Source organism: Siphateles boraxobius, unplaced genomic scaffold, assembly GCF_051911475.1.
Source record: "Siphateles boraxobius isolate OS27281-9 unplaced genomic scaffold, OSU_SipBor_1 61, whole genome shotgun sequence".
NCBI lineage: Eukaryota > Metazoa > Chordata > Actinopteri > Cypriniformes > Leuciscidae > Siphateles > Siphateles boraxobius.
Window position 1 is genome coordinate 2,285,089 of NW_027509188.1, and position 72,089 is coordinate 2,357,177.

Below are 72,089 nucleotides of genomic sequence, written 5' to 3' on the forward strand. Positions count from 1 at the left end.
CAGAGATTCAGTGACGATGCATAAACTATTTATTATAAATTATTTAGATGGTAAATTATTTGTCACAATCGGAGCATGGTGGTAAAAGAAAATAACAAAACACATAGAAAGAAAACCCTGCCCACACATATCTTCCGGAGGAATAACACTTGCCTCCCTCCCGTCCAAAACAAAAGACAAGGTTCTCCGTGAGTCTTCCGGGTCCTCTGACTGCTACCCTACCTAATCCTAAATTAAATAACATGAAAACCCATCACCAATTACCACCAGCTCTAAATAAAGTTATAAACTAAAATCAATAAACGTGGATTCCTCGCCGGGAACGTGCTTATGAAACACGACCGTGATGTCAACACGAGAAAACTCCATCCAGAGACATAACCGGCCACCAGAAGCGGCTCGGAAGTGGGAGAGAGAGAGAGCGGCTGTCAACCAAGGCGTCTTTAAAACAGTTGGCCCCACCCACAATTAGGGATGCTAACCGATGACCTTTTGACCGATGGTTGACCGTATCTACGTTAACCGATCAAAGTTGTCGGTAGTCGGTTAAAAAAAAAAAGTGATCTCTAAATTAGGCTATTATAGACAGTGGACTAAACGCTACTACAGTTTGTAGGAATAGCCTAAACCAATAAAAACATTTGGCACGAGGTCACAGCGTTTGGGTTTGCGCGCTCACAAGGTTTGCGAAAAGTAAAGGCTACAGGCTAAAACACTCGAGGTTAGAGCCAGGGCAGACGACAGGATGAAGCGTTCAAAGAAAAGTAGTGTGTGGGACCATTTCACGAAAAAGAATGACACAGATGTAAGTTGCAACTTGTGTAATACAGTGCTTAAATACAGCAGTAGCACATCATCTATGATGTATCACCCGAAAACGCGACACCTCAAGCCTCTTCGGGTGAGAAAGGTAGCCAAAGCCAACCTACCGTGTCATGTATGCTAGCTGGTAGGAAATGTGACAAACAGCGCTCAGAGACTATTACCCAAAAGATATGCGGAATGATTGAAAAAGAAATGCTGCCCCTTGACTTTGTAAGCGGCGGTTCCCGCTCGCACGCTGTTCTGGCGCAGGTCTGTTAACTTAAGCAATACTTTTAATAAAGTAGTCTAATTTTTTTCTCACTAACAAATTACTGTCACAGTAAAGGGTAGATTTAAATAAATAAAAACGAAATTTCAATAAAGAAAAAACGGGAAATAAATGAACGACCTGTAGCCTAATAAATAAAGAACACAATAGCTTCAATAACAGCATCACACATTTCAATTAACGAACAGTTTAAATAAAATGAAATGAATTCCCTTATATAATAAAATTATTAATGCGAAATTAATTTTAGGCTGGCTAGCATAATCAGCTTCAATAAACAGACCTTTACAAAGTCAAACAAATGAAAGTCTCAAAATCTCCTATATTTCGCAGTAGATTAATAATAACAACGGGTAAAAGACTTATACATTTTGTTTTTATTATTCTATTTTCCACAATGTCAAAGCAACACAGCTTTACCCAAAATACAAGCTCTGGCATGCACTTCTGTCAATACAAACTCCGCTGTTCTGCGCTCTACCCAGAGATTTGGCTACTTCAGCTGCAGGAACACTTTAGTAGGCCAAGAAAAAGTATTAAGTAGGCCTATAACAAGATTAGGTTCCTTCAACTGTCCATACTATTAAAAATGTCAAAAAGAGTATTGTATTTCACCAGATTTAATAGTGTAAAACATATTCAAGCGCGAATGAGAACCGTTTCGAGGGGATGTCAGGTGTGCAAAAAACAAAACAAAAAAACGAATATTTGAATGCCAAATTTTCAAATGGAATACCAACCCACTGAACGAATATTCGAATATTCTAGTCCAGCCCTACAGGAGTAATCATTTTTTTATAATTCATTCATCGTACACTACACTACACTACACATAGTCAGGCTACAGGCCTATTGGGGGTTATATAGGCTACAATTCGAAATATCAAGTGTTATGAATTAATTCATTAACTATAGACAGTAATTCAGCTGTATTGTTCGTCAGGTTGACTACAACGAACGCTTGGTTGCAATGCCAGCGGTGATCGCCTCTGCCCTGGACCCTCGAAAACACCTCCCGTTTTTATCAAGAGAAAAAACAAAGGCAGTGCTTGATAAACTCAAGGAACTCTGTGCAGATGTGGAGCATGCAGCTATTGAGGAGGACATGGGTGAGGAAGAAGAGCCTGGTGCTGCAGGAGGAGATGATGATGATGCTGTGACAGCAGGTCCATCCAGTGGAGCCAGCCACAAGGAGAGTGCAATGAGTCTGCTACTGGGAGATGATTACAGCGCAGCCGATACCACGGATCCACAGTTGGAAGTGGATACGTATGTGAAAGATAGTCGCCCCTCACTAGAAAGCAATCCCCTTGATTGGTGGAGGGCAAACCAGACGCGCTTTCCCAGACTGGCAAGATTGGCGCAGCGCTACCTTTGCATCCCCGGGACTTCGGTTCCATCTGAGAGGGTTTTCTCCGCTGCGGGCCTTGTGGTTAATCGACTGCGTACCCGCTTGACCCCAGAGCACGTAGACATGCTTGTGTTCTTGAATAAAAATAAGTGACTGACTCGGGGAGTGGGGTAGGCCAATATTTTCTGTTATGAAAGAGTGGTTGGGGCCTAACCCTTGAAACCTGAGACAAATAAGTTAAGGCGTCTTTTACGCATTCATTAAAGATTTTCACAGTCTATTTTGTAGGCCACAGTATTATCTATTTAACTTGTTTTTCGTTAATTGGCCAAACCGTTGTGTTATGTTTTAATAATTAGGTGGCGGCCTAACCCTTAACACCTGTCTGTGAGCTTTGTTGGCTACAGTATTCTCGTTCATAGATTAAAATCATTTTTCGTTTATTTAATGTTATTATTAAGAATAGCTGTAGGCTATGTTGGCCATTGTCTGTTATGGTTTAGGAGATGTTGCCCTTAACAGAAGTTGACACTTGTCTTTTTGAAAAATAAAAAAATAATATTAATTATACAAAAGAGTTGTTCTGTCCGTTATTAGAAGGCACACAGTGAGTTAGACCTGCCTTGGCCGGTGCGTCTTTTACGCATTCTGAAGGTGCCAGTTTTATCCATTGGTTTTATCGTGTTGCAGTCCATTAGGCAACATAGCACTACCTCAAACTAAAGCGGCATCTCTTCGGAGCTGTCATTTTCTTAAATGAGCTTCGGCAATGTTTCAAATGAGCTTCTAACGCTAGACTAACGCCTTTATTTTCAACGCGATCACCTTGTACCCAAACCATTTCGAAACTAAGGAGCCATTTGTCCTCCGATTACATACAAGCTCCTCGGCGCCGTGTTTGCGGGACTCATGTTTCGCGCTGTAGGGGATTTAAAAAAAGTGACGTGAGTGGAAGGGCGGCGCCAGGACAGTGTGTGTGAGCGGGAGGCAGAGCGGCAGAGAGATGCGACAGAGTTGCGAAATTGCAGGCTCGGCTCGAAATGGCTGTTATTTCAAATAGCTTAGCATATTTTAAACTAATCGGTTAACCGGTTTCAACAGGTTATTGAGTCGGTCGGTCAAGAAAATGTTTAGTTTTCGCCATCCCTACCCACAATCAGCAACCGGCGGGACGTCACGTGACCTATAGAGGCAACAGAAACACAACCGCAAAAAGCAGCACAAACACTGTTCCCATTAGGCTTGACAGCGTAACGAGGGGGCAGCTTATTCCTTAGTTTAGGGCCTATAACACTAAATGCCCTACCACCCACAGTAGAGAGTTTGTACTTGGGTACAACAAGCAAATTGTAATTGCTAGATCTATGAGGCGTTTAGCGCGGCACGGTGGACACGAATGATACGAATTGAGCGTCTGGCGTGAGTGATTTTATTTGGTGCTTTTTGTGCATTCACGCATTTGACGCGAATTCGCATCTGACACCCGAGTTGAAAAATCTGAACTTTGGCATCTGTTAGCACTGCGTTAACCAATCGGGACCCTGCTTGCTGCTGTCACTTTAATGAAGTGACGTGATAAACTCCCGCCCGGAATCAGTCAAAAATGGAAGAAAAGCTCATACTGGCCGTAAGCAGTCATCCTGAATTATATGATACTAGTTCGTATTTCTACAGAGACAGGAATAAAAAGGACCTCGCTTGGAAGAGGGTCAGTGAGGAGATTGGGCAACCTGGTAAGTTGTAAATACACATTTCACTTTTGAGTCACGTTATTGACCTGCTAACCAGCTAGCAAGCTGCCATGCCGCTATTTTACAACTATTTCCCCGCTAATATACAGCTACCTTTCACTAACAAGATAATGTGTTTATTCAGAGGACGTCTGCAGAAAAAAGTGGAAAAGCCTCAGGGATACGTACCTGAAGGAGAAGAGGAAGGAGACAGAGAAGAGCAGTACTTAATATATGTTAAAACAATTTCACACTTGCATTTAAGCACTGTCTATGTCACTCACACAGGCACAGATATTATTTCTTACAATATCTAGACAACTTTGTTGTTTCAATTCAATTTTTAAACCTACACTGTGTACATGACAATCAGGTATCATCTTTCTGCCTTCTCATTGCACCGTGTGTTGTATTTTTTTATTTCAAAGGCCAACAGAAGAGGAGAGCCCGCTGGCGGCCCCGTGAGTGGATGGTCCCAGAATGGTCCGTCGGAGGAGGAGCAGACGCTGTTGGAGCTTTTGGCGCAACCTCCAGTCCCACCGCCACAGTCCGCCGATGAGCACTTCCTCCTCGGCCTTCTGCCTTTTCACAGAAATCACAGGAAATGTTAATTAATTTTGGAGGCTGGCAACATTGATAATGAAAACAAAAATAAATAAATAAATAATTTTACCTTATATACACTAATTTGGAAAACCTGCCATTTTGAAAATGTTAGTGACTTAGAGTCTAAACTTAATAAATGTGCATGTTGTGGTGGACCTGACAGCCTGGAACTGGGGCTGACAACCTGGAAAAAAATTACTAAATATAATAATAATGGAGGAAAATCGATTTTTAGATATTTATGCTCTTTATAGGTTTGTGGGTGGCTCTTAAAAGAGCGGTTGTGGGGAAGTCATGAGAATGACTTCAAACAATACTCTGTCGACTGCTCCACCAATCATGAAATCCCTCTGCTATGGACCTCCAGTCATCAGTGGTGGGCACAGCCATGTAGTCCTCCACAAGGCAGTCAATATAATGCCGCATAGTTTTGCAAAACAAAAATAAAGTATTGAGCAAAGAAACATTTTTTTACTCACAAAAATAAAGAATGGCAAAGGGGGGGGGGGGGGGTACTGATAAAAAAAAATCTTTAAAATAAAGAATTGCTAAATAAAAAAAGTATTGCAAAAAGAAAGATATAATTAATTTCAAAAATCAATGACAGCTGTAATCCTATTTTATATCTGCAACATATTTTCCATACTCACACCTAACTAAGTTATTTGCAACGCTGCTTTTATTCTGCGTTTCAGTCCAGCGTGTGCTCGTAATACCGTTTTTCCTTCGCCCTTCACTTTTCTCTGCGTTTCTCTTCATGGCGCTGTTTTAACGTGGGGGAGGAGTCAAGAACCCCCGCGAAGCCACGTCATCAGCAGGAGACGCAGATGGCAACAGTTAAAGTCACCATGGCAGAGGGATGCTGGTGAATTCCAGGAATGTACAGTTGATTGTTTCCCTGTATTTCACCAACATTAAAATGTGTGTAACTTACGTGTGCGTGAGTGTTGATGCACAGGTCTACCGGAATGATGACTTGCTTGCCATTTGTTCACAATAAGTGATATATATATCAGTATTACTCACAACAAGGCCTCCACGGCAAGTCACCATTCCAGCACTCGAGATGAAAAGACCACCACCAGCAATTCAACTTTGGCAATCGTCGTTAATACTAATCGGATTTAGTTTTAAAACACACATACACACACACACACACACACACACACATTTTAATTTTGGTGAAATAAAGGGAGACAATCAACTGTACATACCTGGAATCATCAGCTTAATTTGCGGGTGGGACATGTCCCCACTACTTTTTGCCAGGGTCGATATTGTCCCCCAACACTTTTGAAACATCTCGCGGCACGGATGTAACTAATACAAATAAATAAAATATCTCCAGTTAACTTTCAGAGCATTCATTTCGTTCGTTTGTTAAATAAGAGGTGATCTATTACGCTGAAATGTGTTGTTTTTGAAATCAAGTGATCAAGGTGCTCGTTGACTCTGCGATCAGTGGTGCAGATAAAGTGTTCTCTCGTGACTCGCGCACAGTCTTTACCCGGACGTGCGCTTTAATCCGTTGTGGAGACTGTAGTCGTTCCGGTGAAATCACAAAGTAAAATGCACACAAATGTGTCCCTGCTTGATATACAACCACTGATAAACATAATCGGTGTTAGTGAGGAAAAAAACTATACGAGTGCGGATTAGAACCCAGAACCTCTGACACGCTTGACAAAAGTTCTACCACTGAACCATTAAATAACATACAAAACACAATCGGATCTATTTATTTCTTCACATGAAAATTCTCGCCACCAACACATATTACTTCTCATTAAAGACATATTAAAGGGCACCTATTATGCAAAATTCACTTTTACATGCTGTTTGAACATAAATGTGTGTTGGCAGTGTGTGAGCAAAACCACCCTAGAATGATAAAAATGCACCCAGTGTTTTTTTTACAATCTCAATAATTCATATGCACTCTCTCAGAATGAGCTGTTCTAAGATTCAGCTTTTTGTGACGTAGAACATGGGAAAGGGGTTTGATTGACAGTGTGGTTGGTGGTTTGTACCTCCCTCGGTGATCTGATCCTCCATTGTTGTTTCAACGACAGCCGGACCGCTGTTCTGAAGATTTGTGCTGCCTTCTAGAAAATGCCTCCTAAGAAAAATAAGTGTTTTGTTGTGGGCTGTAATACTTCGCATACTTGTTTGCACTTGCTTCCGACATCAGAGCCACTGAAAACGCAGTGGGTGGATTTTATTTATGAAGGAAATGCGCCTCTTACACTCCCGAAGTACGTTTATGTTTGCTCAAATCATTTTGAGAGTGACTGTTTTTTGAACGGCGGTCAATTCAAAGCAGGTCTTGCTACACAATTAATCCTCAAGGGTGGATCGTTGCCTAGTGTTCGCGATCCAACGACAATTCCTGAAGAAGTAAGTGTATTTTATGATTTCTGAGGTAACGTTAATAGTCATCAACAACAAATGTTGTTGTCGTCGTCGTCGTATGATTTATGTAATTTAAACCTTTTAAATAACCACACGTTTTCATATGTTTTTTAAGATATTGTTATTGTTATTATCGGTATTTGTGTTTGTGTTTTCAAACATTTGCGTCAACGTTATCACAGTTTGTGTGTGTCTGTGTGTGTGTTGCACAGCGATGACAACGCAATGAGTTCATAAATGTATCATATAACCACTCCGAGACATCTCGATCGTGTTTTGGTCAGCCCGAGTCTCTTCGTCATCTGGGTCGGACTCTGTTTCAAACATACGGCCGAATGCCATACACAATTGCGGGTCTATCACTCTCGGCCATTATGGTTCTACGGACTGTTAATTGCCATAGTTATGCAACTTACGCCCACATCCAGCGGCAGGGTGGGGATTAGCAGCTCATTTGCATTTAAGGTCGTCTGCCTCAAAACAGCTTGTTTCAAAACAGGCCCCAAAAATGACACATTCAAATGGTTATAATAAATTAACTGGGGGGTATTTTGTGCTGAAACTTCACAAATACATTCTGGGGACACCCAAGACCAATATTACATCTTGTAAAAAGGGCCATAATAGGTGCCCTTTAAACACAATGTACTATTTAAATCGATTGCTGGATATCGGTAAGTTATTGTACATAGGTACATCTGATTTATGATTTAGTATTGTATTAGCAACCCCACCCCACCTGTCCCATCCACTTTTTAAAGCAAAGTTATGCCACTGCCTGGAATTCACCAGCATCCCTCTGCCATGGTGACTTTAACTGTTGCCATCTGCGTCTCCTGCTGATGACGTGGCTTCGCGGGGGTTCTTGACTCCTCCCCCACGTTAAAACAGCGCCATGAAGAGAAACGCAGAGAAGAGTGAAGCGCAAAGGAAAAACGGTATTACGAGCACACGCTGGACTGAAACGCAGAATAAAAGCAGCGTTGCAAATAACTTAGTTAGGTGTGAGTATGGAAAATATGTTGCAGATATAAAATAGGATTACAGCTGTCATTGATTTTTGAAATCAATTATATCTTACTTTTTGCAATACTTTTTTTTATTTAGCAATTCTTTATTTTTGTTTGCAAAACTATTTTTTTCTCAGTACTCCCCCCCCCCCCCCCCCCCCATTGCCATTCTTTATTTTTGTGAGTAAAACATTTTTTCTTTGCTCAATACTTTATTTTTGCAAAACTTTATTTTCTTTTGCGATACTTTATTCTTTTGCAAAACTATGCGGCATTATATTGACCCCATAGACACCAACGCTGTAGCTGGACGATATAGTCCTGAATGAGTCCCCAGTGGCAAGAAACCTAGAAAACACTGTTATAAATATTATTATAAGTACACTTTTAGTTACATATTCGACTATAAACAATAACCAGTCTGTTTTACTTAAATGCACCATATCTGTTTGTTTGCAAGCAATTTTACAAAGTTTTGAATCTCCAAAACAAAAGGGTATATGGTGAATTAAAAACCACTAGTGTGCCAATAACCAATAATAAAGCAATACATATTGCTTACAGATATAAAACGTTTCAAGGACATTATGGCTTTCATGATATCCTGGTTGTTATTTTCGCCCGAAGTTATTACTTCAGTTTCACAACTAATGGCCAATGTTATATTTTGTACAAGCTTTGCTCCATAATATGATTTCATAGGCACGATTACTTTCATATATAGTGCAGTGTACTGAATTGTACAGTACCAGTGAAAAGTTTGGACACACTTTCCCATTCTCTTGGGAGGGAAAGTGTGTCCAAACAATTCACAGGTTCTGTATATTTGCTCAGCCATGCCACTTAACCCTTAAACAGGTAACGTGTACCACAGGATACATAGTCTTTAGTCTCTTGTAGGAGCCACAAGAAATACATTTTCATCCAGTACTGTTGTCAATATCATAGTCGAGTCTGTTTGGAGTATGTGGATCATGTGACTTGGATCAAATTCAAAAAATGCAAAACAACTGCTAATACTAATTGAGAACATTGTCTTAAGATGTTGAACAATAAAATTAAGTTATATCTTACTCATGCTGTTTTTTTTTTAAAGTATGTTTCTCCCAGGACATGTTGTCCAATTAGGGTATAAACAAAGGATTGACCACAGTATTGACAATGAGTGGTGTCTCAAGGTACACTGGGCCCTCTGTACTGGTACCGGGGTGACAGTTGTGGGGTTTTACAGTAGAAAGCTCGTTCCAGGACTGGGGCCCTTAATATTCACATGTAAAACTGATATTATTGTGTTTAGTTGACTACATCTTTGCATTTTTAACTAGATATTTTCAGAATCAGAATCAGAATCAGAAAGAGCTTTATTGCCAAGTGTGCTTGCACACACAAGGAATTTGTTTTGGTACTGAGGCTTCCAGTGGACATATACAAATACAAATACAACATGAAACATAATACTACAAATTATAAGAATAAAAAATAAAAATATAAATATATGAGAATAAAACTATCACAGTTGGGTTTAGTCAGAATAGACATTTTCAGATTTACAGATTATGAACATATTTACAGTGTTTTGAATATTATAAATAAATAAATCTACATATAAGTATCACCCTGAGTTGTAGGATATTGCACTAAACAGTGGGAGTATTGCACTTACAAGCATATGCCTTGGGAGGAGTGTTAACTGTTCAGGAGGGAAATGGCCTGTGGGAAGAAACTGTTCCTGTGCCGAGATGTTCTTGTGGCCAGTGATCTGAGTCTCCGTCTTGACGGTAACAGTTCAACAAGGTGGTGATTTTCTTGCAGAGTTTCACACAGCTCATACTATAGTAATAATATTTTAAATAATATAGGAATACTACGACATCTAGATATATAGTATTACTATTGAAATATTATAGGGCTACTACAGTACCAGCCAAAAGTTTGGACACATACTTTTGACAGGTACAGTAACTAATAAAATAGCACTACAATACAAACCTGTGAAAAATATGATAGAACACTATAAACTTACTATAGGACTACAATTCTTATAGTATACTATAGTAATGGTCAGGTTCACTTTCATAGGGGTGGGGTTGGTTGGCACATTTTTCACTCACTGCCGGGGTTTTTTTTTTTGGGCATAATTTATGTTAGAATATTCTAACAAGCAGCAAATGCAAGGCTAAGGTCTCAGCTATAAATAAATATGTTTATGTAGTCATGTTGTGCATTTGTGCTCACAATTACAAAAATGTTTGCAGATAATGTCTGAATATATGCCATAAATAATGAAAACTAACTTATATCCCAACTGTATAGGGCCCCACATTAGCTCTTGAAACGCACCCGCAGATGCTTATGGCCACCCCTGCCAGACAGGACCCTTGGTTCGGGCATCTGATCAGGATGCCTATTAAGCACCATCTACGGGGTAGATCCAGAACGCGCTGAAGGGATCATCTGGTCTGGGAATGCCTGGGTATCCCATTTAAACCAGCTAAAGCAGCTCTGCCGTGCAAAGGCAAAAGACCGTAACTTCGTTTTTGGTTGAAAATCAGTTATTGACATTTTTGGCACATTCAGGACCTCCTTTATTATGTGGATAAGTATCTTGAGTCAATTCTGTTGTTTTTGCGAGAAAATAATGGGTTGTCTTAACAGTAACTTTCAAAAGCCCATGAGAAACCAAGGCAGAACACTGTAACACCAGTTACTGCTCTTTGGCTTTGTTTTGGAACGCTCATATTGAGTTACAGTACTCTGCCTTTGTTTAGCCGCGCGTCAATATGAAGTTACGGTGCCGGCGTTCTATCAAATAATGCTACCTATCAGGTTGTATGGTGTTCTGCCTTTGTTTTACTCTCCATTAAAATTTAAATTACGGTGTAGCCTGTGTACACCTGCCATCAGTCCCTGTAACTTCTGATGTCCTCTGAGCTTTGTCCTGCACAAACGCAGCCAGAACATTTAGTATGGTCTGAACCCGGTCAATTGACAATCATGCGATATCGATCGTGAAGGATATATGCAGAGTTGACAGAAAAATGTCACACATGTCGTAGCAGGTGAATGCAACAAAGAACAAAAGCCAAGCCTCAATCAGTTCGGGTACGGGACCTGATTGAAACAATCATGCATCTAGCTGGCAAAACTGTGCCGGCGCCTTTAGCACCGCCCTCAACACGGTCGAGCCGACGCAGGACTATATCACAGAGAGTGATAATAATGAAGCAACAAGGGTATATTGCTGCATACAAATATAACATAATGAAGCAACAAGTGTGGGCTTCTGGTGCATACAACATCAGACCAGCTGTTACAATCGGGTTATACCTACAATCACAGCGTCCGGAATAAATCCACGGGAAGAGCCAAGTTCACAAGCACAATAATGGGGCTAACAGCTGAAACCACCGCATACTGAAAAGACGCAGAACACAGAATGTTGTGCTATAAATGCTTTTCGTGAACGTAAGGAGCGCGACACCTTCGAACACGAATCTCGGGAAGCACCTGTGATTAAGGGGCTATCTGAATTTGAAATATGCATCTTTCAGATCCACTGCTATAAACCAGTGTTGTGAACCTTTTTCTTCTTAAGTGTAGGAGACTTAGAAGCGAAAGACCAGGAGACGTTGGGATATCTTTCAATGCAGAAGTTACTCTTTATTGAGGACTTTGCTGTTGCGATGCTGTAGTCACCAAGTCTGACTCAATAGCTTAAAAACAGTGTTTTATCCTTCCAAAGGGGGAGGGATTTACATAAAAGGGGGAGGCAATCTGAACAAAGCATGTAAATGTGAAGTACAGCAATCAGCACTTTCCCGTAAATTCCCCAACCCTGATATTCGTCAGCATAACAGTGTGATTCAAATGTAAATATCCTAAATCCAATCAGCCAGACTTTTCAACGACTGGGACAGCGCCCCCAACCATATAACAGTGAAAACACAGAACATTCCTAAGAGCTTACAAATTTTTTAATGGAAATTTGTGTCAAAGATTTGGAAAGAGTTAAATTTCAGTAATAAACCATCTCTTAAGTTAACTAAACAATATGAAACTAGTAATTATGTAATTAGTGTTAGTTTTACAGACAATTTGGCCCCCATGTTCTAAGGTGAAAGTTTATCCACATGTCACATATTCAGAGTCCAATGAAGAGGAAGATGATCAGGGTTCAAAATTAAAGTTAATATATGTTGAACAAAACAAATTCGGTATGAATTTGCAGCAATGAAACAACATGTATAACACAACTATACTGGAAAAAGGAACTGAATACTAACAGGTATGATGTAATAAATGAAAAAAACATGGTAAAAAAAAAACTAGTGGCAGGAAAATTAGGGAAACCAAATGAATCCAAAACTGAGGCAATTTGCCAGAATACGCAAATAATGACGTCTAAACTGCCACTAATACAGTACTGATGAAGACAATTCCAATCCCAGTTCTAAAGTAATTTCCAGTAATCAATGCTGATTTTAGGAATCCTCCAGAGCTGAGATTCAAATAATGGGCTTTTTGTTTCTACGAGCTGTAACCGGTAGACCAATCACAACACTGCTATGTCCAGTATGAGCTCGCAAATGAAGTTTCAGGTCTCTTCGATATGTGAAACTCATGTCACACTGAAGACACATGAAAGGTTTCTCTCCAGTGTGAAGCCTCATGTGGACTTGCAAGACTCCTTTTTCATTGAAACCTTTTCCACACTGTTGGCAGGTGAAAGGCTTCTCTCCAGTGTGAAGTCTCACGTGAACATCGAGGTTTGATTTGCTTGAGCAAGTCCTTCCACAGTAATGGCACATGAAAGGCTTCTCTCCAATGTGACTTATCACATGCCACTCAAGGTGATTGCGGTCTGTGAAACTTCTTTCACATTGATGACATTTGAAGCAGTTTTCTCTTGAGTGAAGCCTCATGTGGCCATTAAGGTTTAATTTACGTCTGAAACTCTTTCCACATCGATCACATGTGAAAGGCGTTTCTCCAGTGTGAATTCTTTTGTGGTCATTCAGCGTTCCTTGTTGTGAAAAACCTTTTCCACACAGTTGGCATGTGAAGGGCTTTTCTCCAGTGTGAACTCTCATGTGGACTTTAAGACTTCCTTTTCCAGTGAAACCTTTCCCACACTGTTGGCAGGGGTAAGGACTCTCTCCATTGTGAATTCTCACGTGAGCTTTAAGGTTTTCATGTTTACTGAAACTCTTTCCACACTGAAAGCAGGTGAAATAACGTCTACCCCCCGTCTTTCGAGCTCTTTTTCGTGAGGGAGTCTTTTCAGTCTGCGAGCAGCTAGGTTGGTTTTCACCAGTTTTGAAATCATGTTCCTCTTCTTTTACAACATTCAGTTCTTGAATCTCATCTTCCAGCAGCATCGGGTCTAAGGTGAAAATTGATAAACAGGTTTAAGCCCAGTTTAATGGCACAGACTGAAAAATAAATGCAAGGTTCTGGCTTCTCAAGCCAACATCAACATTTGTTCACAAACATAAGCCTCTAGTTGCAACTGTGTGGCAAGCATTGCCATCTCGCTTTATTAATGATGTCATCAGCGATTAGTCAATGTCTGCTCAACTTTAATCACATAACTGTACATAAACCCTATATAATATGATGCTAGAAAAATTCTAAGATCCACACTGGGACTATGGAAAAAATTAAAACGCCAGCTTTAGTTGGATAATAGCGGATTTGGTGAATGAAATAGGTCAGAAGTACTATGATTTCTTGCCTACAGTGATATGGTCATGTAGGGGTTCTCAACTCTGGCCCTTAAGATCCACTTTCCTGCAGAGTTCAGCTCCAACCCTGATCAAACACACCTGAACAAGCTAATCAAGGGCTTAAGCATACCAGACAAGACAAGTCAAGTCACCTTCATTTATATAGCGCTTTTAACAATATACATCAGGGGTGTCAAACTCAGTTCCCGGAGGGCCACAACCCTAACACACAACCCAAGTTTAGCTTAAACCCTAATTAAACACACCTGATCCAGCTAATCAAGGTCTTCAGGATTACTAGAAACTTCCAGGCAGGTGTTTTTGGAGCTGGTTGGAGCTAAACTCTGCAGGACAGTGGACCTCCAGGACTGGAGTTTGACAAGTGATACAGATTGTTTCAAAGCAGCTTTACAGTGATAATAGGAAACTAAAGTAATAGACATTGTTTTGGCTTTACAGCAGCTCTAGAATTAAAGTTATTGTCCAGCTGAAGTTAGTTTTGATTGATTCACTTCCGTTGCAAAGATCATTAGTTATTAACCCCCTGGGGTCGGGTGGTCACGCCGGCGTGTTGTGCTTTGTCAAGTAGAGAAAAATAAACATGATGCAAGTTTTGCCTTCTCTCTGTCAGTGAAGTCCATTCTGAAACGTATCCGAAAATGAACTGTAACTCAGCGAATACTTGTCACACAGGCACGTGAGATTTTTCTTTATGAAGCTTGAATTCTCTTCTTTTAAATTAAGCAATTTATATAAAAAAACAAATATTCTCATCTTATATAATAGGTATGAAAAGAGAGCGATGTCAGTCTTTTTCTTTTCATCTCATTATAGCTCATTAAGTGTTAATGTGACCACGCCCACGGAGAGCGCGCGCTATTCAAACGCAAATGATCTGAGGCAAGCCATGCAAACATGCCTACGCCCACATTACCTGGATAAAACACATCAAGTTTAATAAGAATCATGTGCTTTACGTCATCTTGCTACGCTGTGAGGAATAATACTATTGAAATAATCCTGGAAAATGTACCTTAGAGGTGCTGATAGTTTCATTTCGAGGAGCAACGGATCAAGCTGATGTGAATATTAAGTTTATTCTTAAGTGCTTTGTTCTAATAGCGATATGGAATAGTGTCTATAAACCGCAAAAAGATTGTTTAAATATGAATTGTGTGTCTGTGTGTGAATGAATGAATGGCATAGACGCGCGCTGTTTTTACTACAGCTGTATAGCGCGCATCTGTGCCGTTTATGTGTCGCAACTACATTAATAAACATGTTATTTTTACATGAACATCCAAAATATATTGCTATAACCTACTGAGATGAGTAAAACTAGACTGAAATATGTTGAAATAAAATGTCTTTGTATAAGCAACAAACTGAAAATTAACATTTATATGATAATATATCATAAACACGATATGTTACAGACCAAATATGAATGTTTAGACAAGATTTCGTTGATTAGTTTTGGATAGATTATAAAGTTTTTACTGTAAAAAAAAAAAAGACTACTGCCACATTAAATAAGCTTGTGTTCGCCAATTTCTGCTCATATGTTAAATATATAGTGGGTATATAGGGATGTTTTGTCAAAAATAAAGTAGGTATATTGAATTATCAACTAAGATGTTCTTATAGTGTTTGTTCCAATATTCAAACTAATGAATCTTTACCTTTGAAATATGTGTAATAAAACGTATACTTTTTACAATGAAAGATTACACTTGAAATATTGTTAAAATTTTAATTGTTTTTGTAATTGTAACCTTTTTTATTGTGTTTTATTAGTGACAAATTTGGGGAGAGGATACATATTCCAAAACTTTCTGAAAATACAGTATGATAATTAACTGCACAATTACTAGAAATGTTTACGTTGGATATTATACAATTTGCATGCATAAAAAATTTGTGGAAAGACAAATTTTTTCAAGATGTTTCCAACATTCCAACAAGATGTGAACCCCTGGTACCCAGTGACACAGCTGTGTGAAAGGCTCATCAAAGGTGGGGACAAGTCACACATGGTCAAGTCCAAGCAAGTCTCAAGTCTTAACCATCAAGTCTCGAGTCAAGTCTCAAGTCGCAGTTCAGATAAATCAAGCAAGTCAAGTCAAGTCAAGGGTTCACCCTAACCAGGTCAAGTCAATTCCTGATAAGTTTCTAGTAAAGTCAAGTCACACTACTAAAATAAATAGAGGTACATTTTTTCGATACATATTTATTTTTGCACAGAAAAGATGAACTTGTATACATATATTATGTATCTTATTTATTATACATTTGCTACATATTAATCATATGCATATCTGTGCTACATTAATATCTGAAAATAAAATAAAATTGTGTTGTTTACACAAAACGTTCAGAGTCTAAGATGTATCGATTCTAAGATGTATAATCCAATCTGTCTAATTCAATTTTAATTGAAACAGTCTAAAATGTGTTGCATTTACAGAAAATAAGGTTTGCCAAGACAGTGGCACTAAGCTGTGAACGATGGGGCCGCATAATAATCCCCCCATGACTGAACACACGCTCGACAGGTGCGCTTGAAGCAGCCACAGCTAATACCCTCATTGCCATTTGAAACAGTGAAGGCATTTTCTCCTTGTTCATTCCCCAGAACAAAAGGCAGTTCTGGCCATCACAATTGTCCAGGTAATGGTTGAGCTGGGCAGCAGGGCTGAAATGAGTGGATTTCTTCTGCTTTTTGTGGTATAAGAACAGCCCAGTTTCATCACCTTTGGTTTCCTCTTCTTCATCTCCATGACCTGTCTGTTCCATATTGGTATGCTGCTCTGCCTCCTGGAGAATCAGATCTAAAACACAAAAATGTGAAATTATAAATAAACCTACACAATATTCTAGAGCTGCATGATTCTGGATACATTGAGAATCATGATTTAGTTCTAAATAGACAATTATCTAACAATTCTTTACAAAAAAATGTCATGTAATTTACTAAATGTTCTGACAAAATGTTAATTGCTGTAGTCTATTCAAAAATATTTAATTGAAAAGATTTTTTTTAAGCTGTCAGAAACTGAATAAATGATTCAATGTCTCACTCATAAAGGCTTAACTTGTTTCATTACTGGAGGAATCAGTGTTTTAGAAGAATCTCTTGAATGAGTCATTAAGTGACAGTCACTGTAACTGACAGAAACTTTATTTGAAGCATCAAATTACCTTAAGTAACTTGAGCAAGTAACTAAGTAAATCGCTACTTTTATCTCAGTATTTCTGTGATGGTTTGAATGATTGTAATAGTTTTTCAACTGCAGTATCTATATTTCAATTTTAATACTTATACATGATAACTGCTCTCTCTGGGCCAGCAGCAGTGCAACGCAGAATTTAATGTTTGCTGTGATCATACTTTTTAAACATTGTCATTTAGGAATAAGACTACTTGGGTGTTTAAATCAACGTTGCAAACTTTTAATGGTTTATTGTGCAGCACTTCCAGTTATTGTAAAAAAAAAACTAAAAAAAAATGTAATATTTTCAAGTATGGGGTCTCATTCTAAATTTATCCTATCACTTACTTTTTACTTCCATGATCAACTGCTCCTTCAGCTTGTCATCAACCAATACACCGTGCTCTATCCACATAACCCCAAAGGCTGGATCAAGAACAGCTGCTTTGACATAAACGGGATCAGAGAATGGCAGGATTCCTTCATTGGTCTCTGGCTGAGACATTTTTACGTTGACAAAGATGCCTTTGAATCTTCTTTGCAATTATCTTTGAAGACTGTGGATTAGGTTGACCAAGTATTGTGTTCCTTCTTTCTGGTTTTCCAAGTGATTGTTAAGGGAGAGAACACGGGGAATCACAGCACTTATGGTTACAACTTTCTCTCCCTGAGTGAGCTCAGTGGCATCAGCAAAGGGCTTCAGAATGCTGACCAATTCTTTAATCTGAGCCCACTCTCTTAGAGTGAAAATAGTCTCTCTGTGCCCTCTAACATCCAAGACCTTGCACAAAGTTTGGTGGTCACAGCTAAGCAAGGACTTCAGCTGTCGGAAAGTCGAATTCCATCGAGTAACAACAGAAGCAGGAACGCCACGTTGGCCAAATTCTTTCTCAAATTCCTCCTTAAATCTAGTACTTGTGTGGAGCAGAGAACTGATACGCGACGCTTTGGCCAGAGCCGAACTGACAGCCCTGGTCTCTTTAAGACCATCACCAACAACCAATTGTAGTGTGTGCGCAAAGCACTGTAGTCTATGCTGACTTTTGGAGGTCAATGTCTCATTCAGCCTCTCCTCCTCATCCACTGGAAGAGCATTCCAAAGTTCTGCATCATCAAGGCAGTCATCATCATCCTCGTCTGCTTCAGCTGAACTGGGAAAACATGTGGTGAATGCCTTTTTCATATTTGCTGCATTGTCACAAATTATGTGATCAATCTTTTCTTTGAGTTTATACTGATCACATATTTGTTCAAATTCTTCACAAATTCTCTCTCCCGTATGTGACCCCTTGAACCGGTTGCAAGCTAGTAGATGAGATTTCAAAGTTTTAGCATCTGCTGCAGTGTTCATCCAGTGAGCGGTGACGCCAAGAAATCCTCTCATTCTTCTGTCTGACCAGATGTCCACAGTGACAGACAGATTTTCAACTGTGGCAATTTCACTTATTAGTTTTGATTGTCTCTCAGACACCACAGTGTCAAGTCTTGAGGTGATGGTTCTGCGGCTCACTGCAGTGTATTTTGTGTCCATAATGGAGAGAAAATGAATGAAGTGCTTGTTGTCAGTGATAGACAGGGGCATGTTGCAATTATTGATCAGATCAGATATTATTGCTTCTGTAATGGCTTTTTGTCGAGGGTGGTTGACTGGATATGTAGTAGTCTGGGGCACAATGAACTGTGACATGGATGGCTGCTGTAGATCGGTGCAGTGTATCTTGGATTTAAAATATTCATCATATCTGCATGGATAAAAAAATAAAAATAAAAAAACAATCAGGGAAAACTGTAAACATTAACATTACCTGTAAACATTAAAACAAATTTATTTTCGTATGCACAAACATTCTTTACATTTTTAAAAATAATGTAATTTAAGGAAAATCAATTTGCAAAACCACATTTATGTGACCAAGTGTAAATGGAATCGTTTTGATAAATCAGAATCAGCTATCCGATCTGAGATAACTCATGAAGTGGCCAGGTGTAACGTTAAACATAGGGTTGCCAGGGTTCTGTAGCCTTGTGCGAACTTATTCAATAGAATGAGACTTCTAGAATGTTCTTTCAAGCGCAAACATTTTTTTTTTTTAAATTTAGTAGATTTTCTTATCATAGCCAACAAATGTCTTCGGAAACTCCTTTTCCTCGATTTACTGAAGCCTATATGTAAAACGCATTTGCAGCTACACAGCCGTGTATATATCTATGCTGCATATATCTATGCCGTCTTTCTCGCTCATAGGCTGTGCTGCGGCAACTGCACATCCAATGGCGCGAGCGCGGGTCAGAGCCCGCCAAGGGGGCGCCAAGTACCTGAATTTTGCATTAAAGCAGGTCTTCGTTCATTCATAGTCTGTCTGACATATATATTAGAATAGAAGCTAAGTGTCTGTCATGGATTTGCACTGAATTGATACTCAAAAATACGGAACAAAGTGCGTTCCGTGTCAGTTCAATACGGAACAAGACTTTTATGTGTCAAAATACGGAACGATTCCGTATTATACGGAACGGTTGTCAACCCTAAAACAGCCCTTTAGAAATGTTTAGGTGCGTGGCGTGCTAGTGATCACATCGGCGCCTCCATGTTGTTAGCCTGTCATGCAGTAACGTTATGCGCAATGCTTTATAGTTTCCACACGCAGTCCACAAACTTGAAAATGCGCACATTTAATACATACATTATAACCTAGTTGTACTATTGAGCTGCCCGCTCATTTTAAGATGCCAATCAACATTCAAAAATTCATGCTACGCCACTGTTATAGTCAAATTCCCCAATAAGTTACAGTTACATCTATTTACGAGACGTAACAGTATAACGTTAATGATAATGCCATGGTCACATTTCTAATAAGAAAAAAACATAATATGCCATCAAGGCCAAATTAATACAAACAGAAAAGATTAATTCATTACATTAGTAATCGTTATAACGTAGATCTAGTCTAACTGAGCGACTATAAAGAGATTACTTTCTTACCTTTCCTTGTGGTTCTTCTTTATATGTCGAACGAAATTTGACGTTGTGGTTGTCGTGTCGGATATTCATGCCTTGCATATTTTGCAACTGGCAAATCTTTTTTTATAGGCACGGTCCAGTTCAAAGTCTGTATAGCCAAACGAGACAATTTGTGGAACTCGACTACTGTCTGCCATGTTTGGCGCGGTTTGAATTGAGCAGCGTTAAAGGCACAGATGCCGATAGTGATGCTGACGTCAAAATATATACATATTTTAATTAATTGTATTGCTGTTTGTTTATTATAAGTTCAAGTCATTGTCGAGTCTTCCACTTCAAGTCAAGTCAAGTCTCAAGTAACTTGTTCTCAAGTCAAAGTCAAGTCAAGTCATTTTCATACTTTAATCAAGCAAGTCACAAGTCCTGAATATTGTGACTCGAGTCAGACTCGAGTCAAGTCATGTGACTCGAGTCCCCCACCTCTGAGGCTCATTATGCGGCTCATTATGCAGGTCATTGTCTTCTCAGGTGTGAATCACGCCCACACGCATATTGCCTTTCAAAAAGGAATATTGTCTTACCAAATTTAAATCAATGTATTGTTTTGTGTAAATGATTAGGCAGGATGATCAGGTTTTCAGATCAGTTTGAAGCAAAAACTCTAGGCGAAAACATCCATTAGTCAAAAGTCTTGTGGGGACATATTAAGTATGTGTTTTGTGGCCTTATTTCAGAAACTTTAAGTTTTAGTTTTTTCAATAACCATGCATAAACAATATTCTTTCAAAAAATACTACATATACATACATGTTGCTCACATATTATGGTAGCCCTGTTTGTGCTAAATAGAGTGTAATGACAACTTTGCCAGTGGTTAAACTTAACAGAGGGTTAACTTAGGGGCCGCTAACACGACATGCGCTTAATGCACTCCAACCGGCTCATCCGCACAACAACAGTGCCTGGTGGCTCGAGAACGCAAACTTTGAAATGGGTTAAAAAATGCGAATCTGTGAAAACACTGACTGGGTGCACATGCGTATTATGCGTTTAGTCTATAGATATGCGCAGGTGTGTAGTCTTTCTTTACAAATTGACCCTTAAATTACTTGTCTGGACTTAAAAAAAAATCATAATACAGATACCAGGGAATGTAAAGACAGAGATATCAAAATTTGGAGAATGTTTTAAAAAGTCACAAGTGTTTTTGCAAAAAACATTATATCTCTGGAACACTAGGTGGCGTTGTATCCAAACTTCTCAGTTACCTTCAGGACATGCTGTTGATGATCCCCTACCAATTTTGTGCAGATATGTCAAATACTTTAAAGGACAAGTACGGTATTTTACACTTAAAGCCCTGTTTCAAGATCGTTTCTGATGAAATAGAACGGTTAAGATTAAAATTTGGACACATGCTGCTGTCCCGAGAAATTTCGGTTTCTGTGGTCGCACCCCCCCACCTCCACAAGAGTTGTATAGGTGCACAGAAACAATCCTTCAAAAAACGCATTAATCTTTAGTTTACAAAGACGTGAAACTCACCGAGTGGTGTGGGTTGTTCACTGATATGCTCACACAAAAATCGCTGCAAAAGATGCTTTCCAACAGGTTTTATCGTAGTTTTTGTCCAAGACCATTTTCTTCCTGTTTTCGGTCGAAGTCCACAGTAGTCGATTGTCGAGTTCGCGCGCGGGATCATTGGTAACTAGATAACTAAGGATCGCGCACACAAACTCGACAATCGACTACTGTGGACTTCGACCAAATGTCTCACAAACATCTCTCAGCCTTATTGTGTGTCTGGTCATGTGATCTCAACATGTCTGTCCACATAAGACTCAATGTCAAATAATAGCGCTTTATTTTGGACACTCATATGACATTCTTTAAAATTATCATTAATTTCTGTATAGCTGAACGATTAAAGGACTGTGTTCAACTGTGAGAATGAAACCAACCGTTTTGTTCTTCAGTGTCTTCTTGTTTAACTCTGAATGTTTCTTCAATCTTCACGTCTTCACTTTCCTCTTTAATAAACGCCATCATTATAATAGTGAGTCACATGGATCTCAGTCACTTCACCAGGAGTTTTTCTGTGTGTTTGTCCTGTCAAAAATAAGAATAATTAACGTTAAGAAGAGTATCAATAAGCTTTAGTTCAGTTCACTGGTAAGACAGTCAGTCAGAGTGAGTTAATTGACTTAAACATTAGCCAAAAAGTCATAAAAAAACTAAAACCTAGTACTATATGAATAAAAGAGCACAAATAGACAGACACATCATTAGCCTACTATATCTATTACTTATAATTTATTTTTGGTGTGATATGTAGATTAATATAGACTGCACTTTCATGAAAACATTGGCTATTGATTTTTACTACAGGTTTATTCGTTAGACTCGTTGATTCGAGCTGATGGCTTTTTAAAAGCATTTGTGGGCCGTTTTGAGTCTCTGTATGGAAAGTGTCATGTGTCTTATAATGTCCACATACTTGTACATGCAGCAGCATCTGTAAAAAAAATTGGGGTCCTTTATGGAGTCACAGTGCATTCTTATATGAGTACCAGAATGGACACCTCCAGAAACTCTTTCATGGCACACAAGCTGTAGCAGAACATGTTAACATGTTTAACCTTTACCAGCATGTTCCACAACTCATTGCTGCTGTATTCAATGATGAACAACAAACACAGCAAAGCAAAAGCTTTGTTGAAAAAATGTTGGGAGGCACCAAGATTGTGATAGTGTATTGGTAGTTCTAGCGTGATGTTTCTTGGATGTCCACATGTACGATGTCTTATCTCCTTCAAGAGTCAGGTTTTAGTGCAATAAAGCTTTCAGTTTTTACTCTAGGGCTGTGGTTAATGGCAAGCAAATTCATTCAAAAGGAGCAAAATCTATATCTAAAAGAATCAACCATGCAGTTCAAACCAAACATGGTTCTGTAGCATTAATACGATCATTTATAGATGTAGGGAATGCGCAAGGAGAGGGTCATGCCTTCATTGATGTTATGAAAACAACATGAATGACATCAGCAAAGACAGAGAATCAGGGATAACAGCAACAAGCATTTTAAAAGAAAGAGAGATAGACTCAGTTGAACTCATCAAATTCACAGACAACCTGTGTCTATCTCAAGGACCTGCCAGGTCTTGCAAATATATATATATATTTTTTTGCATCTAACCAAATAGATGGGAGTTGGATTAAAAATAAATTGCTGGTTTTGCATCTTAATGTTATAAGGTAAACGTGTACAGTACAGACTCATATCTCTTGAATGTTGAAATGTCTTGGATGTTTGCATAAATGCATAATTTTGAAATGATTTAGAGTAATGGTTATTTTTTTATTTTTGCCTGTATCTATTCTTACTCTTAATTGTATTCATTTATTTGTTAAGATTCATTGTTTCTATTGCTGCCAACAGCCAGAGCGTAATATATCAAACATAGTTCAATGAAATGTACTTGAATCTGATTAAATAAAAATTGTATGAATGAAACTACAGCAACTATCAGAGTTTTATTCTCTAGTCTAGACATTATATAGCCTATCCTGAATCCAAAACCAGTAGGGTTTTTTATATTTATTTTTCGTATATATTATTTATTTTTCATTTACAGGAAAAACTCCTGTAAGGAAACATTTTGTTTCTGCAGGATTTTTCACTTGTGCTGCACCGCAGTATGTGCAGGACATTCCTACTTGTTTTAGAATGAGCCCTTCAGTACAACAGAAACATGCAGAAACATCCAACACTGGTGAAAAATGTATAATTCCTGCAGGACTGCTGTGCAGCACAAGCGAAAAATCCTGCAGGATTTCTGTAGGTTATTATTGTAAGGGTTATGGTTAAGCATAACGACGTTACTTTCAGTGATATAACTCATTTCATAGCTCTCATAAAGCAGTAAAACAGACTCTAAATCGCAATCTAACCGAGCCAAACATGATTTATATCGATCTAAAGACTTAAAACACAAACCTTTATTCAGCCGAATCACAGCAAATGCAGGAGCAAAGAGGCACAGCAAAGGCGCAGCCATATGACGTCACACCACCAAACCAAAATAAAAGTACCGGTCAAAGTTTGGACACATTACTGTTTTTTTTTAAATGTTTTTGAGTCTCTTATGCTCATCAAACCTGCATTATGTGATTAAATTAAATTAATATTGTGAAATATTATTACAATTTAAAATAAAGTTTTCCTATTTTAATATACTTTAAAATATAATCTATTTCTGTGATGCACAGATGCATTTTCCTCAGCCATTACTCCTGTCTTCAGTGTCAAATGATCCATAATTATTTTTTTATAACCAGAGATACTTTTTTAGGAAACTTTTTTTTAAGTTAAAAAGAACAGGGTTTATTAAAAATATTAATCTTTTCTAACAATGGAAGTCTTTACTATCACTTTTTTTTAAATGATTTAACACATTTTTAACAGATTTTTATTACTGACCCCAAACCTTTAAACAGTACTGTATAAATTAATAAAAAAGAGTGAGATTTTGCAAACCAGTTTATTCAAGATATCACAATATTCAAATGCAAATAGTGACAAAAGTGGTTTAAAAGTGTCAAAACAGTGTTTGAGCTCATATCGGTAGCCAGTCATTGTGTTGTTCTTAAGTAGTCTATATACTGTAGTATGTGTCAAAAATGATTAATGATTTTATGACATATTTTATGACAGGATGTGACCATGGGGGGTTTTATGAGCAGCAGGTTTCTTGTGACCTTTTGGCCCCCCATGTGGTTCCAGAGTTTATGGCTGTGATCGTGCAAGCGTGCGTGCGTGCGACATCAATCTGCTTGGTGTAACTGAAAGGAATGTTTTTTCAGGGGATGTCTTTATTATATCAGGATCATGTACACAGAACGATGAAATTATGAACAGAGGATCGTTGGTTTTCAGATGGATCAGCATCGTCCATAATATCTATGGGTGAGAATGAAACCAAATGAGTTTAGAGAAAACCAATGATGACAAATAAAAACATGTAAAATAACAGATATATAAAATAAGATGTTAAATTATGAAGTATTTTAAAGTAAGTTTTAAACTTTAAACGTGTAGAACTTAATGCTGAGATTGTCTCTATCTGTCTCACATATTCAAGTCACATATTCTTAAATCTTTCTGAGCAGAGGAAATGTCACAAATGAGTTTAAAGAAATAAAAAGCATTGATGACAAATAAAGCATATAAAATGTATTAAATAAGATGTTCATTTTATTAAGTATTTTAAAGTAAGTTTTAAACATGAGTCGAACATCTGTGATATAGGAACATCATGTGTATACCACAATATATTGACTTACAGATAAATAAACCATATAAAATAGTGATTAATAGATTTTATTATTTTAAATAAGATGTTAAATTATCAAGTATTTGAAAATTAATTTTAAACATGTGTTGAAGTGAACTTACCATCAGTGAAATTAGGATGTCTTTTTGGCTCTGGTTAAAATCACAGATCTTGAATTCATGAGCAGAAGAGATGTTTGCTCTCCATTTGCTATATTGAAAATGAAGCTTGTCTCCATCATGGCAGGAGCAGCGGCCCTCCCCTTCCTCTCTGTGTAGCTGCTATGAATTAGCATTTGCAGTTTGTTTCAGGAAACATCAAGCAATTAAAAGATAGACCGGTCACCTGGGGTTTTACAACGGTCTCCTATAATTAAATCAAAGCCTTTCATATCTGGCAGGGAAACCCCAAAATCTGACCGGTCTATCTTTAAATTGTTTTTGATCAAGCATTACTTTGATCAGAGCACTGGGGGAATGTCGGTGTTCCTGTTCTCCAAACTTTGCCAAATACACACCTCCACAGACAGGAAGGCTTCAGATCAGGAGATCTTATGATAGGAGACAGATGTGGTCTTTGGTTGTATAACACCAGGTGACCGGTCTATCTTTTAATTGCTTGATGTTTCCTGAAACAAACTGCAAATTTTTTTACTTAAATGATAATTAAACAAGCCCTTTAATTTTTGGCAAACAAGTGCTACTCAACAGAGGTTTACTGTTAAAATTTTAATATGGAAGATTTTTTTTTATAATAATAATTGTATTAATATTATTATTAGTAATAGTAGTATTACATTAAGATGTACATTATACTGTACAAGAGTAATCTATTTATATCAGTTTCTCAAAGTTAAACCAAACTTTTATTTTGACGGGTTGCCGTGTAATAGACCTTCTTCTGTGATGTGATGATAATGTGTCTCAAATGAAATGTTGTCAAAATTAGAATATTAAACCGCAAAATGAGACTCTTAATGAGAATCCTGCATGTTCTGCGTATCTCTGTGTCAATGAATGGCGGTTCCGTTTACTGCGGTGCTTATATGCTACGTTGCTTTATTTGTACACAACAATCCCTTGACACATAAATGAATAAACTCTTCTTACCTAGCAAATTAATGAAACTAAAAGTAAAGACATTTGAATATTATCAAAATTAAGAAAGTATAAAATATCACTTAAAAGCGAAATCACTAATGTAACTAACAATAAATGAATGCGAAAACCACCAGCCTCGTAGAGGAATAAAGTAGAGTCACTGTATTCCGGACCTCACGGTATTCCGGACACTTGACCTTTTCCCGCAAATTCTATAAATAAACACTTCCAAGTAGAGTCCTGCGCGGGACTGTTTTCTTCATCCCGCTCCCGCCCGCGCCCGCCGAATTTCTGACCATTACCGCCCGCTCCCGCAACGTATGTGTTACACTCCCGCCCGCTCCCGCAATATGTATGTCCACTCCCGCCCGCTCCCGCAAAACTCGGAGAATTTATTCCCGCACAATAATAGAGATGCACTGACTTTGTGTCTTCTCCCGTCCCGCAGGAAAAAAACGCGTATTTGTATTGCTATTATTAAAGAGATTCATGGGTTTGTTGGTTTCGTTTCCCTGGCCTGCATGTATTCTGATGCACTGATCAGGAAGATGAATAGTAAATGTCAGACTTGCCTTGCTCAGGTTTTGTGCTGTAAATACCCAGTTTGAGGTTCTTTTCCACATCATTGACATCTCCATCATGTCGTTAGGCAACCTCCCGATCCCGCAGGGTTTTTTTTTTCCCGCCCATTCCCGCCCGCAGCAAAGTTCAAACCGCCCGCTCCCGCGAGATTTGCGTTGGGTCCCGCGGGACCCGGCGGGACTCAATCCCAATGCAGCCCTCTACTTCCAAGTCATGTCATCTATATATCCGTGTCATCTTAGCCTCCTCCTCATTCGATTCCGACCAACCCTATGTTTCAAGAGCCAGGCGTTTCAAAGAAATCAACGTGAGTTTCTTACGTACACCAAACCAATGACTGTTATGAAAATGGCGGGGGGAAGGTTTTCCGGCAGGACAAAAGGAAGAGGGGAGAAGCATACATCCGCAGAAAACGGCTCTTAAAACATGTTCACCCACCAAAAAATGACAAATAAACATTCTTATGGTCTTATAAAATAATTATGAGTTACAATTTGCAAATATTTGTACTTTTTTAAAGGGATATACACATTCAATGAGGCACTTTGTCTGACATGAATTTGAGCGGACCCAATAAAAAATTAATCTAGACTTTTAATAACATGAAAAATATGAACATCAGCAAAAAACGATATACGTTTAAGGTTAACGTTAGGTTTCCTCCTCTCCCTGGTGTGTCCTGGCAGTATTAACATTACAATTTGAACATTAAGTTACAGAAAAGCTAACAAATGCATGTCTTCTTTTAGTAACATTATGTTAGGGAAGAATGTCAGGGAGAAAATACAGCAGGGAAATGCTAGACGCAGCATTAAATGCTGTTAAGTTAGGAGAAAGTGTGAGGAGTGTCTCACAGTCAACCTTGTCAGACCACAAGCTGGGGAAATCTGAATGTGGCCTCATCCAAATAGGGCCCTTACCTTGGAGGAAGAAGAAGGTTTAGTAAATTATATTGTTTGGATGGCAGATCATGGTTTTCCCCTAAAAAGAACCATTGTCAAGTGCCCTGGAAATAATTAAAGAAAGCAGCCAGAAGACTCTGGTCAACCTGGAGACGGGGTTGAGTGACAACTGGTGGGTCCGCTTCAAAGCTCGCCACCCAGAGCTGACCACCCAGACACTGGACTCCCTTGATAAGGCCAGGGTCCTTGCTGCAACACCTGAGGGAATAGATGGTGATCTGCCAGAAGGGAAAGCGCCACATCTACCGGCAGCATACAACCACCAGGGAGCACATCACTGTGCATGTAGCAATCAGTGCAGCTGGTGAAAGTGTCCCTCCCTTCATAATATATCCCCGCTGCCTTCCTAGTGTGGCGTATGCTTTGGGTGGGCCAGAAAATAGCCTTTACGACTATGCGGACAAAGGCTACATGACGGCAGAGCTGTTTTTGAATTGGTTGGACCATTTCATTAAGTATGCCCCTCCTTCACGCCCTCTGGTCCTTATAATGGACCAGCACGAAACCCACTGTGGCCGTCAAATAATAGACGTCTACAGGGAAAACCAAATTGAAATTCTCCTCCTACCCCCCCACACAACCCACACATGCTGCAGCCACTGGACATTAGTGTTTTCACCCCCTGAAGGGAGTGTTCAGCACCCTGGCCAGTCGCATGGGCCTGGTGAGAGGAGACATGGTGGTGGGCAAGAAGCACTTCTCCTCTGTGCTGAAACATGCGTATGAAAAGGCCGTCACTGCAGGCAACATCATGGCAGGATTCCGGAAGGCAGGAATCTATCGCCTGTCAAGAGAAGCAGTGGACATGACACAGGTTAGATTCTTCATTGTATTCCCTAAAAATATTCCTATTAATTGTGTTATGCAATTTAAATCTAACATAATGTGAAGAATACCAGTTTTTAACTTGAGCACTCCCTATCTAGATTGTAAAGCTCGTGCCCACTGCAGCTGCTGTGCCCACCTCCTCCGCTGCTGCCGCCGCTCCCTCCTCTGCAGCCGCCGCTCCCTCCTCTGCTGCCACTGCTCCCTCCTCTGCAGCCGCCGCTCCCTCCTCTGCAGCCGCCGCTCCCTCCTCTGCAGCCGCCGCTCCCTCCGCTGCTGCCACTGCTGCCGCCGCTCCCTCCTCTGCAGCCGCCGCTCCCTCCTCTGCAGCCGCCGCTCCCTCCGCTGCTGCCGCCGCTCCCTCCTCTGCAGCCGCCGCTCCCTCCTCTGCTGCCACTGCTCCCTCCGCTGCTGCCAGCGCTCCCTCCTCTGCACCCGCCGCTCCCTCCTCTGCACCCGCCGCCTCCTCCTCTGCTGCCACTGCTCCCTCCTCTGCAGCCGCCGCTCCCTCCTCTGCAGCCGCCGCTCCCTCCTCTGCTGCCGCCGCTCCCTCCTCTGCAGCCGCCGCTCCCTCCTCTGCTGCCGCCGCTCCCTCCTCTGCAGCCGCCGCTCCCTCCTCTGCAGCCGCCGCTCCCTCCTCTGCAGCCGCCGCTCCCTCCTCTGCTGCCGCCGCTCCCTCCTCTGCAGCCGCTGCTGGTGGAAACTGGGCTCATTCAAAAATATTTAGCGGACATCCTGGTCACACCCACCTTTGGTCAGAGAGCGGAAGGGATACGAGTCGGGTGCCACTGCAAGCCCGGGTCATTACAACTGACAATTATGTGGCACACCTTGAAAAGCTAGAGGCCAAAGAAAAAGAAGAGGAGAAGAAGAAAGGGAAGGAGGAACAAGAGAAGAAAAGGGAAGCGAAAAAAGGACTAAACAGGCCATTTCAGCAAAAAGAGGAGCGCCCGCAATGGACGATGGCAGCTACTGTTCCATTTGTAAAAGCATCTTGCCACCAGGGTCCAATGCAGTGGTGGATGAGTGGATCCAGTGTGACCTCTGCCAGCTGTGGTTCCACATGGCGTGTTTGAACGCAGACACTGGGCCTTTCTCAATCTGTGTTCTTGTCTGTACTTGTGTCCTTGTGTTCTTGTGAAACGTCATCTTTCGTGGCCCAAGTACTGTCCCAATACACAAGTTTGCATTTTGACAAGAACGGTTAAAAATCCCGGAAGTGTTCTTGACACGCCCATTTTACCGAGGATGCATCGGTTGGTAACTTGTGTGAACTTGACGGCAGAAATATCCCAGCATTCATTTCGGCATACGAGGAAGGAGAGGCAAGTCAATACAGTAAGTCGTTTTTCTACAATTTCGTACGCTATTTCATCACTTAATTCACTTCTGAGAACATTTGATGCGAGAAATCAACTGTGTAGATTTCAAATATTGGCATTTTTACGAAAATTTATGGCGAATCGAAAATGTGCTCAAACGTTTTCGGAAGTGGAATCTCCATAAAGCGCGAGCCAACCGGCCAGTCTGCTCACAGACTCGTTTTATCCCACAGTCAAGAGACAATTGAAGCGGAGCAATAATGGCAGAAGAAAGCCAGACCCACATCTGTAAGACAGTTTTACTTTTCGTACCGCTGTTATTATGTAATTGCATTCTGAATAATGTGATAATAATTGAAACCAAGGGACATCTGAGGAAACCGCAGCATTAATTACATGGCGAGCGGCCAACGAGGCTCTATTCACTGGTCGGAGGAATTCCTCCAAAAATGGATGGGAGTGAGTAACATTATGCATAATCTGTATTTTGTTGTACTACAGACTGTTATATAAAAATGTTTGTACGCTAAGGGTAGTTGGTCGATTGGTGTGTTTGGTTGTGTCTGCCAGCCAGTCAGAAGAGTTTTATGCATCAAAATGAAAGAAAACAAATACATACTATAAAACTAAGAAATCAAAATACTAGTGACAAGCAAAATAAATAGTAAGTTACATGTGACATTTATGATTTGGTTATGATATGAATGCAGAAAGTTATTTGGAGGCAGTATTGCACTTAAGTGTATGATAGTACATGCATGCAGGGAGTAGAGGAGTGACAATAATAATTATTGTTAGTAGTAATATTAGTAATTGTGTTTAAGTTGTCCTCTTCTTTTTGCTTTTTTCAGAGTATTTGTGAACCAGTCTGACCTGGCTATCACAGCCAAACAAGCTATGAAGAAATGGAACAACCTTAAGGAAAAATACAAGGTAACCTACCATTTAATGTAGTGGGACTTACCAAGTTTTTTAGATTTACCAAGTTAATATGCAATTATTTTTTACAAGTGGAGTACAAGTATTATAGGGCAAGGATATATGTTATCAAACACTTTTAAGAAATTGTAAACTAAACAACATATCCCAACTTTCTTTTTTTTCTGTGTGGAAAATTTATATTGATATATATATATATATATATATATATATATATATACATAGAAGTTAAAATACTGATGCCAAACATAATATACTTTTATATATATATATATATATATATATATAAGTATATTATGTTTGGCATCAGTATTTTAACTTCTATCATTATTGCAAGATATCTTAAAATAACTATTAACTTAAAATATCTTGACATGAAGGGAATATATACAGGATAGCATTGCAGCAAACATTTGTGAATCCATTCATCTGTGGAAACTTTTTGGGACTACAAATATGTTCAATAACAGTTTTCACCATTATACATGATTTTTTAGGAACTTAGGGATCCTCCAACAGGGAAAGGGGTGGAGGCAGGTGGGGTGACTGCTGCTACCTGGCAGTGGTACAGTCAGATGGATGCTGCACTCCAGGGGCAGCACTCAATAAGTCCGCCCCTGGTAGTGTCAGCAAATCTGACTGCCACTACAGGTGGCGTTGTCACCTCTCCGTCCTCTGCCCCTCCCAAAGAACGGGCCAATCCGCCACCAAGGAAGAGGGCCAGGGTCAGTGAGGCACTCCAGGATTTCATGAAGGAGCAGGCAGAGAGGGAAGAGGAGAGAGAGCAGGAGGCAGTGGCGAGTGAAGAGGCGAGGGAAAGAGCAGCCTCTGACAGGGCAGATAGATACTTAACTCTCTTTGAGAGACTTGTAAATAAATTGTAAATAGCCTGTATTATTTGTACTGTTCTTGATTTACGATTGTTGTATTGCAACAATTGTAACGCTCAATCTACTACTTCTATAAATATTTTTGAAATTGCAGGAAAGACATATTTTGACTTAAGGTGATAAAGCAAGTCTTACAACGGCAGTCATAATCATGCCTTCTTTTTGATATTATTTGTAGACAGCCATCAAATTTGGCATGTTTCTTTTCAACTAAAATAGGTAATAGGTATTTTTTCCTGTTGTCATTGCCATTCTGCTAGGTGTGCTTAAAAAAAACAGTCAATGACCACATACACAGTATTTTTTAATTATTCATCAACTAAACAATTTTACAGTCTAACTAATATAATGATACAAATAAATATATTCATATTTTCAAGGTAACATTTTCATTTACATTTCATTTTCATTTATTCACTATTTATTTGACAGGGACAGTGCACACTTAAAATAATTGCAACTGAGTTAGCTAGCAGCTTATTTGCATCTATTGTCCCTGGGCATTCACTCAGGTTTATCCCCTCAGTCGTAATCATGCTCCCTCAGACATGCAGGCAGCTCTCCAGGGGCAGACACCTGTGCAGCAAGTCTGGCACGGAGAGTATTTCCTGAGAGCTCCCTATCCTCATCATCAGGAACGTTCCCCTGATCTTCATCCTCATCGTGAAGTTCCTCCTCCTCCTCCAGGATATCATCTGTCGAGAGACAGAGGTTGTGTAGGATGCAGCATGCTGCAATAACTTTAGGGGCAAATAGAGGCCGAATCTCCAAAGCCCTCAGGAAGATGGCTCGCCAGCGGGTTTTTAGCATTCCAAAGGTACGCTCAATGATGTTCCTGGCCTTGGCATGGTGCTTGTTGAAGCGTGCTTCAACTTGGCCTGATGATTAAAATACAGGTAATGTAAAAATATATGTAGTGTTTCAAATGCAAAGTAACAAATCCAATAAAAATTGTCTCTGTGTATTCTTACCCGCTACAGGCTGGCGGTATGGCGTCATGAGGGTGAGAGGATGCTGCAGACATGGGTACCCCCCGTCTCCAAGAAGAAAGAAGCCAGCTGGTGGATATAGGGACTCCTTGTACATTGGAGATCTCCGGAGGACAAGGGCATCATGGACTGATCCGGTGTTGCCAATGTAAATATCCAGAAATTTCCCTTTGCTATCACACACACCCTGGAGAACCACAGAAGGGAAGAGCTTGCGATTGAAGTAACACTTCTTTTGTGGTTCAGCAGGTGGAAGTACTCTGACGTGGCACCCATCTATTGCTCCAGCCGCACAGCGGAATGCCTCATGGCCAGCCAAGAGAGCAAAGCCTGCCCCGACCTCTTCCATCTCTTCTGGCTTGGGGAAATGAATCACCTTGTGAACAATGGCCATCATGTCATCCACTATACTGTGGACTATTCTGCCAACTGTGGCTCTCGGTATGGCGAAGATGTCTGCTGTCACTCTGTATGAGGTGCCACATGCAAGCCAGTAGAGACAGACAGCCACCTCGATTTCGTGGCTCCATCCATGTGGCTTTTGCCGAGGCAACATCTGGACCAGCAGGTTGATGGTTTCTCTGGAGAGCCTAAAGGCTGGTTTTAGGTCAGCTTCAGAGAAAAAGTATGTGAGGATTGGCACATAGTTATTTATTTGTACATACCTCTGAGAAGGCATTTGATCCTGTGTTTAAAAAAGAAAAACACACACATATATATTACTTATCATCGATTAACATTCTAAAATTATTTTTTTATTATTATGATTTTGGTAAAGCAAGGAAAGGCCAACACAATGGAAAGTAAAATGGTAAGTTCCATTCCTTCTAGTCTGGTTATATGTATTTCTTAAAATTATGTAGGCTATAGATGTTCTAATAAACTTTACTTGATTTATTGTACAATGCTTTCCTGAGTTGTTTTATCTGAAAATGTGAGTGTGAACCTTTTTTGATACAGGTCTAAGGTAGTGCAGAGCGTACTGTAATTTAAGCTACTCAAACAAGCTATTGCTATTCCATTTACCTAATCCCAATTTATTGGATAAGGAAACTATAAACTAGTAATTTTTCCTATTCATCCAGAGTTCTCCCCTAGGATTTTGTGAGGAGGTGATGGTACTGGGGGGCACAATCAAAATGATCAAATGTAGTTTGACTGATGTAATCAATTGTAATACTGAGTGATAAAAATTTGCTTTATATTAAATAGGGGTACAGTATCCCTGTTGAGAACCTGGTTTTATACCTTAACATTTGGTATAATGTTTGCCACTATTATTTAAGTTAAGTGCTGATTTAAGTCAACTTTATAAGATAATGTACGTACATAATCAGAGACAAGCGCTAAAATAGCATATTGCCGTTCCATCTTCCTCCTCCTCATCCTAGTTCTCCTCATTTGTATACGCCTTCTCAGCTCAGCAGCTTCCTTTTCTGCTTCTTGGTAAAGTATACCCATGGTGACTGCTAACATTACCCGGTCCATCTTTGAACTAACAGTTATTTAACCTTAATTATTTGATCTTCTCCAAACAATAGACTACCTTAACGACAACCAATAGCTTGCCCTTTACCAGCGTTTTTTTTCCGCCTTTGGCTAGTGATGTATACAAACAAACAACAGAAGCAGAATGAAAGTAGACAGGCGTTGCTTTATTGTTATGAATATAACTTAAATTACATTGTAGTGTACAGTTGTAGATTAATCCATTGAGCCGAGGGTATTGGGCGATAAAGCCTGGCTGTTATCGTCAATAATTCTCGTCATGTTTGGGTACTGCAGACGGCGTCTGTGCCGGGGAATTATTGCGCAATACCAGCAAGAACACATCGTCTCAAACTGTCAGCAGCGTTCTGTGTGCTCGTCACCTTGTGAGTTCATTCTTCCAAGAACAACTAGCAAGAGCGTTCTCCCCAAGAACACAAGTCCGTTCTTTGCATTCTTGGTTTTGAGAAACACCCACTGTGCCTGACGGAGAGTGGCTGTGTCACAAGTGTGGTGTCACTATGTAAATAGATATAGATAGATATATAGATAGATATACAAATAGAATAGACAGATATAGACATTATATATACATAGAAGTCATCAATAATATAAATAGTTAGTTTCAGATAAAATGTTAAATAGTTTATATACACATTATTATTATTATTATTATTAATATTATCCATTATCATAATCATCATCATCATACATTCACACAACACTATCATTTCTATATGTACATATCAGTCATTATAAATTGTTATTGTTAAAATTAAGTTATTTGTTAATTGGTTAATTTAATGTTATTTGTGTTCATTCTGTTTTAGTTTTTTTAACGTTAATGATCAATTTTATGTGGGGAAATTAGTTCTTTTTGTAATTGTCACGGTATACAAGTTCATTGCTTCCTTCTCGTCTCGTGTTTATGTTGTTGTATGAAAGCACGTGTGTAGTGGGCGTGAATGAGTGTCATTCCTTGATCCGCTCCAGCTGATCGTCATCACATCACCAGCTGCAGCCGATGTCATCTCACCATATATTCTCACAGTTCTCTCATCTCCTTTGTCAGATCGTTGGATGTTGTCTCTCCGTGTGGTGTTCCTGTTGGATTCGTTGGATGTTTGTCTCTCCGTGTGGTGTTCCTGTTGGATTCGTCGTCGTCTCTTCGTTGGATTGTCGTTTGGGTTTCCACTGCACTTCACGGGTTCGTCTTCGACCATCGAGGTCCCTGCGTCATCAGTCCACACCCGTGTTCCTGTCGTACGTTTCACTGTTCAATAAAGAACTGAGTTTGACCTGCGATTGCTTCCGTCCTGTTTTTGACAACCATGACAGAACGATCTGACCGTGCTATGGAAGCAGCAGGTTCGCCGACCTCGTTGGAGGAATTCCTTCAGCACAGCGCGAGAAGAATGGATTCTCAGGAGAGGGAAAGGCGGAGGTCCCAGGGCCTCTGCCTATACTGTGGAGGTTCGGGACACTTTGCCTACAACTGCCCGGTAAAAGGCCAAGCCCGATAGTAAGTATGAGGCTACTATCGGGTGGGATCTCCGCCGAGAAGACCTCATCCACATCTACCCTCCTTCCGGTAAGACTGAGATGGTCAATTCACCAGCACGACTGTCAAGCACTTCTGGACTCCGGGGCTGAGGGTAATTTTATGGACAGTACTTTTGCACATAGACTTCAGATTCCCCTTAAACCACTCACACAGAGGATTGCAGTACACGCATTAAATGGTCAAGAACTTCCCATCATCTCGCTCATCACCGAAAACATCACACTCATCACCTCAGGCAATCACTCAGAAACTATTTTTTTTATATACTGGATTCCCCCCTGGCACCTGTAGTTCTTGGACACCCCTGGCTCATTCATCACAACCCTCGTGTGGACTGGCAGCAAAGAGCTATTCTGGAGTGGAGCAAGGAATGTCATAAGTCTTGTCTGATGTCTGCTTGTCCGTCTGTGCCTGTTTTTGTGTTACAGGAGGAGGCAGGGCACTTGTCTAACGTGCCCGAGGAGTACCACGATCTGAAGGAAGTGTTCAGTAAGTCTCGGGCTGCTTCTCTTCCTCCGCATCGTCCCTATGACTGTGCCATAGATTTACTGCCAGGTAAGTCTCCGCCTAAGGGCAAGTTATATTCGCTTTCCAATCCGGAGAGGGAGGCTATGGAGAAATATATTTCTGATTCTCTGGCAACCAGTTTCATCCGTCCTTCCTCTTCTCCGGCGGGGGCGGGGTTCTTTTTTGTGGGAAAGAAGGACGGGTCTCTGCGACCTTGTATTGACTACCGGGGGCTGAATAACATCACGGTAAAGAATACTTATCCTTTGCCGTTAATGTCTTCAGCCTTCGAGAGGTTGCAGGGAGCGTCCGTTTTCACGAAATTGGACTTGCGTAACGCTTATCATCTGGTTCGCATTAGGGAGGGGGATGAATGGAAGACTGCCTTTAACACCCCCAGGGGGCACTTTGAATACTTGGTCATGCCTTTCGGGCTGTCCAACTCCCCAGCAGTCTTCCAGGCACTGGTCAATGACGTGTTGCGAGACATGATAGATCAGTTCATATATGTTTACCTGGATGACATATTGATATTTTCCTCGTCTCTCCAGGAACATGTGCAACACGTTCGACGAGTGCTTCAGAGGTTGCTAGAGAATGGGCTTTTTGTCAAGGCGGAGAAATGCGATTTTCATGCACAGTCTGTTCCTTTTCTAGGATACATAATTTCGTCTGAGGGAATGCGTGTGGACCCTGAGAAGGTTAAGGCTGTGGTAGAGTGGCCAAGTCCAGATTCCCGTAAGGCCCTGCAGAGGTTTCTGGGGTTCGCCAACTTCTATCGGCGTTTCATTCGCAACTTCAGCCAACTAGCCGCACCTCTGACTGCCTTGACCTCCCCCAGAACTCCGTTCAGGTGGTCAGATACAGCCGAGGCTGTGTTTGCCAAACTCAAGAGCCGCTTTGTTTCAGCTCCCATCCTCGTTGCCCCTGATTCTTCACGTCAGTTCGTGGTGGAGGTCGACGCGTCAGAGGTGGGGGTAGGAGCAGTCCTGTCCCAGCGTTCGCCCGCAGACGATAAGATGCATCCTTGCGCGTTTTTTTCTCATCGTTTATCCCCAGCCGAACGCAATTACGACATTGGTAACAGGGAGTTGTTGGCAGTCAAGTTAGCGTTGGAGGAATGGCGTCATTGGTTAGAAGGTGCGGGGGTTCCTTTTATCGTCTGGACCGATCACAAGAATCTAGAGTACATCAGAACCGCCAAAAGATTGAACTCCAGGCAGGCTCGGTGGGCACTTTTTTTCGGTCGTTTTGATTTTTCTCTCTCGTACCGCCCGGGTTCTAAGAACATCAAACCCGACTCTTTATCTCGCATTTTTGATCGTTCCGAACGCCCGTCTACTCCCGAGTGCATTTTACCGGAAACCCTATTTGTTTCCACACTCGTATGGGAGATCGAATCGAAGGTCAAGACGGCCTTAGAAGGGGTAATGCCTCCGCCCGGTTGACCACCGAATCGCTTATTTGTGCCGGAGGGATTACGGTCCGACGTTATACAGTGGGGTCATTGCTCCAACGTGGCTTGTCATCCAGGAGTTAATCGTACTAAGTTTTTAGTCAAGCAACGATTTTGGTGGCCACTTATGGCTCGTGACATCCACAGTTTTGTTTTGGCTTGCTCGGTCTGTGCCACTGGTAAGACTTCCTGGACGTGGTCTCTGACAGAGGACCCCAGTTTGTGTCCAAATTTTGGCAAGAATTTTGTAAGTTACTGGGGGCGACGGTTAGTCTGTCCTCAGGGTTCCACCCCCAGAGCAATGGTCAGACTGAGAGAGCCAACCAAGATCTGGAAAGGGTGTTGCGATGTTTGGTTTCTAAGAATCCTTCCTCTTGGAGTCAACAGATTTCCATGGTGGAGTACGCCCACAATACGTTACCAGTGTCGGCTACGGGCCTATCTCCGTTTGAGTGTAGTTTAGGTTACCAGCCACCTATTTTTCCTAGTCTGGAATCCGAGGTCGCGGTCCCCTCCGCTCACGCCTTAATCCAGAGGTGTCACCGCACTTGGACTAGAGCCCGTGAGGCTCTACTCCAAGTGGGGGCGCGCACCAAGGCTAAGGCCGATCGCCACCGGTCAAAGCCTCCCGTATACGTCGTTGGTCAAAAAGTGTGGCTTTCAACTAAGAACATTCCTCTCCGATCCGTCTCTAATAAGCTTGCCCCCAAATTCATTGGCCCGTTCACTGTCACCAAGATCATTAGTCCGGTGACAGTCCGCCTTAGTTTACCTCCAGCGTACAGGAGGGTTCACCCCGTTTTCCATGTTTCAAAAATCAAGCCCGTGTTTCATGCTCGCATTAATCCGCCAGTCCCGGTTCCCCCCCCCCGCCGCGTCTCGTAGATGGGGAGACCACCTATTCGGTAAATCGCATTCTGGATTCTAGACGGAGGGGACGTGGATTTCAGTACTTGGTGGACTGGGAAGGTTACGGTCCGGAGGAGAGAAGTTGGGTTCCGGCTAGAGACATCCTGGATCACTCTCTGATCGATGATTTCAATCGACAGGTAAGGGAGTCTGGGAACGCCAGGAGGCGTTCCTAGGAGAGGGGGTACTGTCACGGTATACAAGTTCATTGCTTCCTTCTCGTCTCGTGTTTATGTTGTTGTATGAAAGCACGTGTGTAGTGGGCGTGAATGAGTGTCATTCCTTGATCCGCTCCAGCTGATCGTCATCACATCACCAGCTGCAGCCGATCTCATCTCACCATATATTCTCACAGTTCTCTCATCTCCTTTGTCAGATCGTTGGATGTTGTCTCTCCGTGTGGTGTTCCTGTTGGATTCGTTGGATGTTTGTCTCTCCGTGTGGTGTTCCTGTTGGATTCGTCGTCGTCTCTTCGTTGGATTGTCGTTTGGGTTTCCACTGCACTTCACGGGTTCGTCTTCGACCATCGAGGTCCCTGCGTCATCAGTCCACACCCGTGTTCCTGTCGTACGTTACACTGTTCAATAAAGAACTGAGTTTGACCTGCGATTGCTTCCATCCTGTTTTTGACAACCATGACAGTAATAGTTAAATGTGTTCAATAATTCACCAAATAGGCAGAATTGTGTTTATTTACGGTAAATTAATCCTCCACATGGCTTAACATGAGCAGTATTTCTAGCTATAACAATATACTAAGGTGATTTAAAATTCTTAAATTCTTAAATATAACGTTAGAAGATAATGTTATCGACATCAGTTTTCAGTTGCGCACCACCATTTTGGACTGCCATGTGCTTCACATGAGCAATCGTCGAATAAAAGAGTGTATAGACACTTATAAATAATAAATATACAACATATGACGATTAATATCATTATTTCACCAGCTTATAGTTGTTAAACTGTATGTGTTCCCTTGTGAAAAAAAAGTGTACTTTAGTGTACTTTTATAAAGTGTACTTATTACAAAAATAATACACTTTAAATGTATACACTTAAGTGTGACTTAAATGCAATGTTTTCGGGGCATTGAATGCACATTAAGTGTAATTTATTTCAAATATATCACATATTAAGTTGAAATAAAGTGTAATAAGTTGCAATTAAGAGTGATTTTTTGGAACAACTTAATTGGTACTTTAATACAACTTTATATATACTTTCATAATTGCTTCTAGTGTATTTAAATTATAGTTAAAGTGCACTACACAATATAATGACACGCAATTAATGTGATTAAAAATATGCTTTAATGTCAGTTAACAATACACTTAAGTGTGAATTAAATGCAATGTTTTCAACTCACTTAATGCACATTAAGTGTAATTAAGTTCAAATGTATCATATATTAAGTTAAAATAAAATGTAATAAGTTGCCATTAAGAATGATTTTTTTAAAACAACTTAATTGGTACTTTAATACAACTTGATATATACTTTCACAATTGCTTCCAGTGTATTTAAAATACAGTTAAAGTGCACTACACAATATAATGACGCAATTGATGTGAACTCAAATATACTTTAATGTCAGTCAACAATACACTTAAGTGTGAATTAAATGCAATGTTTTCGGCACACTGAATGCACATTAATGGTAATTAATGTCAAATATATCACATATTAAGTAGAAATAAAATGCAATAAGTTGCCATTAAGAGTGATTTTTTGGAACAACTTAAGTGGGACTTTAATACAATTTTATACCTACTTTCATAAATGCTTCTAGTGTTTTTAAAATATAGTTAAAGTGCACTGTTCAATCTCCCAACAAGCAATTAATGTGAACTAAAATATACTTTAATGTAAATTAACAGTACACTTAATTCTTAATTAAATGTAATGTTTCAAACACAAATACAAATTTGCAAAATAAATATAATTGTTAAATTTACATTAAATGCAATCAGTTGAACTTAAGAGTGATTTTAATGCATCTTTCTACATAATGTACTTTAACTACTTCTATTGTATGTAAAATAGGCTTATTATGTAATATAACTGAGAAAAAAACTAGTTAATTAAATATGTATTCATTTCAGTTTAATGCATTGCAAAATAACAAAAACCACAATGCTTACACTAACAATAAAAAAGGTTGGTAGTCAAATGATGAATCAAATTTTTGGTTTTCCAAAAGTAAATTTAATGAATGAATAAAGTTTTTAATGTCCAAACAAATAAATAAATAAATTAGAAAACAAAAAAAATTATAAGGATAATCTTAGTTTAATATTGTAAAATTAGAATCATACAAGTATCAATATTGCATAATTAAATCCCTTAGAAAAAAAAAACTCAAAAAAGTTGACTTACATTATTAATTCTTCACATTTTAACAGACAACAAATTAAGAACTGCATGAACTTTAAATTAACAACCCCTTTGGTAGGTTACTTCAGTCTAATGATCATTTAATTCTTATCGCCTCTAAAGACACCACTTTCCTGATTTTTTTTTGCATAACTCTCATTGTTGCACTTCTGTCGAAGTACAGCCCTGACTTGAGAAGGAGTGGTCCCTTCAAAACGAGTAATCACAGCATCTGTGAACACAAAAATAAAAACATTTTATTTAATATGATAATCACTGTTATCCGATTTAGATGCAATTGGTTTATCTAGGCCATACATTTATAAAGTAAAGAGACATGAAAACAATATATGCAACCTAAATATATATATTTTTTCATAAATTATAATGCATAAATTGACCAAATAAACCTGTAATGGTCTAATAGTTCTGTGTAGTACAACAGCAATAGATGGGTTACCATCCACACAAATTGTATGCATATTGTTGATATAGCATTATTAAATGATGGATGAAAAGACCAAGGGACAAAATCAAATCTATAAATCTTCAGAAAAACTTTATACTTGTCCTTCACATAAAATGAGACGGAAAGGCATTTACCTGAAAGCTAAAAATTAAATGTACAGTTAAGCACTATGAATAGTAATTTTTTAATAGTACATAAACACATTCAAATACAAAGGTTTGGACATCATCCATAGTAAAAAAATAAATAAAATAGAAGTGATGCAGAGAGCTAATGAGAGTGTTAAGAGAGTGTGAGTGTCAACGGAGGTTGAAGCAGGATCCAAGTCCAGTAATTCTTTATTCCTCAAAATCGGGAACCAAACAACCACAAATATAGCAACGACAACAGACAAGGAACAGACTGAAACACAGGGCTTAAATATACAGAACAGATCAGGGAAACCGAGACACAGCTGGGACAAATGAACGCATAATGACTAATTAACAACACACACCTAAACAGAACAAACAATTAACCAAACACCATGGAAACAAACAGGCAGGGGGTGGAGAACGACAGAACTGAACTAAATTCCAGAACACAGACAAAGGGTGTTTCTCAAAACCAAGAATGCAAAGAACGGACTTGTGTTCTTGGGCAGAAAGCTCTTGCTAGTAGGGCTGCAACAACTAATCGATAAAATCGATTATAATCGATTATGAAAATCGTTGTCAACGAATGTCATTGTCGATTAGTTGGTCTGCTTACGTCACGGGGAGCGTTTACTGGTACGCACACACACGCAAGGTCTCTCTCCCTCAGGCGATCTGCCGAGCGCGCGCGCTACACGGTTTGGAGCAGTCTCTTCTGTCACACATGCGCGCTCTTGCTTGCGCGCTCTAGATTTCGGGAGTTTGAACTAATTCGCGGGCATCAGGGAGCCGCAATCAATATGCGGGAGACTCCCGGGACTTCCGGGATCTTGGGATGTCTGTATTTTGTCTCGAGCATCAGGTTGCGCAATCAGTTCGCTCACAACGTAAGTGATGGATTAAAATAGCGCTACCGCAGAAATAGGTTAAATTAAAACGGTCTTTACAAAGCGAAGCACTAAATATAAAGGCAGTTAATAACAGCAGCAGTAAAATATTGTTTTTTAGTCACTGTACTCAGTGGTTTTCAGCGAATGCTTGTGCACTAATGCATAATTTCTCCTGTCCTTTACTCAAGCCTGTTAGCTTGCTGGGTAACGTTACCTCCATTCCGTTCTCTTTTTATAGCATTTGTCTACTAAGTTTTAATTGTTTTTCAAACGCGATCTACTGCGGCTCTACGTTCACACAATTGTTTTCAGTCTTTCTATATTTATTTAATCAATTTATCCTTATATTATTCTTTTATATATTATATATAATATATATTATATTCTTTATCCTTATATTCCTTATATATAATTAATTTTAAATAAAAATTAAATGAATTATATATTTTAGATGTTTTTAGTTTGTTTTTAGTTCAGATATTCACATCTGAACAACATGTCTGTGTAAATTTGTTTTAACAAAAATTGTGTTAAAACATAATATGTTGGATATCATTTTTTTAACAATAATCATGTTTGTCAACTTGCCATCAGCAATTATCATTAAAAACAATGCAAATATTGATATTAGTAAAACTCAATGTGTGGCTTTTGCACTTTTTAAAGTACACTTTTACACATAAATACCCTGATTTACGGTTTTATTTAGTTATAATAAAAAAAAAATCTAATTTAATTTCTTTCCGATTAATCGAAAAAATAATCGTCCGATTAATCGATTATCAAAATAATCGTTAGTTGCAGCCCTAAATAATAGCGCTTTATTTTGGACACTCATATGACATTCTTTAAAATTATCATTAATTTCTGTATAGCTGAACGATTAAATGACTGTGTTCAACTGTGAGAATGAAACCAACCTGTTTGTTCTTCAGTGTCTTCTTGTTTAACTCTGAATGTTTCTTCAATCTTCACGTCTTCACTTTCCTCTTTAATAAACGCCATCATTATAATAGTGAGTCACATGGATCTCAGTCACCAGGAGTTTTTCTGTGTTTTTGTCCTGTTAAAAATGAGAATAATTAACGTTAAGAAGAGTATCAATAAGCTTTAGTTCAGTTCACTGGTAAGAGAGTCAGTCAGAGTGAGTTAATTGACTTAAACATTAGCCAAAAAGTCATAAAAAAACTAAAACCTAGTACTATATGAATAAAAGAGCACAAATAGACAGACACATCATTAGCCTACTATATCTATTACTTATAATTTATTTTTGGTGTGATATGTAGATTAATATAGACTGCACTTTCATGAAAACATTGGCTATTGATTTTTACTACAGGTTTATTCGTCAGACTCGTTGATTCGAGCTGATGGCTTTTTAAAAGCATTTGTGGGCCGTTTTGAGTCTCTGTATGGAAAGTGTCATGTGTCTTATAATGTCCACATACTTGTACATGCAGCAGCATCTGTAAAAAAAATTGGGGTCCTTTATGGAGTCACAGTGCATTCTTATATGAGTCCCAGAATGGACACCTCCAGAAACTCTTTCATGGCACACAAGCTGTAGCAGAACATGTTAACATGTTTAACCTTTACCAGCATGTTCCACAACTCATTGCTGCTGTATTCAATGATGAACAACAAACACAGCAAAGCAAAAGCTTTGTTGAAAAAATGTTGGGAGGCACCAAGATTGTGATAGTGTATTGGTAGTTCTAGCGTGATGTTTCTTGGATGTCCACATGTACGATGTCTTATCTCCTTCAAGAGTCAGGTTTTAGTGCAATAAAGCTTTCAGTTTTTACTCTAGGGCTGTGGTTAATGGCAAGCAAATTCATTCAAAAGGAGCAAAATCTATATCTAAAAGAATCAACCATGCAGTTCAAACCAAACATGGGTCTGTAGCATTAATACGATCATTTATAGATGTAGGGAATGCGCAAGGAGAGGGTCATGCCTTCATTGATGTTATGAAAACAACATGAATGACATCAGCAAAGACAGAGAATCAGGGATAACAGCAACAAGCATTTTAAAAGAAAGAGGGATAGACTCAGTTGAACTCATCAAATTCACAGACAACCTGTGTCTATCTCAAGGACCTGCCAGGTCTTGCAAATATATTTTTTTTTTGCATCTAACCAAATAGATGAGAGTTGGATTAAAAATAAATTGCTGGTTTTGCATCTTAATGTTATAAGGTAAACGTGTACAGTACAGACTCATATCTCTTGAATGTTGAAATGTCTTGGATGTTTGCATAAATGCATAATTTTGAAATGATTTAAGAGTAATGGTTATTTTTTTATTTTTGCCTGTATCTATTCTTACTCTTAATTGTATTCATTTATTTGTTAAGATTCATTGTTTCTATTGCTGCCAACAGCCAGAGCGTAATATATCAAAAATAGTTCAATGAAATGTACTTGAATCTGATTAAATAAAAATTGTATGAATAAAACTACAGCAACTATTACAGAGTTTTATTCTCTAGTCTAGACATTATATAGCCTATCCTGAATCCAAAACCAGTAGGGTTTTTTATATTTATTTTTCGTATATATTATTTATTTTTCATTTACAGGAAAAAACTCAAGTAAGGAAACATTTTGTTTCTGCAGGATTTTTCACTTGTGCTGCACCGCAGTATGTGCAGGACATTCCTACTTGTTTTACAATGAGCCCTACAGTACAACAACAGAAACATGCAGAAAACTTCCAACACTGGTGAAAAAATGTATAATTCCTGCAGGACTGCTGTGCAGCACAAGCGAAAAATCCTGCAGGATTTCTGTAGGTTATTTTTGTAAGGGTTATGGTTAAGCATAACGACGTTACTTTCAGTGATATAACTCATTTCATAGCTCTCATAAGGCTGTAAAACAGACTCTAAAACGCAATCTAACCGAGCCAAACATGATTTATATCGATCTAAACACTTAAAACACAAACCTTTATTCAGCCGAATCACAGCAAATGCAGGAGCAAAGAGGCAGAGCAAAGGCGCAGCCATATGACGTCACACCACCAAACCAAAATAAAAGTACCGGTCAAAGTTTGGACACATTACTGTTTTTTTAAAATGTTTTTGAGTCTCTTATGCTCATCAAACCTGCATTATGTGATTAAATTAAATTAATATTGTGAAATATTATTACAATTTAAAATAATGTTTTCCTATTTTAATATACTTTAAAATATAATCTATTTCTGTGATGCACAGATGAATTTTCCTCAGCCATTACTCCTGTCTTCAGTGTCAAATGATCCATAATTATTTTTTTATAACCACTACTTTTTTAGGAAACTTTTTTTTAAGTTAAAAAGAACAGGGTTAATTAAAAATATTAATCTTTTCTAACAATGGAAGTCTTTACTATCACTTTTTCTTTTATCGATTTAACACATTTTTAACAGATTTTTATTACTGACCCCAAACCTTTAAACAGTACTGTATAAATTAATAAAAAAGAGTGAGATTTTGCAAACCAGTTTATTCCAGATATCACAATATTCAAATGCAAATAGTGACAAATGTGGTTTAAGTGTGTCAAAACAGTGTTTGAGCTCATATCGGTAGCCAGTCATTGTGTTGTTCTTAAGTAGTCTATATACTGTAGTATGTGTCAAAAATGATTAATGATTTTATGACAGGATGTGACAATGGGGGGTTTTATGAGCAGCAGGTTTCTTGTGACCTTTTGGCCCCCCATGTGGTTCCAGAGTTTATGGCTGTGATCGTGCAAGCGTGCGTGCGTGCGACATCAATCTGCTTGGTGTAACTGAAAGGAATGTTTTTTCAGGGGATGTCTTTATTATATCAGGATAATGTACACAGAACGATGAAATTATGAACAGAGGATCGTTGGTTTTCAGATGGATCAGCATCGTCCATAATATCTATGGGTGAGAATGAAACCAAATGAGTTTAGAGAAAACCAATGATGACAAATAAAAACATGTAAAATAACAGATATATAAAATAAGATGTTAAATTATGAAGTATTTTAAAGTAAGTTTTAAACTTTAAACGTGTAGAACTTAATGCTGAGATTGTCTCTATCTGTCTCACATATTCAAGTCACATATTCTTAAATCTTTCTGAGCAGAGGAAATGTCACAAATGAGTTTAAAGAAATAAAAAGCATTGATGACAAATAAAGCATATAAAATGTATTAAATAAGATGTTCATTTTATTAAGTATTTTAAAGTAAGTTTTAAACATGAGTCGAACATCTGTGATATAGGAACATCATGTGTATACCACAATATACTGACTTACAGATAAATAAACCATATAAAATAGTGATTAATAGATTTTATTATTTTAAATAAGATGTTAAATTATCAAGTATTTTAAAATTAATTTTAAACATGTGTTGAAGTGAACTTACCATCAGTGAAATTAGGATGTCTTTTTGGCTCTGGTTAAAATCACAGATCTTGAATTCATGAGCAGAAGAGATGTTTGCTCTCCATTTGCTAAATTGAAAATGAAGCTTGTCTCCATCATGGCAGGAGCAGCGGCCCTCCCCTTCCTCTCTGTGTAGCTGCTATGAATTAGCATTTGCAGTTTGTTTCAGGAAACATCAAGCAATTAAAAGATAGACCGGTCACCTGGGGTTTTACAACGGTCTCCTATAATTAAATCAAAGCCTTTCATATCTGGCAGGGAAACCCCAAAATCTGACCGGTCTATCTTTAAATTGTTTTTGATCAAGCATTACTTTGACCAGAGCACTGGGGGAATGTCGGTGTTCCTGTTCTCCAAACTTTGCCAAATACACACCTCCACAGACAGGAAGGCTTCAGATCAGGAGATCTTATGATAGGAGACAGATGTGGTCTTTGATTGTATAACACCAGGTGACCGGTCTATCTTTTAATTGCTTGATGTTTCCTGAAACAAACTGCAAATGCTAATGCATAGCAGCTACACAGAGAGGAAGGGGAGGGCCGGTGATTGATGAACATAAACCTGAATTACATCTAAAATACTTTCTTTTCTTTTCTTTTTTTTACTTAAATGATAATTAAACAAGCCCTTTAATTTTTGGCAAACAAGTGCTACTCAACAGAGGTTTACTGTTAAAATTATAACATGGAAGATTTTTTTTATAATAATAATTGTATTAATATTATTATTAGTAATAGTAGTATTACATTAAGATGTACATTATACTGTACAAGAGTAATCTATTTATATCAGTTTCTCAAAGTTAAACCAAACTTTTATTTTGACGGGTTGCCGTGTAATAGATAATTTGTAAATAGATGCCGTGTAAATAGATAATGTGTCTCAAATGAAATGTTGTCAAAATTAGAATATTAAACCGCAAAATGAGACTCTTAATGAGAATCCTGCATGTTCTGCGTATCTCTGTGTCAATGAATGGCGGTTCCGTTTACTGCGGTGCTTATATGCTACGTTGCTTTATTTGTACACAACAATCCCTTGACACATAAATGAATAAACTCTTCTTACCTAGCAAATTAATGAAACTAAAAGTAAAGACATTTGAATATTATCAAAATTAACAAAGTATAAAATATCACTTAAAAGCGAAATCACTAATGTAACTAACAATAAATGAATGCGAAAACCACCAGCCTCGTAGAGGAATAAAGTAGAGTCACTGTATTCCGGACCTCACGGTATTCCGGACACTTGACCTTTTCCCGCAAATTCTATAAATAAACACTTCCAAGTCATGTCATCTATATATCCGTGTCATCTTAGCCTCCTCCTCATTCGATTCCGACCAACCCTATGTTTCAAGAGCCAGTCGTTTCAAAGAAATCAACGTGAGTTTCTTAAGTACACTAAACCAATGACTGTTCAGAAAATGGCGGGGGGAAGGTTTTCCGGCAGGACAAAAGGAAGAGGGGAGAAGCATACATCCGCAGAAAACGGCTCTTAAAACATGTTCACCCACCAAAAATGACAAATAAACATTCTTATGGTCTTATAAAATAATTATGAGTTACAATTTGCAAATATTTGTACTTTTTTAAAGGGATATACACATTCAATGAGGCACTTTGTCTGACATGAATTTGAGCGGACCCAATAAAAAATTAATCTAGACTTTTAATAACATGAAAAATATGAACATCAGCAAAAAACGATATACGTTTAAGGTTAACGTTAGGTTTCCTCCTCTCCCTGGTGTGTCCTGGCAGTATTAACATTACAATTTGAACATTAAGTTACAGAAAAGCTAACAAATGCATGTCTTCTTTTAGTAACGTTATGTTAGGGAAGAATGTCAGGGAGAAAATACAGCAGGGAAATGCTAGACGCAGCATTAAATGCTGTTAAGTTAGGAGAAAGTGTGAGGAGTGTCTCACAGTCAACCTTGTCAGACCACAAGCTGGGGAAATCTGAATGTGGCCTCCTCCAAATAGGGCCCTTACCTTGGAGGAAGAAGAAGGTTTAGTAAATTATATTGTTTGGATGGCAGATCATGGTTTTCCCCTAAAAAGAACCATTGTCAAGTGCCCTGGAAATAATTAAAGAAAGCAGCCAGAAGACTCTGGTCAACCTGGAGACGGGGTTGAGTGACAACTCGTGGGTCCGCTTCAAAGCTTGCCACCCAGAGCTGACCACCCGGACACCGGACTTGCTTGATAGGGCCAGGGTCCTTGCTGCAACACCTGAGGGAATAGATGGTGATCTGCCAGAAGGGAAAGCGCCACATCTACCGGCAGCATATAACCACCAGGGAGCACATCACTGTGCATGTAGCAATCAGTGCAGCTGGTGAAAGTGTCCCTCCCTTCATAATATATCCCCGCTGCCTTCCTAGTGTGGCGTATGCTTTGGGTGGGCCAGAAAATAGCCTTTACGACTATACGGACAAAGGCTACATGACAGCAGAGCTGTTTTTGAATTGGTTGGACCATTTCATTAAGTATGCCCCTCCTGCACGCCCTCTGGTCCTTATAATGGACCAGCACGAAACCCACTGTGGCCGTCATGCGTATGAAAAGGCCGTCACTGCAGGCAACATCATGGCAGGATTCTGGAAGGCAGGAATCTATCCCCTGTCAAGAGAAGCAGTGGACATGACACAGGGCAGATTCTTCATTGTATTCCCTAACAATATTCCTATTAATTGTGTTATGCAATTTAAATCTAACATAATGTGAAGAATACCAGTTTTTAACTTGAGCACTCCCTATCTAGATTGTAAAGCTCGTGCCCACTGCAGCTGCTGTGCCCACCTCCTCCGCCGCTCCCCGCTCCCTCCTCTGCAGCCGCCACTCCCTCCTCTGCAGCCGCCGCTCCCCGCTCCCTCCTCTGCAGCCGCCGCTCCCTCCTCTGCAGCCGCCGCTCCCTCCTCTGCAGCCGCTCCCTCCTCTGCAGCCGCCGCTCCCTCCTCTGCAGCTGCCGCTCCCCGCTCCCTCCTCTGCAGCCGCCGCTCCCTCCTCTGCAGCCGCCGCTCCCTCCTCTGCAGCCGCCGCTCCCCGCTCCCTCCTCTGCAGCCGCCGCTCCCTCCTCTGCAGCCGCCGCTCCCTCCTCTGCACCCGCCGCTCCCCGCTCCCTCCTCTGCAGCCGCCGCTCCCTCCTCTGCAGCCGCCGCTCCCTCCTCTGCAGCCGCCGCTCCCTCCTCTGCAGCCGCCGCTCCCCGCTCCCTCCTCTGCAGCCGCCGCTCCCTCCTCTGCAGCCGCCGCTCCCTCCTCTGCACCCGCCGCTCCCCGCTCCCTCCTCTGCAGCCGCCACTCCCTCCTCTGCTGCCGCCGCTCCCTCCTCTGCAGCCGCCACTCCCTCCTCTGCAGCCGCCGCTCCCTCCTCTGCAGCCGCCACTCCCTCCTCTGCAGCCGCCGCTCCCTCCTCTGCAGCCGCCGCTCCCTCCTCTGCAGCCGCCGCTCCCTCCTCTGCAGCCGCCACTCCCTCCTCTGCAGCCGCCACTCCCTCCTCTGCAGCCGCCGCTCCCTCCTCTGCAGCCGCTGCTGGTGGAAACTGGCCTCATTCCAAAATATTTAGCGGACATCCTGGTCACACCCACCTTTGGTCAGAGAGCGGAAGGGATACGAGTCGGGATAGATTTTTGTAATCTTTATCGTCCCATTAATTTACAGTTCTTATTTTTTTCAAATGTAGAATCTGACAGCAGTAGCAATAATTCACTTAATCAGTTGCAAACTAAACTGCAAACATGGGCAGCATCTTTTTGCATCCCTCTAGTAGCTCTAATAGCACTATTGGCAATCTTAAGATCAGAATTTCCTGATTTGCCCAAGGACGCAAGGACTCTTCTTGGTACACAGACAAAGGTATCCGTAGTAAACATTTGCAATGGTGAATATTACCATTTTGGCCTGGTAAATGGCTTGCAAAACATATTACTAAATTGATATTCATATTACTTATTGAAACTGCGATCCACGCTTTGATAACATCCAGACTTGACTATTGTAATGCGTTATATATGGGAATTAGTCAGTCATCTATTTCCCGTCTACAAAAAGTCCAAAATTCAGCTGCTAGACTTTTAATGGGGCTAAAAAACGTGAACACATTACTCCGACCCTGATCACCTTGCACTGGCTTCCGGTTTATTTTAGGATTGATTTTAAACTTCTGTTATTGGTGTACAAATCCCTGCACCGGCATATCTGTCAGATCTTTTAATTGAATATCAGACTGGACGAAGTTTGAGATCCGCGACTCAGAAGTTACTCAAAATACCCAGGACGCATCGAAATCAAAAAGGAGATTGCCCCTTTTCTGTAGCAGCACCTAAACTTTGGAATAGTTTGCCTAAACATATTAGAGATGAGATTAGCTTTTAATTAGTGATAATTTAACTATGTGTTGTCTATGTGATGGTGCTTTTTAGAGTAGACCCTTTTCTCCTTCTGTGTTCAGTGTTACATTGTAAAGCACTTTGGTCAACTTGAGTTGTTTTAACTGTGCTATATAAATAAAGTTGCTATTGCTATATTAGGTAGGATCTCCAATATTTCTGAAAATTTAAAAACTCTTGCTTTGCAGTTTAATATTGATGGCACCCCCCTGTTTAAAAGCTCCAGAACACAATTTTGGCCAATTCTTGCAACAGTTGACTGTGATAAAACCCAATCTCCATTTGTAATCGAAACAATTTTATTATATTTTATTTTAAACTTTTTATTTGACCATGAACTTTCCTAGGGGTGAAAAACATTTAGACTGTACCTTTATGTTGATTTTATGTCCTTTTTTAAATAATTCTTTTAGGTGGGACTTAGAGGCTAAAAGCAATTATTCACTATAAATGTTGTCATCCATCCTAACTTTTCCTGCTGGTATTTACTGTCAATGTCACTTTCTTTTAAGAGAGATACATGACTCCAGTCCGACTGTCTCAGGCATCTTTTCAGCGGATTCTTCAAACTGCTAACCTCTTTAAGACTAATTGTTTTACAGATGCGTTTTAAGTGTATGAAAAAAACTGTTGTGTTATTTTCTTCAGAAAATCCAAGTAGAACAAACATCACAGGGGAATGAACATACCAACGGTAATAAATCAAAAACAAAAATTCCATGTTCAAGTTTTAATTTAAACAGTAAACCTGTTATTTACTGCTGATTATGGTTATAAAAGAACTAGTAGAGTTTCTCTCTCTCTTAATATATTTATTTACTTTATTTGTAGAGTTGTTTCCTTTCAAGAGGAATGTGCTACAAGTTCTCTTGGAAATTAAGGCAGCACTAAAAGAGCAGAGAGCAATGATCCAAAAATTACAGAGAGTGCCTGTACCTGAACCGGAAATAGGATGCGGCTTGCAGTTACCTTTACGGTCTCTTGAAGATTTTGATGCTTTGGAGAGGTTGGAAGAGACCAAAAAAAAAACAGATTGGTATGTCTTGTAATGCAATTACACTTAACAGGGTTCCTACGCTGTTTGGGAAAACATGGAATTTGATTTAACTTCCAGGTCTTGATAAGTATGGAAAAAAGAAAACAAAGATAATTGAAAAGTATTTATGTTTCCAAACGATTTCCCCTATTCAGTTTTCATAAAAACAGAAACCATTAGAGATGACTGTACTATATACCGAATATAATGCTGAAAATAATGCTGTAGAACCATTTATACTATATATGGTCTGAAAATCTACAGAGAGGTTTGGACATCTAAGAATACCATGCTAAAATACTTTCTCATTACAATTGTACAAAATGGGTTTCTGAGTTACTGTATACTTTGTCAGTTTGAACGAGTGAGGCCATTCTCTGTTGACCTCTCATGTTTTTATTTTTTGGCACCAGTCTGAGTAAATTCTAGAGACACTTGTCTGTAAAAATCCCAGGAAATCCCCAGAAACAGAAATACTCAAACCAGCATTTGACACTGGCAGCAATCATTTATGTTTGCAAGAAAAAAAAAAAAAAGAAAAAAAACACACACACACACACACACAGTCACACTTTAAAGAGAGAACAACAGAGAATGGCAAAAAAAATGTCTATGGAAACACGTGTATCTCTCAGATAAAGTCTATTTAGAAAGGTTAATAGAAAATGTCTTTTTGTGTGCATTAGTCGGGCATTAATGTGAACACTGATCTCCTTGTTTTAGATTTGCCAGCTGTCACTTCTGGGTGGCCATAAATTGGAAGACACTGTAAGGAAAATGTTGAACCACATTTTAACCAACAAACTGGCTTCATCATTTAACTGTGCAGGACCTGGACAGAAGAGGAGCTCCGAGGCCTCAAATCTCTCGACGATAATGTTCCGTAAGTAATAGATTCTAGAGTCGCTAAGAGAGCTTTTCACACTATCTTTGTTTAACAGTTTTGTCAAATTATTTAGGAAAGTCCCATGTAGTCAATTTTATCTCTTAAGACTCATCTTTGATCACCAAAATTACATATTAAAAAAAAAAAAAAAAACGCCATTGGAGTCCTTCGTTGGGCCAATGGGTGGTCCTTAGATTGGGCACGACAATTTTTTCTGCACATTTGGAGGCACAGCTCATAATATACACTTTTATTAAAAAAAAAATAATACCAATTTTTTTTAAGAAAATGCTCGAAATTAGCCATGTTTGAAAATGCCCTGTAAGATATACAAGTTCATTACGGTGCATCTATGTTCCCTGCATGTCAGTTATTTGTTCCATAATGTTTCAGGTGCATTGAGAAGTACAGCCCAATGTAAAGAGGCTTCCAAGGCAGACTTTTCAGAGGCAGTAAAAAAATGGCTCCAGACCCGAGAGGGTGGCAGTGGCAGAAGATCATCTGTTATTTAATTGTTGATTTTTTTTTGTGTCAATCTAAATTAATTACAGTGCAGTTTGTGTCAATCAAAATTAATTACAGTTTTGATATATAGTTTAGGTAACTATTTTGTTTTTTATCTAATATCTGTAATAACTATTCTGTACATATATTTTTCTCAATTATTCTTAAAATAATGATAAATTGTGTATAATTTAAGTTGTTCAATATATTATGTTTATTAAAATTATATTAACAAATATATGTAATATTACAGTATTATAACACTCTTGGCTTTTTACTGAAATATTTAAGGTTTAAACATTTTTAAATTACCCCAGGCTGTTTCAGTGAGAAAAAGACTATAGGTAAATAATCAGCTAAATGAGGTAGACTACACATATAATGTTACATTGCTTGTAGTTATAACAATTCATTGAACTATTATGATAACAGGATATTGTGGTCAACAATATATTTTTTTTATTCATTTTGTTTCTCTATAGGTCTATTTTGAGGTATTTGCCAGCAATGAGACTGACACCATACAGCAAAGTTATTCATTCCACTTAAAGGTATTTATGCATACATATATGTTTTTACTGATAAATACTTACTTTACTTATTAATGCTGATTGTGGTTCAGGGGCTCAACAACTTTAGGCATGCAAGTTTTTCTAGTTTTGTTTTTTACAGAAATCTAGCATACTCTTTTCTCATATTTTTAGCCTCTAAAATGTTTGAATTTATATCTCCAATACAATATCCTTTGTAGGGAGTACAGTTATCATTAGAATTACATATAGGTGGTGAGTTTCACAACTGACCCTTCTCTAAGCCATGCCCGAAACTGCCACTGGCCAATCGTGTCTTAGCAACCGTAATTAGGCGCGGGAGGTCTGGCAAGCTTTCGAGCGAGGGAAACATGCCGAAGCGTTGTGCGTATGGATTGTGGAAATCTGATACCCGGTATCCTAAAAGTTTGGACGGGGAGTGGAATTTTTTTCCTTCCCGAAAATCTAAAAGGCAAGATGAGAAATGATGGGTGTGGATCAAGCAGTGTGGGAGACCCCATTCACAACTGGGTCATTCCTGGGATTCGGTAATATTTCAACTTGGACTTTTAAAATTTTTGAACTACATATGATAACATTTCTAAATACCCCACATTTTAATTTTTAATTGTCTTCCTTATTTTATTTTCCAAAAATATTAATGTAACAGGGTTGAGAATACTGTGATGGGGTTGAATACTGTAACAGGGTTGAAAGGACACATTGGCCTACTTTTAATTTGTAATTGTTTAATACGGAAATCCCTCTTTGAGACTCAAACAAAACACTATTTTATTTTAGGCAACCATGTAATAAAGACATAGTCATATTTATTTTTTTCATTTTTACTTAATTATCTGAACTGCAGTGAGAATTTAAACAAAGAAAACGACTGCAGACAGTGTGGTCGTTAGTAACTTTTCAATATTTTTGGTAAGAAAAACAAAAATAGATTACCAAACAGAACCTTTTATCAAATGGGCACAATAGGTAAATTCACTATAGTGACTAAAACATTCCTCAGTGCTGGAACATAAAACAAAACTGCAGCAGATAAAAGTTCATAATAACATAACATAAAACAAACTGCAGCAGATAAAAGTTCATAATAACATAACATAAACCAAACTGCAGCAGATAAAAGTTCATAATAACATAACATAAAACAAACTGCAGCAGATAAAAGTTCATAATAACATAAAACAAAACTGCAGCAGATAAAAGTTCATAATAACATAAAACAAAACTGCAGCAGATAAAAGTTCATAATAACATAAAACAAAACTGCAGCAGATAAAAGTTCATAATAACATAAGTAACAATCAGTGGGTCATTACAAAAGAAAATGCCATGTTAACACAAAAACTCAACATAAAAAGGATTTTAAAATCCTTACTTTATGAACATTTGCATGAAATACCTGAACAAATGTAAAGAAATAAAAGGTCTAATCCATATTTATTCAAGGAGGCACCACAGTGTTCAGCTACCGTGTGTGTGTGTGTGTGTGTGTGTGTGTGTGTGTGTGTGTGTGTGTGTGTGTGTGTGTGTGTGTGTCTTTTATCTTGAGAGTCTGGCCCAAACTTCCTTCGGAACCTCTACATGGCGAGATGTCACATGTTGTGGAGCTGGAATCATCTCAATGACTTCATCAAATTGGTACCCGTGGATGTCATCACGAGAAGGCCAAAAAAATCTGTTTGGTCCAACACGATGCATACACTTGACATGAACACTTGTTTTGTCTGTGTCAAGGACAATGCCTGGGTAGAGGTCATCATCATATTTCAGTATGCACCACTGTCCAACATCTGGATGTACCAATTTCTCCACTTCCATGGGTTGTGGATTTTCCTGATTGTCTGCTGGCTGTGCAGGCATTGGTATGTTCTGACCAAAACTGAAGTGCTGTGTGTTAAAGCATGTACAGTTTAGGTCTTTCTTTGTTGGACAAAAGCAGCTGACATCACGACATATCAGCTCACCTGGAGCAAGGGTGACGACCTGGTGTATTCTCATTGAAGAGGGCACTGCTTTTATGGGACTCTGCATCATTTCTACAGCACGGTCAACATCAGTGCTTTCCACAAAAAACAGTTCCACTGATGTATTCGTTTGTCTGAGGACTTCATACAGTTGCTGTGCATCTTGGATGTCATGGCCCTTAGCCACCAACCTGTCTGCGGCTCTCTTTAATGCTCCTCCTACACCATCGGGGGCCCCTTTCCCATGACTTGATTCAAAATAGTTCCATGCACCAGCTTTAAATCCACTTTGTGGATTTCTGTAGTAAAAAGCATGAAATTTCCTTTCTGTTTGTACTGTGTACAAGGTAAATCACTAAAAAAATTTAGGACAGAAACTTGTGGATAAGTAGCCTGAAGGTGGTCTAGCACAGGATCAAGATATTTCCAGATAGCAGGAGGACCATTGTATCTAGAAGGGGAGATTGTGGTGAAGGACATGGGCTCTTGTTGCCCTACATGCATTACCCCAGTGTGTAGAGTGGCTTGCTTATGTGAGGCCCCAAAGTGAACAGCTTGGATCTCTGATGCATATTTACAGACATAGTTCTCTGAAAAATCTATGTGGATCAATGCCTCATCTATTGCCAGGTTTTTTTTGAGCTCACGATTGTAGGCATATTGCTGTTTGATATTGAACAGGTGCTTCTTAAACTTGTGAATGTTCTTGTGAAGCAAATCTGTAAGGGTCTCCTGTGTACCCTCAATAGTTTTCTTGACAGTTATCTTTACTGTTGAACTCTTCTTCATGTGGTCTTTTTTTTCTAAAGCCTTGTGTTCAGTGACCCACTGTAGAAAAGAGGCTTTTGCCATCCCATCATATTGACTGGAGAGGGGGACACGCTTTTGTTTGCATAAATCACATTCCCCATACTGACATGCCTTGCTAGAAGAATGACAAGATACCATCTCAGCCAGTCGCTCTACATTTGAAGTCTCAACCACCTTCAGCTGATTCAGCTTGCAGCCACAAAGCTCAGATTCTCATGGAGCTTACACTGGCATGTGTCTTGGTCAGACATAGAAGGGGCAGACAAAAAGGTCTAAGAAGGCAAAACAGGGAATAAAATATATTCCCAATGTTCTCTGACAAAAAAATTCTGTGCAGGTTTTTCATAGTGTCCTCCAGGAACCTTTTCTGCATCTTGACTTTATGCACTGTGATTGTTTGTTTCTTCCCTGTTGTAATCCTGCTCACATCATCTCTCACAAAGAATGACTTCACTTTGCTTTTATACTCCAGATACTCTACCATTTCAATGTAGGAACTCCAAAACTGGTATGTCTTGCTTTCTTGTTGTTTGTTTAATTTGTCATAGCCTTCAAGGATTGTGTTGAACACCTGTGATTCAATAATTACTTGACATATTTCTTCAGGAAAGGCACTTTGGAGGTCAGCAGCAACTTTTAAAGCAGCTTAACGACAGTCTTGAGAAAGGGTTTCAAGGTAGGATTGCCAGCGTAACCTGTGTAGTGCCTCACACATCAACTTGTGGCTTCAGATGCTTGTTATATTGGTGACCTGTTATAACTCCCCCAACAGACCCAGCAGCAATAACATCAGCCTCAATCAGAATGTCTTGTAAGCCAGCATCTCCAAATCGCTTGCCAATACAGGACAGGAAAGCCATACATGTGTGAAACTCCCCCATTCTAATTGTAAGTCTTTCCTTGTATGTTTCACTCTTCCACCGTATCTCCTGAGCTTTGGCATAGATGGCTTAGTCAAAGACTAGAACTATCTCCTGAAGTTGTAGTCTGTCTGCAATTTCTGTTGATCTTTTAAGGATGGTTTTTACAGTTCCCAATTCTGTAGGACTTGCATCAATCACTGGAAGGTACCCAATGTTGGTTGGTGGTGGAATTGGATCTCCACGGATCACTGTGTTAAAACCAGTCCAGAAAGGAAGGACTTTGCCATGGACTGCAGTCTTCATCAGGAAGTAGGCACCATCTAATTTTTGTGCTGATTTCCTGGTAAGGGTGTGGGTGTCTCGATTTAGTTCCACTTCTTTTCCAAAATGTTCTGGGCCTGTTCTCTTCCCTCTGATGTATGTCTCAAGGTTAGTAGGGGGCGGATCAAGAGACCTCTTTCTTGTTTTCTGTAAACACTGATGGTCAGGGGTAGGTTCATTAAATGGAATCATTTTTTGAATTATTATGCTATTTGTATTGTGTGTAGTCCCCTTACCAGACAACGTTTCCTCTCCAAAATCATTATTGTCCCAAACTAGAGTTGCTTGCAACTGTACTTGTATGTTTTGGGGGATGTAAGTGTCACCTCGTAGTATTTGTAGCTGTGCTAACGCTGTTTCATGTTCAAGTACCTGTGAGTTAGAGGAACAGTGCCCAAGACTATTCAATTAGCCTATCAGCTGAGCTGATCCTGTCATGTGTCTGACAGCCATGGCTAATGCACAATGTTTGGGCATAAGCCATCTCCCTTTCATTATTAGCTTAATAACATCCTGGCCAATTGACACAATCTTCTCAGCCTCCTCTTCAATAACATTCACTCTTTCATTGACAGTAGAGGGATCTGTTGTCATGGCTGTAGTCCATGCAATGAAATTGAATAGCTTATCTGGGACCAGATTTGATGCAGCTGACATCGTAAGTTGTTGTGCAGTTGGTGGCCACATGAGTTTGGGTGTTGCCTTACACTTTTCAACTATGGCATCTTTCAGTGTCATGGCTGCATGGAACAAGAGGCGGGTCTCATTTGTGTCATCCGTTTCAATTTGTCTTGTGTCGTCTTCATCTGATGATGAGGATGAAGATGCTGATGACAAAGATGATCCAGCTGTGGCACCTTCATCTTGGACCATTTCGTGTGGTGTCAAATCCTCAACATAGACAAAGTCATGCCTTGATAGCTTTTGAAACTTTAGAAAAGGATATGACTTTTTTAGTCTCACTTTTAGGGAACCAGATTTGTAAGAGGAGAAGTAAATTCCTTCTGTTTCATGGACACATTTCTTGAACAGTGCATTCAACTTTGATAGCTTAAGCACCTTCCGCTTTCTTAGCAAACTTTCCTCCACCACTGTTGTACAGAAATGCTTGTATCCAGTCTGAAACTGGCTGTTTCCTGTGCAGTCATGTTCATCTGTTTTGTACAGAAATACAGTGTAGTTTCTGTAGCATCTGAAATGATACATTGCTTCTGAGGCAACCAGGTCCATTCCACGTATTTGTAGTAGCAGATTTTCATCCCTGCAAGAAGCAGCTTACCGGCTGTCAGTGTTTCACATTTTTGAAGATTCTCCTTTACTCTCTTCCGGTTATGTTTTTGGGGGAAATATTTATCACTTCTGCATATTATGCACTGCCTTGGAAGGAGATACGGTGCTCTTTTTAGATGACCCGGAACCTCTGTTGTGGTTGAGCGGAGAACTCTAACCTCTTTTGGTGTATTATCATTTGTATTTGTGGTGTAGGCTTCATCATCTAATATATTGTAATGGAAATGATAAGGGAAAAACAGAAAAATGTGATGACTGCATGGATTGTAGTAGTAATGCTTCCAACTTGTTAGCAGAAAACAATTGTCAAATTAAATAAATAACATACTGTAATAAAGCTTTTTTCTTTTTGTTTAGTGTATTAATTACTCATTACATAAATTTGCTAAAAATGTCTACCTTATTTTCAGTTTAAGCAACTACAAGCTGATACCAAGTTGGATAACCACTTCAAGTTACTGCTGAGCCCTAATGGTATGCTTTTATTCTTCATATTGACAAGGTTTGATTACTGTATGCATTTTAATCTGGGCTCATCTAGTTACACTTTTTTTAAGTGCCTCATAAATGTAAATCCTCATTTATTAGACCGTGAACCAATAATTTTACTACAGAGTTTACAACTCTGCTAATCTGTTTCCCCAGGGAATCCCAGATCCTCAGCCCTGCTGTGAGATGACATCTTGATCTGACTAAGCCCTGACACATCTATTCTGCTGAAACAATGAAAATGCCCTTTGTTTTTCACGGTTCATCATAAAACCCTTTTAATGTTTTGCTCATCTGACTGGTGGGGCACATTTTCAGTCGCTGACCTGGCAACCTGTACACATTTTGCGTAGCGAAACCACATTTTGACCTCAAAGTAGGCTGGTACGATTTGTCACTGTAAACTACGCACAAAACCTCCCTCTCTGTTCATGGGCAGTCCTGTGCGTAAGACCTATCATTAAAAAGAGAATGAAAATCGGCAGCAATAAAGAATCCCGCCCGATCCCCCTTCCGCCGTCTGACTGAGTTCATAAGCGAGGACAGTAGTAGTCACAGTAGGCCTACTTCTGACCCCTGAAGGTAAACGGGTAAACGAGGTGGATGTGGAAAGTTGAAATATTGTATTGTTAACTTAATCTGGATTCGATTATCACATGGGAGTTATTGCAATCGCATGGATTATCTTAAAATACTTAGTCATTCATGGTCACTCAGATAAGAGGAAAACATCATTCAGGCATGCAATTTATAAAATGCTTAAGTAATGCTGAACAATAAGTCTAAATAAAAATTAAAATCGCAATGGCTTAGTGATTACGAAAGTTCTAATTAGCCTACTGATAAGCGCAAGTCTGGACAAACAGGCGTTTATTCATTCTCAGTGTTGAGAAACGTAGCCTGCATGTGTTACGTTAATGTGTTAATAATAACTAAAGTACCTAATAATGTTACATATTTATTTTGTATGAAAACTAGCATGTTAGTTACTTATGGATTAAAAAGTAACGTTGTATCAGTGCTGCGCGAGCTCTCTCACAAACACAGAGAGAGAAGATAATTGTACAATTGAAAATTTACAGACTTATATTATGTTATATTTATAAGTTTATATATATATATATATAATATTTATATATATATATAAGTTTATATTTTGTTCTTTGTTGTGGGTTTTTTCTGAAAAAATGTCAAAGCATTTTGTTTTATCCATCCGTGTTTTTAAAATTCGTTAAATGACGGACGTTTTACTGTTAACACAGCCCTCATTATATGTCGGATTCGTCTAACTTAGAATAAGTGATTCGCTTTGCTATTATTGGACCCCTGTCTATAATTCATTGTCAACAATTTTCTATAAATATGTTTGTATTTGGCTAACGTTTATTCAGCTAATGCGTATTATTAATCATAATTAAAAAATGTTTTTTTTTTTAGTTCCCACCACCTAAAAATAATTTCAAGGTTGGCATGTCTGCGCTAGATGTTGAAAAATGTGTCCACTAGATGTCGTTGTGTCTATATAAGCCTTTTATTAGTTTACCTTGACTAAAATGCCAATTAAGACAGGGCTATGTCTGGCGTTTCTCTTAATACATCCTGGCAGGGTTTACATGGGCAGGGTTTATTTTTTGTGTGCATAGTTTCGGAGAGAGCTATTTATTGTTGTTAATATGATATGTTAAATTTTATACCGTTATATATATATTACTGTCTCATATCGACCAAATAGTTGAATTGTCATTTAGTTATAAAGGTAGTCATGCTAAGATAATACATATTCAACTTGTATTAATTTAATTATTATAGGTCCTTCTCAAAAAATTAGCATATTGTGATAAAGTTCGTTATTAAACATAATGTCATGATAAAAATTAAACTTTCATATATTTTAGATTCATTGCACACCAACTGAAATATTTCAGGTCTTTTATTGTTTTAATACTGATGATTTTGGCATACAGCTCATGAAAACCCAAAATTCCTATCTCAAAAAATTAGCATATTTCATCCAACCAATAAAAGAAGTGTTTTTAATACAAAAAAGAGTCAACCTTCAAATAATTATGTTCAGTTATGCACTCAATACTTGGTCGGGAATACTTTTGCAGAAATGACTGCTTCAATGCGGCGTGGCATGGAGGCAATCAGCCTGTGGCACTGCTGAGGTGTTATGGAGGCCCAGGATGCTTCGATAGCGGCCTTAAGCTCATCCAGAGTGTTGGGTCTTGCGTCTCTCAACTTTCTCTTCACAATATCCCACAGATTCTCTATGGGGTTCAGGTCAGGAGAGTTGGCAGGCCAATTGAGCACAGTAATACCATGGTCAGTAAACCATTTACCAGTGGTTTTGGCACAGTGAGCAGGTGCCAGGTTGTGCTGAAAAATGAAATCTTAATCTCCATAAAGCTTTTCAGCAGATGGAAGCATGAAGTGCTCCAAAATCTCCTGATAGCTAGCTGCATTGACCCTGCCCTTGATAAAACACAGTGGACCAACACCAGCAGCTGACATGGCACCCCAGACCATCACTGACTGTGGGTACTTGACACTGGACTTCAGGCATTTTGGCATTTCCTTCTCCCCAGTCTTCCTCCAGACTCTGGCACCTTGAATGAAATGCAAAATTTGCTTTCATCCGAAAAAAGTACTTTGGACCTCTGAGCAACAGTCCAGTGCTGCTTCTCTGTAGCCCCGGTCAGGGGCTTCTGCCGCTGTTTCTGGTTCAAAAGTGGCTTGACCTGGGGAATGCGGCACCTGTAGCCCATTTCCTGCACACGCCTGTGCACGGTGGCTCTGGATGTTTCTACTCCAGACTCAGTCCACTGCTTCCGCAGGTCCCCCAAGGTCTGGAATCGGTCCTTCTCCACAATCTTCCTCAGGGTCCGGTCACCTCTTCTCGTTGTGCAGCGTTTTTTGCCACACTTTTTCCTTCCCACAGACTTCCCACTGAGGTGCCTTGATACAGCACTCTGGGAACAGCCTATTTGTTCAGAAATTTCTTTCTGTGTCTTACCCTCTTGCTTGAGGGTGTCAATGATGGCCTTCTGGACAGCAGTCAGGTCGGCAGTCTTACCCATGATTGCGGTTTTGAGTAATGAAACAGGCTGGGAGTTTTTAAAAGCCTCAGGAATCTTTTGCAGGTGTTTAGAGTTAATTAGTTGATTCAGATGATTAGGTTAATAGCTCGTTTAGAGACCCTTTTCATGATATGCTAATTTTTTGAGATAGGAATTTGGGGTTTTCATGAGCTGTATGCCAAAATCATCAGTATTAAAACAATAAAAGACCTGAAATATTTCAGTTGGTGTGCAATGAATCTAAAATATATGAAAGTTTAATTTTTATCATTACATTATGGAAAATAATGAACTTTATCACAATATGCTAATTTTTTGAGAAGGACCTGTATATTCAATCACATTATATAATTATATCTATATGTTTGTCCACTATTTCAGAGAAGTAGATATCAATAATTTATGTTTGGGGTTAAAAAGGATTTAAGCATTTATACCATGATTTATCCAAACGTATGAGGTCAAACAACTACACTTAACCACTATAAAGCTGCCTTACAAACCTTCAACTTCCTGTACTGTCTTTTCTTTCTTCTTGCTGGCTCTCTCAATATTTCTTTTGTTAGCATACTGCATGTAGTATTCTCTATGATAGCCAACTAGAATTGGCACATCTGGAATGTGGCCTTCTGTGATTTTATACTTTTCCACTGCTTTTTGGGCGATTTGGCTTTCTTTTTTGTTTAAATTCACCCACTCTAAAGAACATTGTACAAACTTGATCCAACTTGTTAGAGAATACGGTATGATGTTTGTTGATGTACAGCTAGTAACATGGACACAACACTCCATATCCAAGATAAAGTGTCTTATTTATGTTAGATATGTAAATATAGGCCTACAATATACTGTAACATTACGGCTATGTCACTCCCGCCCATTTCAGGGTCCTAGTCTGGCCATCTGCGATTGGTTAGTATTTTTAATGACGTTAAAAACTACAATCCGATTGGTTTAGCTACTAGAGCTATCCCGCGATTTTCCTAGGAAGATTGACAAACAAAACATACGTATGTGAAAATATATGATCAAACCAGAATTGCCAACAAATTTTATTTGACTACATATAATGACTTAATATCGTACATAAAAGAAACGTATACTCTATCGATGGAGATCGATCAACAACACGAAAAATGCGTTCGGCCCATCGTCTAGAATGAACCAATGATGCTTTACCTATTTTTTTTATGTTCGTTAACATACCTTTTAACATTAAAAATACTATTTTTGATCTCAATGAGACTTCCTGGTAAAATAAAGGTAAAATAAAAATTAATTTAAATAAAGAAATTAATAAAAAGTTCTAAAAGATAATATAATATGACTTTATTATTAAATTACCCACTATGAAAATACTGTTTTACTATGTGTGGTGAGCAGGACGAGGCCGAGGGACGTGAGAGAACTGCACGAGACCAGTGGCGTGAGTAATAATGAGCGTCACCTGCGCGACGCACCGGTCTTGCATCTCTTGGCCTCGTCCTGCTCACCACACTATCTTATTGATGTCTTTTCTTTTACTTTTAGGGAGGAACAGAACAGGTCAACAAATGGAAAGCAACCGGAAAGCTACTAGGATTTTATCTGTAACACCATTCACCACACCTCAAGTTTTCTAATATTAAAAGCTAACATTTGATTGGGGAAAAGTGTGCAGATGTGGTTCTTGATCAATGCAATTGTAATGAATACCTGTTAAACAACATAACCTTGCTTCACAGGGACCAAATTACAGAAACGTCCTATCTGAAAGGTGTAGTTCACCCAAAAAATTAAATTCTGTCTTCATTTAATCACCCTCATGTTGTTTCAAACATACATGAGCCTCTTACAATGTTTGGTTACTAATATTTGAAGAATATTGGTAACCAAACATTGCGGGTCCCCATTGACTTCCATAGTATTGTTTTCCATTCTATGGAAGTTCCACACAAGAAAGAAACTCATTGAAGTTTGGAAAAAATATGATCTGACAAGTTCACTGTTTTAAATGGTTTCCAAATTGAAAACACAGTGGTTACTAAAGACAAGTTATTACTCTGACTGAAGTTGTTTCTGTATTACAGCCACAGGAAACCATTCTGGATGTTCTTGCAGCCTCAGGAAACCATTCCAGGTCATAATTTAAAGTCTTCCCTCAGTGTCAGATATTCTGAACTAATAGTTTCTGAACTAATAGTCTTGGCAATTTGTACTTACTTCAGACTTGTCAGCAGCTTAATATCCTTATATCTTATATATAGCTCAATATCCTTTATATCTTTAAACATACAGTGCTTTAATAGTACAATAATATAAATCAAATAAATTAAACGGTGCAATACTCATTTATATTTTCTACTGTATAGTTTCATAAGTAGAGTATATGTACAAGTACACATATGCTTTTATTTCTTTTCTTAAACGTGAGCAATGGTAACATGACCAATTTAAACCTGGAATCAATTAATTATATCTATTATCCAATTTATTTTCCACAAATGTGATGCATCTTACCAGGTTTCAAATATAAATAAATACTGTCTATGTTATAAGGCTGTTATGAAGTCTTCACCTCATTTAGCACCAAATAAAATCAGTCAACAACCCCTTAACATGTACAGGTTTGTTTGTTTTTTTCAAATTACAATAGAACCAAATCGAAAGCAATCTGCTGTTGCAGAATATTAATTGCAGTTTGAAGTGCATCAATAGCCGGACTACCAACATGTCCTGCAAGAATGTCCACATCCTGCAGTTGTTGCATCTGTGCCTGGGTTGGACTGAATTGGTTAGCAGGAACTGTTACAACTTCCTGCCAATCCACAGCAGGAATTGCAGCATCTTGAGCAGTGCTGGGTCCAAAAATCTCTGCCATGGCAGTGAGTGAAGATGTTAGCCTCTGAAGACATCCTCTGACAAACATCTGATATGGTGTGTGGTGACCAGCAGTGTGCAAGCCATGATTGATCCACTGTTCCCTGAAAACCTCCAAGTCCCGGTTAATCCGTGGAAGGTACACATAATGCAGTGCCCACATGTGTAGCTCGTTGTTACAGTCAAAGACTTCATCACTCTCAAGAAAGGAGAAAAGCTGGTGGTACACATTAGTCATACCCCGCCAAAGATCTCCCCAAAGTCTCTCGATCCTCTGGTTGTGGACACTTCTACCACGGATGGCACTTCCTCTTTCAGACCCACGATAAATGTTCATAAACAAACAAACGGTATTGTTTTCTCCTCCGTGGTCACATCTAACTCGACAAACACTGTGCCAGCCCTGTGGTTGTCTGAAGCTTGCAAAAATACAACCACAGACTGTGCTGCAGCAACTGCACATCCAATGGCGCGGGCGCCTCTGACGTGAATGGAGCAGAACAGACTTTCCTCCTGGCTCTTATTTCCATTGAAAAGGAGAGACTCGTGAAATTGAGAAATACACCCAACAAAGAGGACTTTTACAACAAAGTAATTGACATCTTTGTCCAGGGGGATAGACGCATGGACTTTCCCGTTAGCGACCACAGCTCTTTTTCTTCATAGGACGCTTCCAACGCTAGGCGCCACTAGATGCTAAGTAGCTTGAAGCGCGGAGTGAGTGAGAGCGAGTGGATCACGTGACATGAAGCACGCTCGGTCTCTGCCTCAATGTTGATAATTCAAGACAGCACGAGAACTGACTGCGCATGCGCAAATCTACGTAAACTACGTTCAATGGACCAAAGAGGCACTGCTAACCTCTGCCTCAATGGCCATGGCCTTGAATTTTCTGCATGAAACAATGATTTTTAGGAGCAAACAATGGCAAAAGGAGTATATTATATGTGTATTCCTGAAAAATTGTGTTACAAAAATTAATATTTGGAATAAAATAAATGCAATTAATAATGTGGTGAATTAATAAAGCTCTTGGAATTAATAAATGTAATGTCAACATTTCCTTTGGTGAGGCACTGCCTACCCTGCCTACCCTGACTGCACGTCCCTGTCTTCGAGCCATGTCAGGTATTTTCATAATAATAGATTATATTTATAATGTAATGCTAATCGATATAGACTTTATCATTGTGCAGAATACTATAAAATAATATATTTTCTGTCCGATTTTTTTATCTGAAGCCAAATCAGATCACAGAAGGTTATTTAAAACACTCGACTTGCGTTATAAAGTAAGTTTGGAGAACAAACATGGTTTTAATCTCATAAATTGTTGTGTATTGATGGTGTGCTAAGCTAACATGGTAGCTAGCCCTCAGATGCACCTGCCACCTAGCTGTTGTTTTTATGATTTTTTTCTAAATAGGAATGCTTACTGAAATGTTTCTTTTTTCAAGAAGGTCATTTGATACAGTTTCAAATGTGAAGTGAGAACTTTGAAAAAAGAAATTAGGGATTGAAACAGTGTGAATAGCCAATTGTTAGTAATTATAATGAAGACAACAGAAAAACATATTTAGAGCCATAACCAGGCCGGAGAGGTGTGAATGTGTGCAGGGGAGACTGAGACTGAATGGGGCTCGTTTGCACCACAAAACAAAAGAGACAATAGTTCGTCACTTATTTGGTTCCCCTCGAAACATTTCCGTTGTGGTCTATGTTATTTGCAGCGCGTTTCTGTATTTGGTTGTGTTGTGAACTTTTGCAGGGTGTTTCTGTCTTTTTGTTGTGTTGTGAAACTGATGAAGATGTTTTCTTAACTTGCAGGGGTTTTTTTCTATTTGCATGTGTTTTTTTCTACTTGCATGTGGGTTTTTTTCTATTTGCATGCGTTTTTTACTATTTACATGCGTTTTCTTAAGTTGCAGCACGTTGAGCTCTCTCGGCCACCATACTAATGTCTAGAATAGCGATTTAAGTGTGAATTGCGACTTCTCTTTGTTTTAAGTCAGTCTCAAACTCAGATAGCCTGTGGAGCAAATGACTTGGGTCGGGTCGGACCTCGGGCAAATCTTTTCCGTTCACTGAAAAAAAAAAAAAAAAAAAAAATTTATTAATCATCGCTGCTGTTCACCGTAAAGAAAGTCTGGCTACTGCTTGCAACGTGCATCGCGGGGCAGACCTGACGCCACTCGTGCACGCCTTTAGCCTGGAGAAGAAGATGGAGTTGGTGAAAAGTAAACTTGCCGCAGGTGAATTCACCGTCGCTACTACAGGAGTGGGAAAATCAGAGGTCTGGAAAGTGTTTGGAGTGGTGCTGGATTCTGATGGAAATTCTACAGGTTATGTGCAATGCTCAAAATGCAAGGTGCTGATGAAATATGACAGCAAAAAAACAGGGTCGTCCAGAAGATTTTTATTTGAGGCATATTTAGTAGCCTATATAGCCTATTTATATATTTAAAGTTTGTTTCAGTTGTTTGTATTGTTTGTAGGCTATTGTTAAAAGACATGAACATTAAAGGTTGATTTGAATTCCCGTCTGCTGGTCATGATAATACGTGTATGAAAAAATAAATAAAATCGTCCACGGGCCGGGTTCGGGCAGATAATTCATGTTGATGTGTTGGGTTACATCGGGTCCGGGCTTTAAAAGCCTCGGGCCGGGTCGGGTCGGGTTGTAATTTTCAGGCCCGTTGAGAACTCTACCCTGTGGGTGGTTGCAGGGACAGTTCAGTGCGTGTGTGCAGGACAATAGGTGTTAATATTTAATTTGCGATCAACCTCGTTTTATTGTAAGGTGAATTCAACAAGGCATGCTGTTTCTTTGAAGCAACAGAGGCAAAATAATTTGTTTAGGTTTTTTTTTTCATGTGTATGGATGAAACGCAGTGACATACAGTATTATCAGCTGTATGATGTGTTTTTACCCTGAAATGTGTAATTTCGAGAGAGACCCGGCGCGCGCAGTGAGGGAGACTAAATAAACTTGCTAAAAAGAGATCCAGAGAGAGACAAAGGAAAATGCATGTTCTTAATTTATGTTGCTTTGGACTATTTTCGTTTTGTACTGTTTCAATCGTTTCATTTAGCTGTAATTTCTTTTGCAATACAAATTTAAAATGTCGCAAGAATAAGATTCTGTTTTTCTTTATTTGCATCGCGAAGGAAATAAACTCTAAACTCGATGCAACCCTGTTTTAAATTTTAAAAAACTGTCCCGACACTTTTTTTAAACCTTGAATTGTTCGATGGGGTTTCAAACTTCAGTTATTTTAGTGTCTTTTTACATTACACAATAATTTAGCAGACTAAAGACAAGCTTCTTCATCTTCATTTTCTGACGCGATCGGCTGACAATCTTCCTTTATCAGTTTTGTAGTCTGTGTAGCGGGTCTACAGGAATGTAGCAAATTTAGGTTGTAATGTGCCATTGATAATTAAACAAAACGCTTGACTTTAAATAAATAAACAGTTAATAAACTCGCTAACCTATTTAAGCATCGAGAACGGTAAAATGTTAACGCTGTCGGCCAACATCGGTTAACAGCATGTACGCTAATGAGATTCGATCTCGGGTCGCTTGAAGCTCCGTGTGGCTCATGTCGTTGCGTTGACCACAGAGCTACCGTCTGAACGCTGTTCAGTCAACATCTTATGCTCTTGCAAAGCCTCATTGATGTAGCCTAAATATGTTTCTATTGCAATGTTTTAAGTTTTCATTATTTATTCAATTTAATTTCAGTATTGTGATTTTTAATTATTTTAACTACGTTTCACTTAAATTAATCTGCTACCAGCTTTCAATCGCTCTGAATGAGCCGGAGCCGGCGGAACGGCGGCGGTAAAAGTATTATTCTGGTTGGGTACCCACTGTACGTGTTTGTGCATGTTTGTGCATGTATATTTGAGATTATTTTTGCACCCAAATACATATACATGTAATAATAAATGAGCACAACCCAAGCATATATTCATGCCATAGTTCAAATATGCTTGGGAGCTTTTGCTAAGCTTTTTGTGCTGTTTGGCGCCCACATGCGCTGTTTGTTGTTTTGCACATGTTCTTCATCAATTGCATTGATTGCATGCATGTGTGCACTTGTTGTTCATCAGTTGCATTGATACATGCACGTGTCATGCATCAATGCAACTGATGAAAAAAATGCCTGCAAAAATACAAATCTGCATGTAACATTATTTTACACATGTATCACTTGCATTGATGCATCACTTGCATTGATGGATGCATGTGTGCACATATTTGTTTATCAATTGCATTGAAGCGTGCATGTGTACACATGTGCGTCAAAAAGCAAATGCTCCCAAGCTTATTCGAACTACCGCATGCATATACAGTATATACACTATATATATATATATATATATATATATATATACATACATATTTTATTATCTAAACATTAAATGCATTCTACATGTTTCTGTTACATTCATATTTGAATCGGTGCATGCATGAGTTGTGCTCCTTTATTTGTGAAAAAATTTATTCGTGTATCTTATGTCGATATGCAAATTATATTCTTGTATCTGTTATGTGCATATGTGAATTATTTTTGTCCGTGTAATATTAGCGTGCATTTCTTAATCGCAATTTGGATTCATATATTTGTTTTGTTTTGCAATCTGGACAGTGATGATGAGTGGTAGCCAGATCTGCCATGCACCACCTGCAAGGAGGTTGTTTGCCCACCTCACACCTCCACCTCCAATCACCATCCTATGTTGGGAGGATGAACTCCCAGCAAGCAAAACAGAGGGAGGGCTCATTCTGTACGGGGTACGAAAAGGTCAGCAAGTGCGATGTCCGAGGATGGTGGGACAGAAAGGTGGAATGACTGCAGTGTGGAGGATGAGGTTCCAGCGCTACCAAATTTCCTTCCAAAAAGAAACCCAGAAGCACAGCTTGTAATGGACACGATATATTCCCCTTTGCAGCTCTTCCAGCTCTTCTTCACAGGCTCTGTGGTGGAAACCATTGTGAAGAACACCAACACCTTTGCACATATGAGGTCGGAGGCTGGAAAACTTTTCCTTTGGTTGCCCTTGGATGCACATGAACTGTATTCATACATGGCATTTGTCATCTACATGGGGCTCCTCGGTGCAAAAAACATCGATTACTGGTCTGGTAAAGAAATTTACTGCTTACCCTTCCCAAAATCGGTCATGTCCAGGTCCAGTTTTCAGGCCATTTCTTGGAATATACATCTTTGCGATCCTGAGGATGATCGAGACAACTCGAGAAAAAAGGGAACTGAAGCCTGTACTTCAAGATCAAGTACAATGACCCTGTACAACGACATCGTCTCGGCATGCAAAACATATTTCCATCCAGACAGACAGCTAGCAGTGGAAGAGAGGATGGTGGCTTCAAGGGCACGAATCGGCATCAAGCAGTACATGAAAGACAAGCCGACCAAGTGGGGCTACAAACTATACGTGCTGGCTCATTCTGCCTTTGGTCACACATGGAACTTCTTCATCTATGAAGGCAAATCTTCCCCGCCACTGGAAAATGGCTCAGTTATTATTCTGTCATGCAGCTCTTGGATCTGTCACTTCTCGGCAAAGGTTACCAGCTTTTTATGGTCAATTTCTACACGAGCCCATGCCTTTTTATAGACTTGCTCTCTAATGCTGCGTTGACACCGGACGCGAATAGCGCGTCAAATTCACGCCTACCACGTCTAGTTATACGCTTGACCACTTTGAATCCATTCGCGCGTCAAGAGCGTGACGATCGTGACGCGCGTCG

At 39.2% G+C, this 72,089-nt stretch overlaps 1 protein-coding gene across 2 annotated transcripts; it reads right to left on the minus strand.

Annotated features, from left to right (window-relative positions):
* Positions 1–12,123: 12,123 nt before the first annotated feature.
* Positions 12,124–43,871, minus strand: LOC143718627 (uncharacterized). 2 transcript variants are annotated; one of them, XM_077209651.1, is made up of 3 exons: positions 24,103–24,186; positions 22,067–22,214; positions 12,124–13,585 (listed from the first exon to the last, which is right to left on the minus strand). In XM_077209651.1, exons 2-3 carry the CDS (start codon positions 22,152–22,154, stop codon positions 12,708–12,710), a joined length of 966 nt encoding a protein of 321 aa, XP_077065766.1. In that variant the 5' UTR covers positions 22,155–22,214; positions 24,103–24,186; the 3' UTR covers positions 12,124–12,707. The 2 variants fall into 2 exon arrangements, with proteins under 2 accessions (XP_077065766.1, XP_077065767.1); XM_077209652.1 differs by lacking the exons at positions 22,067–22,214; positions 24,103–24,186 and adding an exon at positions 43,761–43,871.
* Positions 43,872–72,089: the final 28,218 nt, after the last annotated feature.

Excerpts from the sequence above, each read along its gene's own strand:
- LOC143718627 (XM_077209652.1), bottom strand. The coding sequence starts at position 43,848 with ATGATGGCGTTTATTAAAGAGGAAAGTGAAGACGTGAAGATTGAAGAA. Across the intron at positions 13,586-43,760 it reads AGACACTGAAGAACAAACAG|ACCCGATGCTGCTGGAAGAT; the intron begins GTTGGTTTCATT and ends TTTTCACCTTAG.